This window comes from Pseudophryne corroboree, chromosome 8 (genome assembly GCF_028390025.1).
Source record: "Pseudophryne corroboree isolate aPseCor3 chromosome 8, aPseCor3.hap2, whole genome shotgun sequence".
In the NCBI taxonomy this organism is placed as follows: Eukaryota; Metazoa; Chordata; class Amphibia; order Anura; family Myobatrachidae; genus Pseudophryne; species Pseudophryne corroboree.
The window spans coordinates 346,679,096-346,751,184 of NC_086451.1; positions in this window are offsets into that span (position 1 = coordinate 346,679,096).

The following is a 72,089-nucleotide window of genomic DNA, read 5'->3' on the forward strand; positions in this document are numbered from 1 at the left end:
CAAATAGTGCACAATGTACACATAGTCTCCCTGCATCACACCAGCAAGTTACAACAGTTTAAATGGTATCAGAACAAAGGGATTCACCTTTACAGGATAGGAGGGGACAGAACAAGGTTATAAGGTGATGTTTGGTATCCAGCTGTAGGGTATATTAAGGGAAATATTCCGGTGTTGGTTTGCAGAAGATCGCACGCTCCTGCAAATAGTTATGCGCAGGAGCAGAATATTAATATAAACTGTATTTACTGTACATTTGTTATGCGGCGGGAACCCAGAGGAGACCACCTGCAAGTGCACCTGGAACAGACATCGCCCACCTATTCAAACCAACCTATGACCTCTCCTGTACTGTAAATGACCATACCTGTGTCCAATGGACAAAGAGATTACAATATCCATTGTGTTAAGTTTCGGAAGTTTGTATATTATTATTATTATTTTTATTATTATTATTACATTTTATTTATAAGGCGCCACATGTGTTTCGCAGCGCCGTACAAAGGACAGTACAGGGGACAAAATATTGCATTACAGTAAATAAATAACAGAAATAGAGTACAGGTAACAGAGCACCACACATTCTCAAGACATAATACAGCTAAGATGTAAGTATCGAGGGAGTGATCATCGTACTACTAGAGGCTGGTGGCCATAGATGGAGATGAGCCTTTACTAGCAGGATAAAGATGCTCATTGAGTAGGGGAGAGCTGTGAGTGAAATGTGTTGAGACGAGGGCTTAGATAACAAGAGGAAAGAGGGCCCTGCTCTGAAGAGCTAACAATCTAATGGGGAGGGGCGACAGACAGATGACAAGAGGTGCAGGCAAGTGGGAGGTAGCCATAAAAGTATAAAAGAGCCATCTGCATGCCAGGTCAAACACAGACTCTGAAGGTCATCTACCCTGATGACTGAGGACCAGACTGGGAAGCGCAGGTGAAAACCAAACAAGTATGTACCATTGACTGTAGCCATTATTGTATTGTATTGTATTGTTTATGTTGTTACTCCCTGCAAGTAAAGAACCGTTGGTGGGTTAGACCCCAACCTAGTTTTGATTTACAATTGGGGTCGTGCTCCATTTCCTTGCTAAGGTTATAAGTGTATTACAATCACATGTGTAGCTGCTAAGGGTTCACGGAGTATCTTTGGGTGTGTACGCACTGAGTGTATTTTGTACAGCCAGCGCGGTGTTTGTATGCAAAGTACAAACACGGTACGGGGCTCTGTACGCTAATGGTGTAATAAGTACGTAGGTTAAGGATTGAGTATAGCGGCCGCAGCGGCTCCATTTAAAGTGTATTAAATGTCTTTTTAAAGTGTTGCTTTTAGTCCTGTAAGTAAACCAGCGTTTACAACTGGGGGCATCGTCCGGTTTTCACATGCTCACAGCCTAACAGGTCATAGCAGACTTAATCTATTAGCAAAGGGCGGAAAGATATACCTACGTAAACTTTTCCTGGTCGATGGATGTGCTGAAAACCCTATTTGTGTGCTGCTAGATTGCGTCTGCTCTGTCTGGTCTGCAGAGGTGCTGATAGAACCCGTAAAACAGGGAAAAAAAGCTATTTAAAAAATCTGTGAATTTTTTTTACGCCAAAAGCGTACACAAAGGGCACCGATACTTTGCATACCCTCTCACATTGTTGCAGCAAGATAGATTGCTAGATTCATTTAGATCTGTGTGAAATCGGATACATTTGTTGCTATATAGTTAAATTTGAAATAATAGTGTTTAAGGAAGTAAATATAAAGCACAACACGCAGGTCTGGCCCTGTCGTTAAAGGTTACACAGAACAAGCGGTTGTGCTTGTGAGCGATTATAGTTAGCATTGCTCACATTTATAGAGTTGTGTGATTTGTTTTATTGCGGACGCACGGTTTTGTACACGTGTCTCGGACAAAGTACAGGACTGCGCACGCAGCGTAAAAGACATGCACAGTCGCGTGTTTACGCAAAGTGCGTAAGAGTGGGGACGATAAGTACAAATTACGCGATAGTTTCATTCAGTTAAAAGGTGGGACAGTAGCCATGCTACAATAGCACATAACTATCCGGTTTCTAAAGCAGATTAGTATAAAACTTTTGTTTAAACTGTATTGCCTCTGGGGGTAAAGCTGTCAATCAGAACGAGTGAAAAAATTTCTGTACAGAAAAACAAAGCATATTTGAATGAGTGAAAGCAGGAGTGAGTGAGATGAACCCCATGGAATTCGGGATCCCGTCATTTGGTACACCAACTAAGTGGAGGCTTGGCGGCGTGAGGCGGCTGACTCACGTTAGTATAGATTGAAATACGCAAATCGTGAGGAGATTTGCAAAGGAGCGTAATAGGGAATTGTGCATTGTGTAGTATTTGAAGTAAAAAGGTTTTTTGTTACGCTCCAGCTGAGGGTCGCAGTTTGTACATCGACTCGTCGTACGGCAGATAGGTAACAAGTACCTATACGCCATGCGATTGGACCGCATGTATGTGGGTGTGATACATAGCGCAACTTGATACCCCTTTTATTAGCTTTTGCGTAAAATCGCGGTATCATTAGCGCCGTGTGGAGAATACGCAAGCGTGATTTGTGTATAAAGTGCATAGGGAGTTTTTGCTGGTCTCTCTCAGGAAAATCTCCAGCGGTGGATATTTGCTGGTAAGGGTAAGTCACTCCTAACACTTCCAGTAAATATAAACCAATTAGAGACCTCATTGGGTATGCGGTGGTCACTATTGGAGTGAGTCATGGTACTCAGCGGAGAAGGAGTGGGTGAAAGCGCTCTAAGAACTTTCACCGTCTATTCGTGTAGTGCAATTGGGGATTGCGTAAAAGGAAAAAGTCAGCGATGGGATCCAGTTGCACAAGTGGTGGACGTCTGGTAGCCAGGGTTCAGGTTGAAGAGCCGCGGCCCAAGGGGTCAGCGAAGTTTGTTATGTGTGGAAAATATGGTCCACACGCTGAAGACTTTTTGTCTGAATGGGTACATATGACTGACAACGATAGGGTATCATTCTATAGGATGGGCAGCTTTGAACCAGAGGTACTGCAGAAAGTAGGCAGTAAAATATGTCTGCTTAAATCCAGAAAACAAAGGATTAGACATAACGAATGTTTAAAACTATGGCAACAAGAGGGGGAAATGCAAAGGGAACAAACCCGCAAAGCAAGTTCCAAACCTAGCAGGAATGAGGACACAAACACACCATTATCGACACAGGTTTTACTTGCTTGAGGAAGAATATTGGTAAGACAATACCAACAGAGCCATCCCATATCCCTCCGACAGACAGACCTTTTCAGGTAATACAAATCGACTTCATACAGTTACCACCCTGTAGGAATTTGAAATATGTGTTAGTTTGTATTGATGTATTTTCCAACTGGGTAGAAGCGTTCCCTGCTGCCACAAATACTGCTACGTTCACTGCAATGAAAATTGTGCAGGAATTTGTGTGTAGATATGGTATCCCTAGAGTAATTGAAAGTGATAGGGGGACCCACTTTACAGGTGAAGTCTTTCAGGTCATGTGCAAACTGATGGGAACAAGCTGAGAAAATGAATGGCTGAAACTGGATTGTTGTGGCCAGAAGCTTTGCCACTAGTGTTGTACAGCATCAGAACCACTCCCAGGTCTCCCCTTAACTTATCACCCTTTGAAATTCTTTTTGGTCGACAACCTCATGTAATGATAGACCCCCAGGATGATTTGAAATGTAATAATGAAGTGACTGTGAAATATTTGGTTGGGATGAGCCAGCAGCTGAGACATCAACAAAGAAATTTAAAGCTGGTGATTCCTGACCTACCGAACAGTGATTGTCATGACATTGAGCCTGGGGATTATGTGATGATTCAAAACTTCTTACGCTCAGGTTGCCTCATAGACAGGTGGGAAGGACCATATCAAGTCTTGTTAACCATCATGACAGCATTAAAGGTCGCCGAAAGAGAGACTTGGGTCCACCCGTCCCACTGCAAGAAGGTCGCTGACCCGGAGAGAACTCGTGACAAAGTAGTTTGGTAACTGTGAGTTCAAAGTGAACTGTGTGTTCAAAGAGCAAGGCAAAGAGACACTAGAGTGTTTGTTCCGGGAAAGTTGAGAGGCAGGAACAGTGGAAGGTATTTTCGTTATAGGTATACCCGTGGAAGCAAGACAATGTGGGTTGGAAGAGTATCGTCAGGGTATTGTGCTCATATCATCCAGCCCGATACTTGTACTAAGCAGATGGGAGAACTAAGGATTGGTTTCTTTACTTGGAAAATGTGTAATATGGTGATGTTATATTTTGTCCCCTATGTTCTCCCAGATGATGCCTATTTCATATGTGGCAAGAAAGCGTACAAGTGGCTTGCTCCAAGCTCAGAGGGATTGTGTTATATTGGGAGAGTACTACCGGAGGTCATGACCATAACCCATGATAAAATGAAAGACGTTCACCGCAGTGCTCAGGCTCCTTATATTCATACTCACTATGAACACATCATCAAGAGACACCTCATAGAAAGGGCAGAGCACGCAGCCTCTGATTTGATTCACGAATCTACCGGGATTCATTTGCTTCTCGCATTAGACATCACCCGTACTGCCAGAGGAACTATAAATTATAGGTATATCCATGCGCTAGCGAACTTGATAGATAATATCACTGAGATGTATGATGACACCTTCAGGTATACGGGAAGGGAGTTACAAGCCTACAAGAAGGAACTGATCCAGCACAGGATGGTCCTTAATTATGTCACAGCTGTGACAGGTGGGTACTGTGTTACTCTGACAACTCAATATGGTGTGAAGTGCTGTACGTATATATTACAAACAGCACTGATGATCCCACGGAGATCATCGATCAGAAGATGGACGATATCTTGCAGTTGAAGTGTGAGTTCAGGAGGAAGCACAACCTTACCTTAGCGACTGTGAGTACTGAACTGACCGGCTGGGTCTCATGGTTGAACCCACGCAAATGGTTCTCAGGTTTAGGAGAGTGGGCTCAAAATGTCATTATGAGTGTGGGGAAGTTTCTCCTTTGTATCCTGGGAGTCATCATAATTATTGAGTTGATATTTAGGTGTGTTCAAATTCGAACGCGACGCAAGCACGGCACAAATCTGATGAGTCTAAGGAGCGAGGGCGCTGTTACAGCAGCAGATTTAATTTCTGATCCATCCATAGAGACAGTGTTATGATAAGGATTGCAAATGAATTTCATGGCCTGTTTCACCCGTTTTTCTTTGTCTCCCCCTCTGCCCAGATACATCCAACCGGAAAAGACGTCAGCCCTACCCAAAATGTTTATGTGAATGTATTTTTATATATGTGTGTCTTATCTTCATCTCTTCAACCTCCAGTTAATGGCACACATAGTTGACAGGTGATATCCACATATACTAGCACTCACATATGTTTCCCCTCCATGTATCATCAACTAAATGTGCACCCCATTTGTTGGAACAAGAAGCCGAAAAGAGCTCGGTAGTGTTTGTTTGCCCATTTACAGACCCTTAATACGGGATGAGAATGATTTAATGTATACTTCGCAATACCTCGAAGCTTATTTAGAACATATACGGCACGATGATAAATGCCCCTCAGACATGGATTCATACATACATGCTTTTTACTATCCCACTAGGTCATACATTTCCACCTACAACTCTCCCCCGACCATCCAAGCTTCTGTATATATTGTAGTGATGAGCGGGTTCGGTTCCTCGGGATCCGAACCCCCCGGAACTTCACCCATTTTACACGGTTCCGAGGCAGACTCGAAACTTCCCGCCTTGCTCGGTTAACCCAAGCGCGCCCGAACGTCTTCATCCCGCTGTCGGATTCTCGCGAGATTCGTAATCTATATAAGGAGCCGCGCGTCTCCGCCATTTTCACTCGTGCTTTGGAGATGATAGCGAGAGGACATGGCTGCGTTCTCTCAGTTTCTGTGTTCAGTGTGCTGCAAATATCTGCTCAGTGTGCTGCAAATATCTGTGCTCAGTGTGCTGAAAATATCTACGTTCTCTGCCTGAAAAACGCTCCATATCTGTGCTGCATTGTAGTATATAGTAGGAGGACAGTGCAGAATGTTGCTGTGACCACCAGTATATATATAGCAGTACGGTACAGTAGTCCACTGCTCTACCTCTGTGTCATCAAGTATACTATGCATCCATACCTGTGCTGCATTTTAGTTGTGCGCAGTATATAGTAGGAGGGGACAGTGCAAAATGTTGCTGTGACCACCAGTATATATATAGCAGTACGGTACAGTAGTCCACTGCTCTACCTCAGTGTCATCAAGTATACTATGCATCCATACCTGTGCTGCATTTTAGTTGTGCGCAGTATATAGTAGGAGGGGACAGTGCAGAATGTTGCTGTGACCACCAGTATATATATATCAGTATGGTACAGTAGTCCATTGCTCTACCTCTGTGTCGTCAAGTATACTACAAAAGTTCAGTAAAATGACCCAAAAATCAAAATTAAAAGCGTCTGATGAGAAGCGTAAACTTGCCAATATGCCATTTATGACACGGAGTGGCAAGGATCGACTGAGGCCCTGGCCTATGTTCATGGCTAGTGGTTCAGATTCACATGAGGATGGAAGCACTCATCCTCTCGCTAGAAAACTGCAGTGCCACTCCTAGATGGGCCAGGTGTTTGTGTCGGCCACTTGGGTCGCTTAGCTTAGTCACACAGCTACCTCATTGCACCTCATTTTTTCTTTGCATCATGTGCTGTTTGGGGACTATTTTTTAAATCTGCCATCCTGTCTGACACTGCAGTGCCACTCCTAGATGGGCCAGGTGTTTGTGTCGGGCACTTGGGTCGCTTAGCTTAGTCACACAGCTACCTCATTGCACCTCTTTTTTTCTTTGCATCATGTGCTGTTTGGGGAATATTTTTTAAATCTGCCATCCTGTCTGACACTGCAGTGCCACTCCTAGATGGGCCAGGTGTTTGTGTCGGCCACTTGGGTCGCTTAGCTTAGTCACACAGCTACCTCATTGCACCTCTTTTTTTCTTTGCATCATGTGCTGTTTGGGGACTATTTTTTAAATCTGCCACCCTGTCTGACACTGCATTGACAATCCTAGATGGGCCAGGTGTTTGTGTCGGCCACTTGGGTCGCTTAGCTTAGTCACATAGCTACCTCATTACACTTCTTTTTTTCTTTGCATCATGTGCTGTTTGGGACCTATTTTTTAAATCTGCCATCCTGTCTGACACTGCAGTGCCACTCCTAGATGGGCCAGGTGTTTGTGTCGGCCACTTGGGTCGCTTAGCTTAGTCACACAGCTACCTCATTGCACCTCTTTTTTTCTTTGCATCATGTGCTGTTTGGGGACTATTTTTTAAATCTGCCATCCTGTCTGACACTGCAGTGCCACTCCTAGATGGGCCAGGTGTTTGTGTCGGCCACTTGGGTCGCTTAGCTTAGTCACACAGCTACCTCATTGCACCTCTTTTTTTCTTTGCATCATGTGCTGTTTGGGGACTACTTTTTAAATCTGCCATCCTGTCTGACACTGCAGTGCCACTCCTAGATAGGCAAGGTGTTTGTGTCGGCCACTTGGGTCGCTTAGCTTAGTCACACAGCTACCTCATTGCACCTCTTCTTTTCTTTGCATCATGTGCTGTTTGGGGACTATTTTTTAAATCTGCCATCCTGTCTGACACTGCATTGCCACTCCTAGATGGGCCAGGTGTTTGTGTCGGCCACTTGGGTCGCTTAGCTTAGTCACACAGCTACCTCATTGCACTTCTTTTTTTCTTTGCATCATGTGCTGTTTGGGGACTATTTTTTAAATCTGCCACCCTGTCTGACACTGCAGTGCCACTCCTAGATGGGCCAGGTGTTTGTGTCGGCCACTTGGGTCGCTTAGCTTAGTCACACAGCTACCTCATTGCACCTCTTCTTTTCTTTGCATCATGTGCTGTTTGGGGACTATTTTTTAAATCTGCCATCCTGTCTGACACTGCATTGCCACTCCTAGATGGGCCAGGTGTTTGTGTCGGCCACTTGGGTCGCTTTGCTTAGTCACACAGCTACCTCATTGCACCTCTTTTTTTCTTTGCATCATGTGCTGTTTGGGGACTATTTTTTAAATCTGCCATCCTGTCTGACACTGCAGTGCCACTCCTAGATGGGCCAGGTGTTTGTGTCGGCCACTTGGGTCGCTTAGCTTAGTCACACAGCTACCTCATTGCACCTCTTTTTTTCTTTGCATCATGTGCTGTTTGGGGACTATTTTTTAAATCTGCTATCCTGTCTGACACTGCAGTGCCACTCCTAGATGGGCCAGGTGTTTGTGTCGGCCACTTGGGTCGCTTAGCTTAGTCACACAGCTACCTCATTGCACCTCTTTTTTTCTTTGCATAATGTGCTGTTTGGGGACTATTTTTTAAATCTGCCATCCTGTCTGACACTGCAGTGCCACTCCTAGATGGGCCAGGTGTTTGTGTCGGCCACTTGGGTCGCTTAGCTTAGTCACACAGCTACCTCATTGCACCTCTTTTTTTCTTTGCATCATGTGCCGTTTGGGGACTATTTTTTAAATTTGCCATCCTGTCTGACACTGCAGTGCCACTCCTAGATGGGCCAGGTGTTTGTGTCGGCCACTTGGGTCGCTTAGCTTTGCCATCCAGCGACCTCTGTGCAAATTTTAGGACTAAAAATAATATTGTGAGGTGTGAGGTGTTCACAATAGACTGGAAATACGTGGAAATTATGGTTATTGAGGTTAATAATACTATGGGATCAAAATGACCCCCAGATTCTATGATTTAAGCTGTTTTTGAGGGTATTTTGTAAAAAACACCCGAATCCAAAACACACCCGAATCCGACAAAAAATTTTCAGGGAGGTTTTGCCAAAACGCGTCCGAATCCAAAACACAGCCGTGGAACCGAATCCAAAACCAAAACACAAAACCCAAAAAATTTCCGGTGCACATCACATATTGTATAGATATTTTTCTGTTTATTGATTAGTTAGTGGCAGTTATTGGTGACTGCCAAAGGGTGGACTGTCGAAGTCGAAAAATTTTGCAGTACACACATCACGTACAAACTACACAGAGATGGCCTCCGTGCGCGTACTTGTTCTGCCGTGCGTGCACATATTCGCAATTTGCGTATGGTCGCTCCCGCGGTCCTGCACATTAGCGCATGGTATGAGTATTTACGGTAGTGTTTGTAGTCGCATGGAAAAGCCATGAGAACACATTGCATATTTAATCCAAATAGTGCACAATGTACACATAGTCTCCCTGCATCACACCAGCAAGTTACAACAGTTTAAATGGTATCAGAACAAAGGGATTCACCTTTACAGGATAGGAGGGGACAGAACAAGGTTATAAGGTGGTGTTTGGTATCCAGCTGTAGTGTATATTAAGGGAAATATTCTGGTGTTGGTTTGCAGAAGATCGCACGCTCCTGCGAATAGTTATGTGCAGGAGCAGAATATAAATATAAACTGTATTTACTGTACATTTGTTATGCGGCGGGAACCCAGAGGAGACCACCTGCAAGTGCACCTGGAACAGACATCGCCCACCTATTCAAACCAACCTATGACCTCTCCTGTACTGTATATGACCATCCCTGTGTCCAATGGACAAAGAGATTACAGTATCCATTGTGTTAAGTTTTGGAAGATTGTATAAAAGAGCCATCTGCATGCCAGGTCAAACACAGACTCTGAAAGTCATCTACCCTGATGACTGAGGACCAGACTGGAAAACGCAGGTGAAAACCAAACAAGTATGTACCATTGACTGTAGCCATTATTGTATTGTATTGTATTGTTTATGTTGTTACTCCCTGCAAGTAAAGAACCGTTGGTGGGTTAGACCCCAACCTAGTTTTGATTTACAATTGGTGTCGTGTTCCATTTCCTTGCTAAGGTTATAAGTGTATTACAATCACATGTGTAGCTGCTAAGGGCTCACAGAGTATCTTTGGGTGTGTACGCACTGAGTGTACTTTGTACAGCCAGCGCGGCGTTTGTATGCAAAGTACGTACACGGTACGGGGCTCTGTACACTAATGGTGTAATAAGTACGTAGGTTAAGGATTGAGTATAGCGGCCACAGCGGCTCCATTTAAAGTGTATTAAATGTCTTTTTAAAGTGTTGCTTTTAGTCCTGTAAGTAAACCAGCATTTACAACACCAATTAGGGAGAGCTATCCACTTAACCAGATTAGTCTATTTTTAGCATTATCTAATGTGTGTGTACTAGCTCTGTGTTGTATGTTCCAATTGCTTAATATTGATGTATTGTTATGTTTCTTGTGATAATACACTCTATGACTATTATTTCCTTCTTTCTGAGATCCAATAATTGTGAAGAAGAAGATAACAGGAAACTTAAGAGGGACCAGGCTTATTTTGACTCCATTTCTGATATGCAGTCTACCAAACTCCTGTCTCTTTCAGGGGTCTTGGACGGAGATAAAGTGCATGGAGATAAAGTACCAGCCAATCAGCTTGGAACTGACATTTTTCAAACACAGGCTGTAACATGGCAGGTAGGAGCTGATTGGCTGGTACTTTATCTCCATCCATGTTATCTCCATACAAGGCTTAGAAAGTAGACCCCTCAGGGGCAGATGTATTAACCTGGGGAAGGCATAAGGAAGTGATAAACCAGTGATATGTGCAAGGTGATAAAGGCACCAGCCAATCAGATCCTAACTATTAATTTACATAATGGAGCTGATTGGCTGGTGCCTTTATCACCTTGCACATATCACTGGTTTATCACTTCCTTATGCCTTCTCCAGGTTAATACATCTGCCCCTCAGTTACATAGCTGCAATGCCCGCATGAGTAAAACCTGGTGTTAAGCACCAGGCACAAAGTATATATAATGTTTAAATGTTTTAGTGTATAATAATAATGCACTTACCATATTCTTGGTGGAGACCCTGTAGCCGCAGCCTCCAGATCCAGATGATCATCCTCCTCCTGATTTCCTCCTCCTGAATTCAGTGAGCCGTAGGAAGACTCCCTCTGCAGGCTCCAGGGTGGGCTTACCCCTTGCAGTATTGTGTGTTGGACCTAAATATAAAGGAACTGTGAGCTCAGAAAATATATATCATCTGGCCATTTGAGAGAGGTTTATTTACTTGTCATTTTGTATGCTGCGCAGTAACTTTCTTTACAAACTCATATCATCTGAGTAATAAACATCTTCCTGCTCTCAGGAAAAGGCCTGCTTGCATCCTGCGACCACCAGAATAACACAAAATGCTATTTTGTTCTCCCAGTGTCACCAAGCACAATACCTCTGCCTACTACCAAATGCAGACTGGTCCACATTAAGGGACCAGTGACACCCAACAGGAGGTGTTACGGCAACATGACTACACATTCCCAGAACCAAATGGTTCTAGGTGCCAGTGGTAGGAGTCTGGAAGAAGTTGCTCCAAGTACTGGTGTATGAACCTGTTGGAACAAACTTTCCAGGTGCAACAAGTTACCCAACAACAATGCAGTGTAAGTAGTGTGTAACAGGCAGTTACTGATGGTGAAAGGGAATCCCTAGGAGTGGTCCAGTCAGGTTGTTCAAGGATGAATAACTTCCTCTACATACAACAAAGCTGTGACTATATAGCAGAGTAAAAGATCATCCAACCGCACTGACCAACAGCCCTCCCCTTCTTGATATACTTGTCTGGGTGGCAGTGCCTTATCTATGAGACGCTAATAGTCCTCTCCCAGATTTGTGACTGAAATCCTCAGTGGGAGTGCCTTGGTCAGCTGTAAATTTTTAAATGACCGATTCGGTACAGTGCAGGTAGATGTGCTGTGTTGTTATAGTGCTCTTCCTCTTCCACGACTACTGAGATTTGCATTTCAAACCCTTTGCACTAAGTGTGTGTGTGTGTGGGGGGGGGGGGGGGGGGGGGGAGTGTTACTTGCGGATTCTCAAACCCTGGTTCAAAATACAAACTGATGATGAATCCCTCACACTTATGCTAATACTATGGAAATGTGGCTGCTGAAACCTATTTGCAATCAGTCCACAGCAGTAAAGCATATTTTCTTCTGATATTTCAAAGGGGAAGGTGAAGGATGCAAGTATTGCTTTGAACTTTAGTAATAATTTCATGCTGTATTTGCGTATTTTATTTCCTTTTACATAGTAAATGTGACTTACTGTATTAGTTATTAATAACACTGTCCATGACCACAGGAGCTCCTGCAAAACGGAGCTCCTAACACATCAAATAGCCCATTCCAGGGCCTCAAACAGACACCCAGCGCCCCTCTTGTCCCTCTTACTCCCCCAGCAGCACCCCTAAAAGAGCCGCGGAATCGGGGAGTAGTTTTAACTGCTCCCGCGGATTGCGGCCTAGGGGAAGCCCACAAGCCGGGGCCTCGATTTTCACCTCACACCGGAGCACCGGAGAATAACTCCAGGACGCCGGACACCCGCACTACCACTGGCCGCGGCTGAGGGTCCCTCCTTACCACCCGCCGCACACACTCACTACACAGAGCCGCCGAACATAGCAACGGGGGCGAGACCGCAGGACGACCGGAGACGGCCCCAGCCGCACGCCCAACTCCCAGCTGCTACATATCTGCCGCTCCACTCCCGCTGGGCCCTTTCATCCACCGGAGAGCCATCCCAAGACAGCCGTGGTCCCCGCTGTAACCGCCGGCTCACCCGACTGAATCACCCCAGGGCCGGATTGTGACCAGACCGCGCGCTCTGGAGCCCGAGCGGCGGCCATCTTAGGTGCCGGGGACGCGAGGAGATCAGCCCGCGACCCCCCCTCTCTCCCTGTCGGAAAACGGCCGCAGACGCTGGTGCCCCCAAGGGCACCCGGGACCCGGTGTCGGCGAGATTACTGGCCGAACAGGTGACGGGGTTCTCCCTCCCCTCCCCCCTCCAGGCTACCCTTGGGCACTGAGAAGCCCAGTAATACCCCTGCTCCTCAACGGGCTCACCCACGGCTGTGGAGACCCTGCTGGATAGATAGAGGGGCCGACATACCCTCCAGTGACCCTCTACCAAACATACCAGAAATAGAAGTCGAGGGTAGAGGGGGATTGTGGCCTAGCTGCTGACCGGAGACCGTGCCTCGATCTCCAGATACCACTGCACCAAAACACTTGGGGACACCGCTGACACGCGTCTCTCCGACAGACCCAACACTGAGGGGTGGAGGCCCAGCACCAGAGAGGGCTGCGAACTCGGGTGACGGCAGGGACGCTACCGTGATTGCGGCCGGACCGGCTAGCGAGGACCGGGGCCTAGATTCCAACCGCCGCCACGCCGGGCCCTGGGCATTCCCGACACCACCCGCCTCCCCACCGGATCCTTGGAACCGACGCTGACATACCGCCACAGTGGAACTGGGGACACATACACTACCCCACTGAGCCGGAGACAAGCCTGTGACGACGGCTGTCGCGTCTCTCAGACAACAGCCACGGGCCTTGCAGCCCGCCCAACCGAGGGCGCTTGACCCCTAGACAGCTAAGCCACCACACAAAGAACGAGACCCCGATCTAGTCACAATTACACCAGACACCCGGAGACTACGCCTCCCCAGGAGGCCGTAACGAGACCCCCAACACCACCACCGGTTTCTCACCGTTAAGAGACCGTAATCACGGAAGACGATTTACGACGACGACTGCTGCATCTCCCTAAAGACGCACAGATACCCTACGCCTCACCTGACCGGAGACACTTGACCTCACAACGGCTGCTGGCGGCGAAGGCTGAGACCACTGCAAACCTCACAGATACCTCTGGAAGCCTCCTCAAATCCCTGTCGAGGATTTCCATACCCCCATCACCCTACTCTTGGCTCTATAGGGCTAGACGCCACATTTGATGGGTACCCCCAACGCACCAAATGAAGACCAGCAATAAATAACCGCCTAGCACATGAGACCCACTACATCATTTACTATTTAAACATCCAGTGTTTTTAGCCGCAACCTCCCCTCCTGGGCAACCCTGCATGGAAAAATTCTTGATACCCCTGCCAGTAATGCCCGTGGGGACTGACCAACAAGCCCGAGAGGACACCCCAGAAATAGATTCATCGGACTCTGACCACTCCACCACACGCTCGCTTTCCAGAAGCTCCCGCAAATCCAAACCGCCTGCCAAACAACCTAAAATGAAGCACAAAGAGCTACTGGCGGTACTAGGCCCCCTCCTTGACGAAAAACTCGCGGGCATAAAGGAAGCCATCGAATCCTCATCAACAATATTGACCCAACACTCCACTCGCCTTGATGAGGCAGAACAAAGGATCTCGGCTCTGGAAGATGACCTGACGGAAGCTCAACGCTCACTACAGGCTAAACACCTTGAAGTTGCAGATCTCTCAGACAAGCTCGATGACTTGGAAAATCGCAGCATACGAAATAACCTACGAGTCATCGGTATCCCTGAATCCATAAAAGGCCAGGAGCTCTTAGACCTCCTCTCGCTGACCATCCCCGAACAGCTGTCCATGAATCTCAAAGGAGCTCCTCTAATCATTGAAAGAGCACACAGATTAGGCCCGGAACGAAAAAACCCGTCAGGCCGCCCACGTCCGGTAATCATGAGGATCCTAAACTACGCAGACAAAACGAAACTCCTCGACCAATACAGAAAATCAGCTAATCTGTCGATCAATGGAGAACGCCTCCTCATTTTTCAGGACTTCTCAGCTGCAGTAGCGGCGAAACGCAAAGACTTTGCCCCCATATGCAAACACCTCTTCGAGGCAAAAATCAAGTTCGCTCTGCTTTACCCAGCGCGCCTCAGAGTCTTTGAAGACGGACGCCCGAAGTTTTTCGAAGATCCAGACGAAGCCAGGCTACATTTCGCCCTTCCCTCCACTTGATCGCCACGTGACTCTTTCTGATTATGGCTAAACACTGCCCGAACCCTCTTTTTTTCCTTTTCGGGTCTCTAGTGCAGGGTATATAGAGTACAAACACCCCACACTCATGTATACTTTCTGTTATTTAGGTCTCCACAGTTGGAGACTACTTATGTTATTGATATTCTGTTTTGTTGGCTGTACCTGCCTGGGCCGGGACCCCCTCCCTCCACTGGGAAATTCCCTCCCCGTTCGCTGGGTCGGGGTGGGACCCCATCTTACCTTCTCACCTTTTTTAACGATATTTTTCCCGATAGGAGTGGGATAGGATGCCCTCTGACTCCCACTCACAAACTCCCATAGACGTAGATCCAGTGGCCGCACCACTTCATATAGTGTCTTGGAACGTAGAGGGCCTCAACCATCCGGTCAAACGGAAAAAAGTGCTTGCTCATTTGAAACGCATGTCTCCCCAGATAGTGTTCCTACAGGAGACGCACTGGTTGGATGACCCTAGACATACCCTCCATGCCCCCTGGATAGGAAATTGTATATCTTCACCCTATCACACGAAATCTAGAGGAGTGGCAATTCTGCTCCATGCCAATCTACAATGTTCAATCCTTAGAAAACAACTTGACCCAGAGGGTAGATTTTTGCTAATAGATGTAAATATACAAAACACAACCTACACTCTACTCAATGTATATGCCCCAAATACCTCACCTGATTCTTTTTTCGCAGATCTGCTATCGTCCCTCATCACATGGGGAAGCCAAAACCTGATAGTAGGTGGGGATTTTAATACAGTCGTTGACCCATCCATGGACAGATCCAAGGTAAGTGCCAATACCTCCACACCTCACACCCACCTGCTCTCCTCCTTCTGTACCCAACTAAACCTTCTAGACCCATGGAGAGTACTCCACCCCACCCAAAAAGACTACTCATTTTACTCCCACCCTCATTCCTCCCACTCCAGAATTGACTATATTTTCACCAACACCAATCTTTTACCCAAAATCACTAATACATCTATTGAGAACATCATTATCTCGGACCACGCCCCTATATCCCTACATCTTCACCTAGGCTCACCACAACACACCATCTTGAAATGGCGATTTCCAGCTTACCTCCGCCAATCCACTGATTTTATGCTCCACCTCAAGCAGTCCTGGCATAACTATACCTCAGATAATAGCGACCAACAACTGAACTCACCAGTTTTCTGGGGAGCGGCAAAGGCAGTCCTCAGGGGACACATCATGTCCTATACACATGCCAAACGAAAAATTTTTTCCTCTCAACTACATGCACTGAGCTCCACCCTCACCCACACATACCGCAACTACACACAACAAGACACCCTAGCCCACAAAGAAGCATACCTCTCAGCCAAGCTGGTATATGACACGTTCCTCACGGAACGGGCTCAACTTTCCTGCGATTACCAGCGCAATAGACTCCACAGGTGGGGCAATAAAGCAGGTAAATTATTGTCAAACCTAATTAAAGGACCCAAATCCCGTAACTGGGTCAACGCAATAATCCATGCAGATAAACTGACCACTAACCCTGATCTCATCTGTTCGGAATTTAGGAATTTTTATCAATCCTTATATACCAAAGGCCCCGATGACCCCGCAACCAACCACTCATTTTTGAAGGAGGCGAACCTCCCTGTCTTGACCCAAGAGGAGAGAGACTACCTAGACAAACCAATTACGATAGAGGAGGTGATAGAGGTCATTAAGTCCCTACCGAATAATAAAAGTCCCGGACCAGATGGATACGGAGCGGAATTCTACAAAATGTTAATAGACGAAATCGCCCCCACCCTCACATCACTTTATAATCATATCCTCACCTCCAAACAAATCCCCATTAGATTTAACGAAGCCACAATTATTGTTATACCAAAACCAGGCAAGGACCCCTCCCTACCTGGATCCTACAGACCGATCTCACTCCTTTACCAAGACTTTAAAATTCTCACTAAATTGATGGCCAATAGACTACAGACATGCCTCTCACGTATTATATCGCCAGCACAGATGGGCTTTCTTAAACACAGACAATCCGTACGAGGCATCAGAGCTGCGATAGCAGCCATCACCCACTCCCACACCAATAATATCATAGACAACATCCTAATCAACCTAGACGCAGAAAAAGCTTTTGACAAGATTGCCTGGCCACACCTCACAAGAGTCCTACACTATCAGCAATTTGGCGAGACATTCCGAGGACTGATCGACTCCCTCTACACCAGCCCGTCTGCGCAGGTGATAGTAAACAACATCCCCTCTCCACCCTTCCTCCTTGAAAGGGGCACTAGACAGGGCTGCCCCCTGTCCCCCCTCCTCTTCAACATCGCCCTAGAACCCCTTTTGCGATATATCGCCAACCTACCTACCTTTCGTGGTATAAAAATTGGCAACAGGGAAATTAAACTCATGGCGTTTGCAGACGACATCCTTTTACTCACCTCTAACCCACGACAGTCAGTAACGGCATTACAAGAAGCCATTGACCGCTTCTCCTCCTTTGCGGGCTTCACCGTAAACTTCGACAAGTCAGAAGCACTAGCCATATTCCCCCAGATCACCAAAGGATGGGATACCCCCTTCCCATTTCGGTGGGCCAACACCCACATTACATATCTAGGTATCATACTCCCTGCTAACCCCACCCAGATATATACTAACAACATACACCCCGTTCTTAGTAAGATCCAGACGGAACTCACGTTATGGCAAACATTACCTCTAAATCTCCTGGGACGCTGCAATTTAGTTAAGATGGTTAGTTTCCCCAGACTGCTCTACGTCCTGCAGATGTTGCCCATTTTACTCTCAAAAGCTGATGTATCTCATCTTAACTCCTCGATTTCGAAATTTATCTGGGCCAATAAACGGCCCAGGATAAGTATTTTTAAACTAAACCAAACAATACAAAACGGAGGGGTGAACCTGCCGAACGTAGAGCAATATAACCGTGCTTGTCTCCTCCGATTCGCTATTGACTGGATCCACGGAACATCCACATTCACTGACTCGCAAGTTGACTCCCAATTCTGTGCTCCCCTATCCCTCAGCTACATCCTTCACGCAAATAAATCCGAAATGTCTACCCTTCAGTTAGATAACCCTCTATTGACTTCAACTATCACAGCTTGGAGACTCTCCCGCAAATCTCTCAAACTACAGCACACCCACTCACTCTTTCTCCCTCTAGTTGGAAACACACAATTTCAAAAGGGTCAGGCCCACGTCCCCTTCACTAATTGGCACACTTCAGGCATCACATGCATAGGAAACCTCCTCAACTCCAACAAAAAACCACTCACCTTCACAGAGGTATCAACCAAATATGGAGTTAGCCTCCGCCATCACTTCTATTTTTACCAGGCATCACACTACATAAGATCAACTCTCACACATCTTACCACTACAGACCTGGTCAACTCCCTGGACACACTTCTGCGCTCAGGGACCTGCTCCATCTCAGCAATATACGCCCGCATACGCATAGAACACACGCCCACTACGGATCTTGCTCAAATACGAACATGGTCCACCCAAATCCCGTCCATGTCTCCAGAGAATATAATGGACAGCTTCGCGAACTCCCTCAAACTCATCCCTGCCAGCCTCTATCAAGAAATGACATACAAAATATTACATAGAGCCTATATATCACCAAAAAGGAGCCACTTGATGGGCCTGTCCGATTCGGCAAAATGTCTAAAATGCTCTTCAGCAATAGCAGACTTCATGCACTGTTTCTGGCACTGTCGCCACATACAAAAATTCTGGGCGGAACTACATACCTATGGAGTTGCCGAGCTGGGCTTGCGCTTCCAATGCACTGCCTCATGGGCGTTGTTCGGCTACGTCCGTGATCAACACGACATCCCCTCCCAAGACACAAAACTAATTACGATTCTCTCGGCGGTAGGCAGGAAGGCCATCTTACAACAATGGATATCAGATACCCCCCCCCACACTGCCTTTAGCCACTTCTAGACTGCTATTCCTATTCACGATGGATTGGCTAGAGACTACCCTTAATAAAGAAATATTAACCCCCACTCTGTTCCACTGCTGGCGACGATTCATCAACACACTTCCAACTACGACAAAAACAGCCATTAAACAGAGCTTTCACTGCACCACATGGTACGGACATCAGGTCCGAGCAGATGACCCCCCCATCGTTCTCCCATAACTACACCAGATCCCCTTCTTCACCTTACCTTGTTTCTTTTCTCTTGTTATACTGCTCGCCACATCTTCTGGCCTCCCACTCCCTCTTATTAACTTAACTCTGAAGGCTCACCTGGGATTCTTAAACCCTCTCACCTTCCTCCCCACACTCCCTAACACTGGATACCTATCGTCTATACTTTCTTCTTGCACTATTGATGTCTCCATGGATGGGTCGGCGGCTCCCTGGACCTGGCGGGTACGGTTATTAATATTAATAATGTTATTGTTATTGATATAGTTAGAGTTTTTATTTTTATTTTTTTTTTTTTTTTTTTTTTTTTCTTATTTCCTTTGATATATTTTTCTACTAGTTACGTTTTCATTTAGGTTTTAGCGTTCCCCAAAGGGGGAGACGTATTAATATGTTCTACTGTTAGGCAAAGAATTGCTAAATAACAGGAACACATTAGTTGTTCCATCATTTCCTATGCTTATCAACTTTGCTATTTGGTTATGTAATGCTAAAATATATACTATATCTAGATGCTCCTAGATAAAAAATGAAAATATGAGGTTCTCTATTCTATGTTTTGGACTATACTTTATTGCTCTTTTTATACACGACTGTTCCGGGCGGTCAATGTGGCCCCAGGTGCAGTCGAAATATATGTCATCACATGTCATTACCTGTTATGATTTGATATGTCATTTGACCTCAATAAAAATATTTTGGAAGAAAAAAAAAATAACACTGTCCATACATGTACTAAATTGTATATAAATTGTGTATAGTAACAGAGCCTTTCCAGAGTTTATTGAAGACTAGTTAGAGAAGGCTTAATTTACGTATACTCCAGAGAACAAGGTGCCAGTGCCGCTATCTGTATTGGGAAATAGTATATACATGAGGGTGCACTATACTCTACTTCAATTTGCACAGTAGAGGGGACTCTTATTAAGTGGGGACAGAGTTCTTCCAGCAATTACTTCGATGAGCCCCAGTGAGTTGGCATTTAGGGAGGGATCCCGGTAGCATTAATATTGATGCTCCTCCAGTGCATTTTATCTAGTGTGCAGCCAGGGCTGTCTTAACAGCAGTGTAGGCCCCTAGGCATAGCAGTGCACTGGGACTCCTACCCATCCTCCCGCGGTAGAGGTGGGGGTGCTATAAGCGGCAGCTTTGATGTCCCGCAGGCAGTAGGGGGTGTTCTATTTTCCGCTCAGCATGTAGGACCTGGAGCAGTAATTTCTAATTACTCCTTTACTGCACAGATGGTGTTAGATAGGGCAGGAGGGAGAACACTAAATTGTAGAAAGGGGCATTGGGCTGAATGAAGGGGCCCTTGTACATGGACCTCCAGGGTGGTAGGAGGTGTTTAATATGCAGGGCAGGGGTGGCTAGCGGAGTGGGCTTAATATTCATCATTTTCCGGGGGTCAGGGCAGCTTGCTTGACTGCAGATATCTCCAGTTCCTGGAAATAGATTTCTTAGCTTTCAATGGGATATACAAACTAGATAGTCCCACCTCTCAGGAGGTACTGGAACTTGGGGATCAGATTTCAGGAGCCAGAGCAATCCACCAATGAAAATATAAATCTGCATATCAGGCGTGTGGAGCTGGAGCAGGGACCAGCTGCTAGAAGGCTAATATCTCTGGTTCTAAGCATGATAGAGACAAGATTTCAGTGTCCACTAAAAGTGGAGAGTCGCAGCTTTTGGGGTGTACCTCAGAAAATCTCTAAGTCAGACAGAACCTGAGATATCTGGATGAGAAGAGCAAATTAACAGGCTTGGATGGTGACCACTGCTTTTAAGTCGATTATCTCTGATTCCCCAGGGACGATTTTCAAAAATCTGGTACCACTGGAAAAAGGGGACCCTCAGCTATCAGCCTAGGGTCCTTATACACCTGCGGCCCTTAAGCAACTGCCCATTGAGCCCATATGAAAAGATGGCCCTGTGTGCAGCAATGGAACACCACCCAACCGCAAATCGGACACCACCCAACTCTCAGTTGATCATAGGACAGTCCTCCAATATCAGACTGTAAATTTTTAAATTACCAATTCGGTACAGTGCAGGTAGATGTGCTGTGTTGTTATAGTGCTTGTCTTGCAAAAAGCGTGCCAGTTAGGAGGTAAAATGTTCCCCTGCTAGGCCTGTTGCCACATGTCTCAGCTGCAAAGAAGCCAGAAGGGGGACTCATACGACTTCTTAAAACATTTTGGTCCACTGGGATCTACAGACAGCTCTGCTCAGAGATACTACTGAATACGACTTTTCCTGGGCCTTAATTCAATTTAGTAGGCTTAACACACAATGCAGCGATGAGCTCTAGTAAATGAGTTATTCGCAGCCAGTTATCGCTCCATTAATTCCTTAAGGAATAGTCACAGCCTGGCACACCATGCATGCCGTGATGAAGCATGTCGCATCGTAGTAAGCAAATTTGTATTAATATTATTTAATGATGTGCCTTAATATAAAATAAAATATTATCCCCAGACACCAACTGAACAGTCGCACTTACGGGCAAATTACCATGAGAAACATAACACTTGCTTTGCATAAACAAATTATGGCTTTTGAACAAAGTATTTTTTTGGCATGGAAAATATTTTTAAATGGATCAGTGTGAAGTCCAGCTAATGTGCGCAAATGGCTGTAAAAACTTTGTTATCAGATTTTTAATGCCTTTAAAGTGTTTAAGCAGAGCCGGCCATAGGCATAGGCAAACTAGGCAATTGCCTAGGGCATTTGATATGCCTAGGGGCATCAGCAGCTTCTGCTGATTAAAATGATATGCGGCATGCCTATATTCTGTATGTAGCATTTCATACAGCCACAGTCTCACACAGTATATAGGCATGCTGCATATCATTTTAATCAGCAGAAGCTGCTTGTGCATCCTAGCCACATAGCAATGCAAATAAGATGCATTTTCATAAAAAAAAGGGTGCCCGACATTAACATTGGGGCAAGATTTATGAGGACACATCTGTATCCAAGCAGAGGTCACAGTGTTAGTGGCAGTGTTAGTGCTGTGTGCATGTGAGTGTGTTGGTTTTGCAGTAGTGTTCGGAATATGTGTAAGGAGCATTATGTGTGGCATGTAAAAATGCATTAATAATGTGCAACATATGTGTAAAGGGGCACTATGTGTGTCATTATGTGTATAAGGGCATTAATAATGTGCGGCATATGTGTAACAGGGTACTACTGTATGTGTGTCATTATGTATATAGGGGCACTAATAATGTGCAGCAAATGTGTAGGGGGCACTATGTGTGTCATTATGTGTATAAGGGCATTAATACTGTGCAGCATATGTGTAAGGGACATTATGTGTAAATGGGCATTAATAAAGGTTGTCATAATGTGTAAGGCGCATTATGTTTATAAGGACATTAATGTGTCTCATATGTGTAAGTGGCATTACTGTGTGGAATTGTGTATAAATGCATTAAGTAATGTGTGGCATTATGTGTATAAGGTACTCTACTATGTTGCGTTGTGTATAGAAAGGGCACTACTGCATCATCTAATGTGAATAAAGAGCAATAGGGTGTGGTGTAGTGTGAATAAGGAGCAATTCAGTGTGATGTAATGTGAATAAGGGGCTCTACTGTGAGGAGTAACGTTTATAAGGTAAAGTGATACTACTGTGGGTTGTAATATGAATTATGGACACTATCACATGATAAAATGTGAATAAAGTTGCAGTACTGTGTGGCGTAATTGGAATTGGGGTTACTATTGTGTGGCCATGCCCCTTGCCAGCAAAAACACACCCCTTTTTGGGCTGTGCGCCAAATGTGCGAACTGTTCCTATTTAAAATATAGGGGGTACAAACACCAAAATAGGGACTGCTATGGGTGAGGGGTGATGGTACTGGGAAAGAGGTGCAAGGTCAGAGGCAGAACCAGCGGTGGTGCTAGGGGGCACCAGCCAAAATCTTGCCTAGGGCATCATATTGGTTAGGGCCAGCTCTGTGTTTAAGTGCATAAAATCTTTGCTGGAGGTACCACACGGACATTTGCACCGTGGGGGTAATTCAGAGTTGATCGCAGCAGCAAATTTGTTAGCAGTTGGGCAAAACCATGTGCACTGCAGGTGGGGCAGATATAACATGTGCAGAGAGAGTTAGATTTGGGTATCAATTTGAATATCAATTCAATAGTAGGAACTAGAGATTAGCATAGAGGATTACATATCTATAATCGTCAACACAGAAGTGGATGTGGTAGCCAGGGATAAACTGGAAGCTCTCCTGAAACCAAGGTACACCTTTAGAAGTGCAAAGTTGTGTTTGGTCAAATAATTATTTGCAGTATTAAGGGTGTGTGCTAGCAATTTAACTTCGTTAGGAGTTAATATCATCATTGAGGCGTATGTTGAGTCTGTCCAATGTATTGAAGCTGTCAGAAAGATACAGTTCATTTTAATAAAATGATGTCTATACTTATAAATAAAAAATAAAACCATTTTTACATTAGAACAATGAAGTATCATGGCCGTAATTATCTGTAAGGAAGGTGGTGTGGGAATTACAGAAACTATGGAATCTTACCAGATGTTTCAGGAATGCCCCATATCTCCAGAGACTCTACAGTTGCTGAGAGGAGGTGGTTTGTGTTTTTTAAGCAAGACAAAATACAATCCAGCCTGTTATTTTTAGATCATGTCACAATGTTCTTTGAGTAACTGTTTTAGATTATCTTCATTGTTATACTAGCAGTCAGATATATTACAGCTATGTATAAATATATCAGTCATTTGCTTTTTTAGTGAATGCGGTAGTAAAGTATACACAGCAGCTCACTGAAATGATGTATCAAATATTGTTTAAAGGGGTTGTCCAGTTTACAATGAGCCTATTTCAGTAGCTATAACTGCTCCTTTTCCCTGTAACAGCTAGGAGTCAGTCCCTCATCTGGTATCCAAAATGGCTGTATGGGGTTCGAGTCCGATTTATGGGAGGGAGAACAGGGACATTCCCACAGTTCGAGGAGTACTTTCAGAGTCTTACCCAATAATGACGTAAAAACCCACATGACACTGATTGTCCAGAGCCGTGGTCGCAGTGACACAGACAGACGCAGAAAAGCACTGAGTTGAGTTAGTTCATCTCAGTTCATTAGCGAATCCTTAGTGCAAGCCCCCGACCGTGTTACTGATGATCCGGAACAGTCCATTCATTCATCAGATGGCGGTATACCGCAATAAAAACTCCCAAACTGTCACTAATGTCCAAATAAGATTGCCTTTGTGGATATATTAAACCAGAGGCACTAATCCATGGCACTCACCTATTTCTTAGATTTGGGTTGCAACAAGGTAAACAGTGGGGTTTAAGTTCATGTATTGATCAATGCATTTAAGCCTGCAGACCACGGCAAGGGGCCCTACTCTACTGCAGGTTCTACTCTATTGCTCAAAATTAGAGATGAGCGGGTTCGGTTCTCTGAGAACCGAACCCTACCGAACATCACGTCTCGAGCCCGGATCCGAGTCTGGCTCAGGTTTTCCTGCCTGACTCGGAAACCAGAACGAGGCAAAACGTTGTCTTCCCGCTGTTGGATTCTCGCGGGTTTTGGATTCCATATAAGGAGCCGCGCATCGCCGCCATTTTCACTCCAGTCCTGGAGACTGTAGCAAGAGGACGTGTCTCTCTCCTCAGTGTCTGTCAGTGTCTGTCTCTGCGTGAAAGTGGTTTGGCAACCTGCTCTGTCTTATGTGCAGTGCTGTGTTGTGCTGCATCAGTCCAGTGGTGGTGTCTTGTGCTGCATCAGTCCAGTCACAGTGGTGGTGTCCTCTGCTGCCATATGTCCAGTGCTGCTGTATAAGTCCAGTCTAGTGGTGCTGTGTTGTGCTGCATCAGTCCAGTGGTGGTGTCCTCTGCTGCCATATGTCCAGTGCTGCTGTATAAGTCCAGTCTATTGCAGTGGTGCTGTGTTGTCCTGCATCAGTCCAGTGGTGGTGTCCCTGTGCTGCTGTATAAGTCCAGTGGTACTGCTGTATAAGTCCAGTGATACTGCTGTATATGTCCAGTGATACTGCCGTATATGTCCAGTGATACTGCTGTATAAGTCCAGTGATACTGCCGTATAAATTAGTGATGTGCACCGGAAATTTTTCGGGTTTTGTGTTTTGGTTTTGGATTCGGTTCCGCGGCCGTGTTTTGGATTCGGACGCGTTTTGCAAAACCTCACCGAAATTTTTTTGTCGGATTCGGGTGTGTTTTGGATTCGGGTGTTTTTTACAAAAAACCCTAAAAAACAGCTTAAATCATAGAATTTGGGGGTCATTTTGATCCCATAGTTTTATTAACCTCAATAACCATAATTTCCACTCATTTCCAGTCTATTCTGAACACCTCACAATATTATTTTTAGTCCTAAAATTTGCACCGAGGTCGCTGGATGGCTAAGCTAAGCGACACAAGTGGCCAACACAAACACCTGGCCCATCTAGGAGTGGCACTGCAGTGTCAAGCAGGATGGCACTTCAAAAAAATTGTCCCCAAACAGCACATGATGCAAAGAAAAAAAGAGGTGCACCAAGGTCGCTGTGTGACTAAGCTAAGCGACACAAGTGTCCGACACAAACACCTTGCCCATCTAGGAGTGGCACTGCAGTGTCAGGCAGGATGGCACTTCAAAAAAATTGTCCCCAAACAGCACATGATGCAAAGAAAAAAAGAGGTGCACCAAGGTCGCTGTGTGACTAAGCTAAGCGACACAAGTGGCCGACACAAACACCTGGCCCATCTAGGAGTGGCACTGCAGTGTCAGGCAGGATGGCACTTCAAAAAAATTGTCTCCAAACAGCACATGATGCAAAGAAAAAAAGAGGCGCACCAAGGTCGCTGTGTGACTAAGCTAAGCGACCCAAGTGGCCGACACAAACACCTGGCCCATCTAGGAGTGGCACTGCAGTGTCAGGCAGGATGGCACTTCAAAAAAATTGTCCCCAAACAGCACATGATGCAAAGAAAAATGAAAGAAAAAAGAGGTGCAAGATGGAATTGTCCTTGGGCCCTCCCACCCACCCTTATGTTGTATAAACAGGACATGCACACTTTAACGAACCCATCATTTCAGCGACAGGGTCTGCCACACGACTGTGACTGAAATGACTGGTTGGTTTGGGCCCCCACCAAAAAAAGAAGCAATCAATCTCTCCTTGCACAAACTGGCTCTACAGAGGCAAGATGTCCACCTCATCATCATCCTCCGATTCCTCACCCCTTTCACTGTGTACATCCCCCTCCTCACAGATTATTAATTGGTCCCCACTGGAATCCACCATCTCAGGTCCCTGTGTACTTTGTGGAGGCAATTGCTGCTGGTGAATGTCTCCACTGAGGAATTGATTATAATTCATTTTGATGAACATCATCTTCTCCACATTTTCTGGAAGTAACCTCGTACGCCGATTGCTGACAAGGTGAGCGGCTGCACTAAACACTCTTTCGGAGTACACACTGGAGGGAGGGCAACTTAGGTAGAATAAAGCCAGTTTGTGCAAGGGCCTCCAAATTGCCTCTTTTTCCTGCCAGTATACTGTCTGACGTGCCTACTTGGATGCGGTCACTCATATAATCCTCCACCATTCTTTCAATGGTGAGAGAATCATATGCAGTGACAGTAGACGACATGTCAGTAATCGTTGGCAGGTCCTTCAGTCCGGACCAGATGTCAGCACTCGCTCCAGACTGCCCTGCATCACCGCCAGCGGGTGGGCTCGGAATTCTTAGCCTTTTCCTCGCACCCCCAGTTGCGGGAGAATGTGAAGGAGGAGATGTTGACGGGTCACGTTCCGCTTGACTTGACAATTTTCTCACCAGCAGGTCTTTGAACCTCTGCAGACTTGTGTCTGCCGGAAAGAGAGATACAACGTAGGTTTTAAATCTAGGATCGAGCGCGGTGGCCAAAATGTAGTGCTCTGATTTCAACAGATTGACCACCCGTTAATCCTGGTTAAGCGAATTAAGGGCTTCATCCACAAGTCCCACATGCCTAGCGGAATCGGTCTGTTTTAGCTCCTCCTTCAATGTCTCCAGCTTCTTCTGCAAAAGCCTGATGAGGGGAATGACCTGACTCAGGCTGGCAGTGTCTGAACTGACTTTACGTGTGGCAAGTTCAAAGGGTTGCAGAACCTTGCACAACGTTGAAATCATTCTCCACTGCGCTTGAGTCAGGTGCATTCCCCCTCCTTTGCCTATATCGTGGGCAGATGTATAGGCTTGAATGGCCTTTTGCTGCTCCTCCATCCTCTGAAGCATATAGAGGGTTGAATTCCACCTCGTTACCACCTCTTGCTTCAGATGATGGCAGGGCAGGTTCAGGAATGTTTGGTGGTGCTCCAGTCTTCTGTACGCGGTAGCTGAATGCCGAAAGTGGCCCGCAATTCTTCGGGCCACCGACAGCATCTCTTGCACGCCCCTGTCGTTTTTTAAATAATTCTGCACCACCAAATTCAATGTATGTGCAAAACATGGGACGTGCTGGAATTTGCCCAGATGTAATGCACGCACAATATTGCTGGCGTTGTCAGATGTCACAAATCCCCAGGAGAGTCCAAATGGGGTAAGCCATTCTGCGATGATCTTCCTCAGTTGCCGTAAGAGGTTGTCAGCTGTGTGCCTATTCTGGAAAGCGGTGATACAAAGCGTAGCCTGCCTAGGAACGAGTTGGTGTTTGCGAGATGCTGCTACTGGTGCCGCCACTGCTGTTCTTGCTGTGGGAGGCAATACATCTACCCAGTGGGCTGTCACAGTCCTATAGTCCTGAGTCTGCCCTGCTCCACTTGTCCACATGTCCGTGGTTAAGTGGACATTGGGTACAACTGCATTTTTTAGGACACTGGTGAGTCTATTTCTGAGGTCTGTGTACATTTTCGGTATCGCCTGCCTAGAGAAATGGAACCTAGATGGTATTTGGTACCGGGAACACAGTACCTCAATCAAGTCTATAGTTGGCTCTGAATTAACGGTGGATACCGGAACCACGTTTCTCACCGCCCAGGCTGCCAAGGCCTGAGTTATCTGCTTTGCAGCAGGATGACTGCTGTGATATTTCATCTTCCTCGCAAAGGACTGTTGGACGGTCAATTGCTTACTGGAAGTAGTACAAGTGGTCTTCCGACTTCCCCTCTGGGATGACAATCGACTCCCAGCAGCTACAACAGCAGCGCCAGCAGCAGTAGGCGTTACACTCAAGGATGCATCAGAGGAATCCCAGGCAGGAGAGGACTCGTCAGACTTGCCAGTGACATGGCCTGCAGGACTATTGGCTTTCCTGGGTAAGGAGGAAATTGACACTGAGGGAGTTGGTGGTGTGGTTTGCAGGAGCTTGGTTACAAGAGGAAGGGATTTAGTGGTCAGTGGACTGCTTCCGCTGTCACCCAAAGTTTTTGAACTTGTCACTGACTTATGATGAATCTGCTGCAGGTGACGTATAAGGGAGGATGTTCCGAGGTGGTTAACGTCCTTACCCCTACTTATTACAGCTTGACAAAGGCAACACACGGCTTGACACCTGTTGTCCGCATTTGTGTTGAAATAATTCCACACCGAAGAGGTGATTTTTTTTGTATTTTGACCAGGCATGTCAATGGCCATATTCGTCCCACGGACAACAGGTGTCTCCCCGGGTGCCTGACTTAAACAAACCACCTCACCATCAGAATCCTCCTTGTCAATTTCCTCCCCAGCGCCAGCAACACCCATATCCTCATCCTGGTGTACTTCAACAGTGATATCTTCAATTTGACTATCAGGAACTGGACTGCGGGTGCTCCTTCCAGCACTTGCAGGGGGCGTGCAAATGGTGGAAGGCGCAAGCTCTTCCCGTCCAGTGTTGGGAAGGTCAGGCATCGCAACCGACACAATTGGACTCTCCTTGGGTATTTGTGATTTAGAAGAACGCACAGTTCTTTGCTGTGCTTTTGCCAGCTTAAGTCTTTTCATTTTTCTAGCGAGAGGATGAGTGCTTCCATCCTCATGTGAATCTGAACCACTAGCCATGAACATAGGCCAGGGCCTCAGCCGTTCCTTGCCACTCCGTGTCGTAAATGGCATATTGGCAAGTTTACGCTTCTCATCAGACGCTTTCAATTTTGACTTTTGGGTCATTTTACTGAACTTTTGTTTTTTGGATTTTACATGCTCTCTACTATGACATTGGGCATCGGCCTTGGCAGACGACGTTGATGGCATTTCATCGTCTCGGCCATGACTAGTGGCAGCAGCTTCAGCATGAGGTGGAAGTGGATCTTGATCTTCCCCTATTTTAACCTCCACATTTTTGTTCTCCATTTTTTAATGTGTGGAATTATATGCCAGTTTCAATAGCAATGGCCTACTACTATATTTACTGCGCACAACTGAAATGCACCACAGGTATGGATGGATAGTATACTTGACGACACAGAGGTAGGTACAGCAGTGGCCTTCCGTACCGTACTGCTATATATAGTATACTGGTGGTCACTGTGTCAGCAAACTGCAAAACTAAAATGCACCACAGGTATAGAATGTAGATGGATAGTATACTTAATGAATGACGACACAGAGGTAGGTACAGCAGTGGCCTTCCGTACCGTACTGCTATATATAGTATACTGCTGGTCACTGTATCAGCAAACTGCAAAACTAAAATGCACCACAGGTATAGAAAGAATGTAGATGGATAGTATACTTAATGAATGACGACACAGAGGTAGGTACAGCAGTGGCCTTCCGTACTGCTATATATAGTATACTGGTGGTCACTGTATCAGCAAACTGCAAAACTAAAATGCACCACAGGTATAGAATGTAGATGGATAGTATACTTAATGAATGACGACACAGAGGTAGGTACAGCAGTGGCCTTCCGTACTGCTATATATAGTATACTGGTAGTCACTGTATCAGCAAACTGCAAAACTAAAATGCACCACAGATATAGAATGTAGATGGATAGTATACTTAATGAATGACGACACAGAGGTAGGTACAGCAGTGGCCTTCCGTACTGCTATATATAGTATACTGGTGGTCACTGTATCAGCAAACTGCAAAACTAAAATGCACCACAGGTATAGAATGTAGATGGATAGTATACTTAATGAATGACGAAACAGAGGTAGGTACAGCAGTGGCCTTCCGTACCGTACTGCTATATATAGTATACTGGTGGTCACTGTGTCAGCAAACTGCAAAACTAAAATGCACCACAGGTATAGAATGTAGATGGATAGTATACTTAATGAATGACGACACAGAGGTAGGTACAGCAGTGGCCTTCCGTACCGTACTGCTATATATAGTATACTGGTGGTCACTGTGTCAGCAAACTGTAAAACTAAAATGCACCACAGGTATAGAATGTAGATGGATAGTATACTTAATGAATGACGACACAGAGGTAGGTATAGCAGTGGCCTTCCGTACTGCTATATATAGTATACTGGTGGTCACTGTATCAGCAAACTGCAAAACTAAAATGCACCACAGGTATAGAATGTAGATGGATAGTATACTTAATGAATGACGACACAGAGGTAGGTACAGCAGTGGCCTTCCGTACCGTACTGCTATATATAGTATACTGCTGGTCACTGTGTCAGCAAACTGCAAAACTAAAATGCACCACAGGTATAGAATGTAGATGGATAGTATACTTAATGAATGACGACACAGAGGTAGGTACAGCAGTGGCCTTCCGTACTGCTATATATAGTATACTGGTGGTCACTGTATCAGCAAACTGCAAAACTAAAATGCACCACAGGTATAGAATGTAGATGGATAGTATACTTAATGAATGACGACACAGAGGTAGGTACAGCAGTGGCCTTCCGTACTGCTATATATAGTATACTGATGGTCACTGTATCAGCAAACTGCAAAACTAAAATGCACCACAGGTATAGAATGTAGATGGATAGTATACTTAATGAATGACGACACAGAGGTAGGTACAGCAGTGGCCTTCCCTACCGTACTGCTATATATAGTATACTGATGGTCACTGTGTCAGCAAACTGCAAAACTAAAATGCACCACAGGTATAGAATGTAGATGGATAGTATACTTAATGAATGATGACACAGAGGTAGGTACAGCAGTGGCCTTCCGTACTGCTATATATAGTATACTGGTGGTCACTGTGTCAGCAAATTGCAAAACTAAAATGCACCACAGGTATAGAATGTAGATGGATAGTATACTTAATGACGACACAGAGGTAGGTACAGCAGTGGCCCACTGTACCGTAATGCTATATATTATATACTGGTGGTCACTGGTCAGCAAAACTCTGCACTGTACTCCTCCTATATAATATTATACTGGTGGTCCCCAGTCCCCACAATAAAGCAGCACACTGAGCACAGATATGGAGTGTTTTTCAGGCAGACAACGTATACTGGTGGTCACTGTCAGCAAAACTCTGCACTGTACTCCTGCTATATAATACAGCTGCTCCCCAGTCCCCACAATTAAGCAGTGTGAGCACAGATATATGCAGCACACTGTGAGCACAGATATGGAGCGTTTTTTTCAGGCAGAGAACGGATAACTGGTGGTCACTGATCAGCAAAACTCTGCACTGTACTCCTCCTATATACAGCTGCTCCCCAGCCCTCCCCACAATTAAGCAATAGTGCACTGCACAGCACAATCAAGTTCAACAATAACGGAGAGGACGCCAGCCACGTCCTCTCCCTAACATTTCCAATGCACGAGTGAAAATGGCGGCGCCGCGCGGCTGCTTATATAGAATCCGAATCTCGCGAGAATCCGACAGCGGGATGATGACGTTCGGGCGAGCTCGGGTTACCCGAGCCATACGGGAGAATCCGAGTATGGCTCGGACCCGTGTAGAAAGGGTGAAGTTCGGGGGGTTCGGTTTCCGAGAAACCGAACCCGCTCATCACTAGTATAAATACAGTCCAGTGGTACTGCCGTATAAGTCCAGTGATACTGTCGTATATGTCCAGTGCTACTGCCGTATAAATCTAGTGGTACTGCTGTAAAAATCCAGTCCAGTGGTACTGCCATATATGTCCAGTGATATTGCCATATATGTCAAGTGGTACTGCCATATAAAATCAGTGATACTGCCGTATATGTAAAATGGTACTGCCATATAATTCCAGTGATACTGCCATATATGTCCAGTGGTACTGCCGTATAAATCCAGTGGTACTGCTGTATAAATCCAGTCCAGTGGTACTGCCATATATGTCCAGTGATATTGCCGTATATGTCCAGTGGTACTGCCGTATAAATCCAGTGATACTGTCGTATATGTAAAAAGGTACTGCCATATAATTCCAGTGATTCTGCCGTATATGTCCAGTGGTACTGCCATATAAATCCAGTGGTACTGCCGTACAAATCCAGTCTAGTGGTACTGCCGCATATGTCCAGTGATATTGCCGTATATGTCCAGTGGTACTGCTGTATAAATCCAGTGATACTGTCAGATATGTAAAATGGTACTGCCATATAATTCTAGTGATACTGCCGTATATATCCAGTGATACTGCCGTATATGTCCTAGACAAAGGGCTTGTGAGCCCAAAATGCGATGGAGCGAGTACACAGACGGAGGAAGCAGAAGCGGGAGTGACGTCATCGCAAAGTGCCACGGACACCAACAGCCGCGAGGAGAGAACCAGGACCAGAAAGCCACAGGCAAGTCACGGCTAGCAGCTCACATAAGGTAGGGAAAGATAGGTGTGCTCTGAAAGCACTATATAAAGCATTACCCAATCCGGACCACATAATGGAACTTTCCACACCTAAGAAAACATAAATTATCTCCATCATCAATTGTTCTTTAAAAGAGCTGTACACATTAATTTTAATCTTCTTTTCTTTACAGCTATGAGGGTTCAATTTAATTTTACAAGCGCTGCTTTTTCTTAAAAATTATGTCCAGTGGTACTGCCATATATTTCCAGTGATACTGCCTTATATGTCCAGTGGTACTGCTGTATAAATCCAGTCCAGTGGTACTGCCATATAAATCCAGTGGAACTGCCATATAAATCCAGTCCAGTGGTACTGCAATATAAATCCAGTGGTACTGCCATATAAATCCAGTCTAGTGGTACTGCCATATAATTCAGTGATACTGCCGTATATGTCCAGTGGTACTGCCATATAAATCCAGTGGAACTGCCGTATAAATCCAGTCCAGTGATACTGCCATATATATTCAGTGGTACTGCCATATAAGTCCAGTGATACTGCCGTATAAGTCCAGTCCAGTGGTACTGCCGTATAAATCCAGTGGTACTGCCATATAAGTCCAGTGATACTGCCGTATAAATCCAGTCCAGTGGTACTGCCGTATAAATCCAGTCCAGTGATACTGCTGTATATGTCCAGTGGTACTGCCGTATAAGTCCAGTGATACTGCCATATAAGTCCAGTCCAATGGTAATGCCATATAAATCCAGTGGTACTGCCCTATAAGTCCAGTAAAACTGCTATATAAGTCCAGTCCAGTGGTACTGCCGTATAAATCCAGTGGTACTGCCGTATAAGTCCAGTGATACTGCCATATGAATCCAGTCCAGTGATACTGCAGTATATGTCCAGTGGTACTGCCGTATAAGTCCAGTGATACTGCTGTATAAGTCCAGTTCAGTGGTACTGCCATATAAACCCAGTGGTACTGCTGTATAAATCCAGTCCAGTGGTACTGCCGTATAAATCCAGTCCAGTGGTACTGCCGTATAAATCCAGTGGTACTGCTGTATAAATCCAGTACAATGGTCCTGCAGTATAAGTCCAGTGATACTGCCATATAATTCCAGTGATACTGCCGTATATGTTTAGTGGTACTGCCGTATAAATCCAGTTGTACTGCCATATAAATCCAGTCCAGTGATACTGCCGTTTAAATCCAGTCCAGTGATACTGCCGTATAAGTCCAGTCCAGTGGTACTGCCGTATAAATCAAGTGGTACTGCCGTACAAGCCCAGTGATACTGCCATATAAATCCAGTCCAGTGGTACTGCCGTATAAATCCAGTCCAGTAATACTGCCGTATATGTCCAGTGGTACTGCCGTATAAGTCAAGTCCAGTGGTACTGCTGTATAAATCCAGTGGTACTGCCATAAAAATCCAGTCCAGTGGTACTGCCATATAATTCCAGTGATACTGCCATATACGTCCAGTGGTACTGCCATATAAATCCAGTGGAACTGCCATATAAATCTAGTCCAGTGATACTACCGTATATATCCAGTGGTACTGCCATATAAGTTTAGTGATACTGCCATATAAGTCCAGTCCAGTGGTACTGCCGTATAAACGCAGTGGTACTGTCGTATAAGTCCAGTGATACTGCCGTATAAATCCAGTCCAGTGGTACTGCCGTATAAATCCAGTCCAGTGATGCTGCTGTATATGTCCAGTGGTACTGCCTTATAAGTCCAGTGATACTGCCATATAAGTCCAGTCCAGTGGTACTGCCATATAAATCCAGTGAGACTGCCCTATAAGTCCAGTGATACTGCTGTATAAATCCAGTCCAGTGGTACTGCCATATAAATCCAGTGGTACTGCCATATAAATCCAGTTTAGTGGTACTTACATATAATTCCAGTGATACTGCCGTATATGTTCAGTGGTACTGCCATATAAATCCAGTGGAACTGCCGTATAAATCCAGTCCAGTGATACTGCCATATATATTCAGTGGTACTGCCATATAAGTCCAGTGATACTGCCGTATAAGTCCAGTCCAGTGGTACTGCCGTATAAATCCAGTGGTACTGCCATATAAGTCCAGTGATACTGCTGTATAAATCCAGTCCAGTGGTACTGCCGTATAAATCCAGTCCAGTGATACTGCTGTATATGTCCAGTGGTACTGCCGTATAAGTCCAGTGATACTGCCATATAAATCCAGTCCAGTGATACTGCCATATATATTCAGTGGTACTGCCATATAAGTCCAGTGATACTGCCGTATAAGTCCAGTCCAGTGGTACTGCCGTATAAATCCAGTGGTACTGCCGCATAAGTCCAGTGATACTGCCGTATAAATCCAGTCTAGTGGTACTGCCGTATAAATCCAGGTCAGTGATACTGCTGTATATGACCAGTGGTACTGCCGTATAAGTCCAGTGATACTGCCATATAAGTCCAGTCCAGTGATACTGCCATATAAATCCAGTGGTACTGCCCTATAAGTCCAGTAATACTGCCATATAAGTCCAGTCCAGTGGTACTGCCGTATAAATCCAGTGGTACTGCCGTATAAGTCCAGTGATACTGCCATATAAATCCAGTCCAGTGATACTGCAGTATATGTCCAGTGGTACTGCCGTATAAGTCCAGTGATACTGCTGTATAAGTCCAGTCCAGTGGTACTGCCATATAAACCCAGTAATACTGCTGTATAAATCCAGTCCAGTGGTACTGCCGTATAAATCCAGTCCAGTGGTACTGCCATATAAATCCAGTGGTACTGCTGTATAAATCCAGCACAGTGGTCCTGCAGTATAAGTCCAGTGGTACTGCCATATAATTCCAGTGATACTGCCGTATATGTTTAGTGGTACTGCCTTATAAATCCAGTGGTACTGCCGAATAAATCCAGTCCAGTGATACTACCGTTTAAATCCAGTCCAGTGATACTGCCGTATAAGTCCAGTCCAGTGGTACTGCTGTATAAATCGAGTGGTACTGCCGTACAAGCCCAGTGATACTGCCATATAAATCCAGTCCAGTGGTACTGCCGTATAAATCCAGTCCAGTGATACCGCTGTATATGTCCAGTGGTACTGCTGTATAAGTCCAGTGATACTGCTGTATAAGTCCAGTCCAGTGGAACTGCTATATAAATCCAGTGGTACTGCCGTATAAATACAGTCCAGTGGTACTGCCATATAAATCCAGTGGTACTGCCATATAAATCCAGTCCAGTGGTACTGCCATATAATTCCAGTGATACTGCCATATATGTCCAGTGGTACTGCAGTATAAATCCAGTGGAACTGCCGTATAAATCCAGTCCAGTGATACTGCCGTATATATCCAGTGGTACTGCCATATAAGTCCAGTCCAGTGGTACTGCCGTATAAACGCAGTGGTACTGCCGTATAAGTCCAGTGATACTGCCGTATAAATCCAGTCCAGTGGTATTGCCGTATAAATCCAGTAGTATTGGTGAATGCTGGGGATGGGCGGTGGCATCATAGTAGTTGGATCATGTATACCTATGATGCGTGTTATACTGCCCCTCTCTGGGATCATCATTGTATGTAATTATTCCCCAAAAAATTGGTTATGCTACAGAAAGTTTTGCATACAAATAAGGTGTTTTTAATAAATGAAAGTGTTTTTAGCTTAAGCAATTTAAATAAAGGTTATGCGATATACTGCAGTTGGTCTTCCATAAAATGGTGACCGTATCTGGACAGTTTGTTTTAGATTTTCTGGTTTATGTTTTATGATTTTGTATGTGTATAATATACAGTATGTAATGATGCAATATGTATATGTGTACTATGTTTGATTGTGATAGTACTGTTCACATTTGTGATTTGCTTATGAGTAAGTATGGGGTTAACATAGTAAAGTACACCTGTGGCGAGATAATTGATTAATGGCTCAAAGCACAGCTCTATTGAAACACCACCATGCACACTGCATGGATATGCCCACTGAGGAAGTCGGAAGACGAAACTAGTCTGGGAACTTGATGACTGAGCTGAGGTGACACCTGCATATCGCTGAGATTGAGACTTGGTTTGTGACTCACTTCCGGGACAGCGCCGGGGATCTCTGGAACGTCGATTGGAATAGAGCCTCCACATGGAGCTGAGAGTCCAACTGTTGCCGCTATTGGAGAGATGCTTGTTTTATGTGATATATTGTGAGTGTATATTTTACCTAATACACTATAAACATTTTTAGAAGACTTACTTCACTATTGTGCGCCTCCTTATTCCTTCTTGCTTTGTAGACACAGCCCAGTAGATAGGGCATTCAAGGGGTGCAGCACTTTACTGGAGCACCGTAGAGTGCAGGACGTTTTTATATATAAAGACTTGAGACAATGGACATTGCGCAGACGGAATCGCTTTGCTTGTTGTGTATGTATATCCAATATCTGTCTTTGCAGCAATTGTTTTATCTCTGATGTATTACTGATTGTTTGCTATAAGTGTTATCAGAGTGGTATTGAAATAGAGCTGCCATAATGACATGTATAGATTGGAGACAAAAGAGGTCAGTGGAGTGTCACAGAATTTTTAATGATTATCTAAATTACCCTATATTAACCACTAAGAGCGATAATGACACTGATCTTGACTATGTTTCCAAATGGAAAAATTGTTAACTAAAGAAATGAAATTAAGCTGGGAAATTACATCAATAGACAGCTATTTAGAGGCAGGGAGGATACCGAGAGGCTTACATATCCATAAAAATCCCACATTTGGATATTAAAATGTATTCAAAGATAAATGGTTTGGTATCCCAGATGCCTGCTCTCAAGAATTAATGAAATTGATTATATCTGAGAGAAAGCTGGAATTGGATGAGGTTGATGCAGAATTGAGTAAGCTTACAGAGAAAACAAACCTCTTGAAAAATCTGGAGGAATTTAAAGAATTGAAAGGGAATATAGATATTAAAGTAAAAAAACTTGAGAAGGAAATTACTGAGACACAAATATACAAGTTTAAACGAGATTTGAATGATTACCATTTAATAAGGTACATAATTGGACAGATCAAAGAGAATCAGGTTCCAGAAGGTCCAATATGGATGAACCCTGGCAGCAGATAGCATATAAGAGACAGAAAAATGGTTATCAAAATGAGAAAAGGTTTGAAAAATAACAATCAAAATGGCCAACTCTATGTTAATAGAAAAATACCAGTAAATAACAGATATAAGGTATTAGAATTCCCCCATTACCCTAAAAAAAAACTGGAAAGGGAGAAGGTTCTCTACAGAAGCAGTACAGGGAGGTCAGGAGAAAAAGAATCTTCTTACAGATGCAGTGAAAGAGACTCCAAAAGGCAACAAAAGAAAACAGGAGGAACTAAGAGAGGGAGTAGAGGAGGAAAGAGGAGAAAAAAATGAGAAGGTTGTATTACCGGTAGAAGCAGGGATTTTCAGTCTTTCAAGTTATGAATTAAAGTCAGATGAGATATCTATACTTGGTAGGGGGCTGAACTTTGCACCTGCTAAGAACCCGAGTGGATTTGCACTTTTTTTGGATGCTGATAAATATGTTAGGTCCCTAACAATTAAAAAGCATTTTTTTTTTTAAAGGAAAATGAAAGTTATGTTAAAAATATTAAAAGGGCCAGAAATGAATCAGGTTTGAAATTAAAGTCTACTTTTTTTCCCATCGAGTCTAAGGGCAATCATTTAGATACATTCTCCGAGTTGAATAAAAAAGATTTAGAAGTATTAGCAAATAAAACGAGTAAGAGATACAATATTTCAGAAAAAGAAGGTGAGGCAATAGAAGAATTGGAACAAAATCTGAATATGGGGGGTAATTCCAAGTTGATCGCAGCAGGATTTTTGATAGCAGTTGGGCAAAACCATGTGCACTGCAGGGGAGGCAGATATAACATGTGTAGAGAGAGTAAGATTTGGGTGGGTTATTTTGTTTCTGTGCAGGGTAAATAATGGCTGCTTTATTTTTACACTACAATTTAGATTGCAGATTGAACACACCACACCCAAATCTAACACTCTCTGCACATGTTATATCTGCCCCCCTGCAGTGCACATGGTTTTGCCCAATTGCTAACAAAGTTCCTGCTGCGATCAACTTGGAATTACCCCCATAGTCACTAAGAATGCAGATAAAGGCGGGGGCCTCGTTGTTTTAGATAGGACAGCATATATAAAGGAGTATTGGAGGCTTCTAAATGATGAGAATACCTATCTAGAAGTAAATGAAAATGAATTGGATAGAGTAATGACTGATATTAATGGTCTCTTAAAAAAGGTCCTGAATGATAATTGCATTTCGTAGGAGGAGTATGGGTACCTTAGGGTTATTAATCCATGGGTGCCCATATTCTACTTTCTCCCTAAGATTCATAAGAGGCTGGAGAAGCCGCCTGGTCGCCCGATTGTGTTGGGGATCAAATCAGCAACTTCAGGCTTGTCCGAGTTTGTAGATTTTCATTTACAGAAGTATGTACCCCATTTAGAATCTTATATTAAAGATTCTACACAGGTGTTTAAAATATTGGATGAATTTGTGTGGTGTGACAGATTCAATTGGTGTATAATAGACTTCTAAGCATTATACACAAGCATCCCGCATGAGAAAGGGTTGCTTAGTGTAGAAAGCTTTTTGATGATGGATAATGAAGTGACAGAGATAAAAAGGAAATTTATTGTAGACCGCCTACTGCATGTATTAAAGAATAATTTATTCAAGTTTCAGGATCAGTACCTGTTACAGCGGTGTGGGACCGCTATGGGCCCCGAGTTTAGCAAATTTGTACCTTGGTGATTGGGAAAGTAAGTGTATCTATTCAGCTACTAACCCTTTTCTTGCTAATATTGCGTTATTTAAGCGTTTCATAGACGACATATTAATAGTATGGGAGGGGAGCCAAGAGAGGCTCCTGGAGTTTATGGGATATTTCAATACTAACGAGTATAATTTGTGATTTACGCATAATTTCCAAAGATCCAAAATTGAATTTCTGGACCTGGTCCTGGATACCACAAATTGGAATGTTGGTGAGAAAATAGATACATACACATTTATTAAATCAGTTGATAGCAACAGCTATGTACATTATGACAATAGTCATTTACAAAGATGGAAAACTAATATTCCTTTCTCACAATTTGTTAGATTAAGACGTAACTGTGCACAAGATTCAACATTTGATGCACAAGCTAATATATATGGTGCCAGGTTCAGGGAAAAGAAATACCCAGATGATTTAATAGAAGGGAGTATTAAGAGAGCCTAGACATCAATTGCTTGAATATAAGGATAAGTTAAGGGGATATAAGGATAATTAATTTTTTGTACCTTTTGTGACTTCTTATAATAGTAAAGAAAAGGAAATTAAAAGATTCTAACTAAACATTGGGGTATTTTAACCATTGATCCTGTACTTGGGAAAGATTTACCCAATGCCCCCCAAATTATTTTCAGAAAAGCAAAATCATTAAAAGATAAATTGGCTCCTAGTCTCCTTCCATGCATCCCATCGACAGAGAGGGGTTTGTACATAACGTAGGATTTTATCCCTGTGGGCACTGTAAGGTGTGTAAGTTTTGCAGCCGGAATAGGAAGACATTCAGTAAGTCGGATGGTACTGGACAATTTAAGTTAATGGAATTGATGAATTGTCAAATTACCCACGTTGTATACCTAATTGAGCGTGGGAAAAAATATGTAGGGAAGACCAAGAGACAACTAAAACTGCGCATTTTAGAGCATATGTGCAACATTTTAAATGGGGTTAAAAACCACAGTGTGTTACGTAATTTTGCTGAATGTCAGAAATCCTCGGTGCAAAACTTCTCATTTAAAGCCATTGAACACATAACACTGGATGAACGAAGGGGAGATATTTTGAAAAAAGACGAGAAACCTTTTGGATATATAAGCTTGATATAAGCTGGTTTACATGAGGGTTGTGACATAACTCCCTTTCTGGTTGATTGAATCTAGTAGAATTAATCCTGCCTTTTGTCCCCGTGTTTTCGTTTTATATTAATTCTTACTGCTATTATACTAGTAATTTTTCTTCTCTATTGCTGTTTTCTCTTGTATATTGGTGGATGCTGGGGGTGGACGGTGACATCACAGTTGTTGGATCACGTATCCCTGTGGTGCGCTTTTTACCGCCCAGCTCCGGTATCATAATTTTATGAAAATTCTTGTGTATAGGTGAATGCTGGGATGGGCGATGACATCATAGTAGTTGGATCATGTATACCTATGATGCGTGTTATACTGCCCCTCTCCGGGATCATCATTGTATGTAATTATTCCCCAGAAAATTGGTTATGCCACAGAAGGTTTTGCATACAAATTAGGTGTTTTTAATAAACAAAAGCGTTTTTAGCTTAAGCAATTTAAATAAAGGTTATGCGATATATACTGCAGTAGGTCTTCTATAAAATGGTGACCGTAACTGGACAGTTTGTTTTAGATTTTCTGGTTTATGTTTTATGAATTTGTATGTGTATAATATATGTAATGATGCAATATGTATATGTGTACTATGTTTGATTGTGATAGTACTGTTCACATTTGTGATTTGCTTATGAGTAAGTATGGGGGTAACATAGTAAAGTACACCTGTTGCGAGGTAATTGATTAATGGCTCAAAACACATCTCTATTGAAACACCACCATGCACACTGCATCGATATACCCACTGAGGAAGTCGGAAGACGAAACCGGTCTGGGAACTTGATGACTGAGCTGAGGTGACGCCTGCATATCGCTGAGCTTGAGGCTTGGTTTGTGACTCACTTCCGGGACGGCGCCGGGCATCTCCGGGACGCCGAATGGAATAGAGCCTCCACATGGAGCTGAGAGTCCGTCTGTTGCTGCTATTGTGAGATGCTTGTTTTATGTGATATATTGTGAGTGTATATTTTACCTAATACACCATAAACATTTTTAGAAGACTTACTTCACTATTGTGCGCCTCCTTATTCCTTCTTGTTTTGAAGATACAGCCCAGTAGATAGGGCATACAAGGGATGCAGCACTTTACTGGAGCACCGTGGAGTGCAGGACGTTTTTATATATAAAGACTTGAGACAATGGACATTGCGCAGACGGAATCGCTTTGCTTGTTTTATATATATATATATATACATACATACTGTAGATATATATATATATACATACATACTGTAGATATATATATATATATATATATATATACACACACACACACACACACACACACACACACACATTTGCGCACACCTTATTCGTTTTGAGAATATATATGTATATATAGATAGATCTATAGAGAGATGTATATCTAAAAATATATATCTATATATTTAGATCTATATACACTGCTAGTATATTGGTAATTTAGCTGATGCTGTCAGGGGGCCCCCACAAGTGCAAATACTTTTGGCTAGATCGACATTTGACCTACAATCGCATAATCCATCAATAAAAACATTTATGAGGTTATTGAACAATGAAGTACTGACTGAGGTGATCAACCTACAACGGATGCAATATAATTTACAAATTGAATACAAGGCCCTCCAGTGTTTGACAAAGAATTAAAAGCCTAATTTCCCACCCTGCGGATAAGGGCTGCACGGGTGGTCTTCAGTATGCCGACTGACGGGATCCTGGCGCACAGTATACCGGTGCCGGGATCCCGACAGCCGGCATACCGACAATTGTTCTCCCTCGTGGGGGTCCACGACCCCCCTGAAGGGAGAATAAAATAGCGTGGCGCGCCACCGTGCCCGTAGCATGGCAAGCGCTGCGAGCCCGCAAGGGGCTCATTTGCGCTCGCCACACTGTCTGTAAGCCGGCGGCCGGGCTCCCAGCGCCGGTATGCTGGTCGCCGGGAGCCCGTCCGCCGGCATACCATAGTGAACTTGGGCTGCACTCTTTTCGTTCAAGACTTAAGTGAGTATAACAACCAAATAGCCACGTAATTAGGCATCTTGAGAACATACCGAAAGCTATTGTCTGACCCCTTGAAAAACATTTAAAAGTGAATTAATCATTGTATTAAAGAATGCGATTCATCATAATATTACAGAAAAATAGTTTCAAGCTTTAGTTCCACCACATCCAACTGCACCTGCTTTTTTTAACTATACCAAAAGTACATAAATCTTTAGTGAACCCCACAGGTCGCCCCATTACTAGTTTACTAGTGGTTAAGACAGTGGTTTCCAAACTTTTTTGAATCACGGCGCCCTAGAATATCAGAATTTTTTTTCACGGCACCCCTAGGCCAAAAATGTCTTATTGAGAAATTTAGAAAGAAATATTACATTAAGTAGATCGCATTTATATGTCATCCTTAGGGTCAGTTGTGTGGTGAGGGACAAGATTTGCTTCTGTTTGGCCACATATTTTACCACCAGCACTGGTTTTGCTTATTATATTGACCATGAATAATTTTAATTGGTCCTGGATCACCAACCTAGTGTCCCTAGTGCAAGTGTCCCAAGGCACCCCATGGAGCCACGGCACACAGTTTGGGAACCTCTGGGTTAAGAGGTTCCTCGATGGTCATGCACTCTATACAGTACCCAATTTGATATTAGTGCTGGAATTGTTGTCACTTATCCCTACTCCGAATTTTTCCTCTATGATAATGCCTTTCCGCTTCAGCTCATTGGATGTGCAATGAGCTCCAGGGTGGCACCTTAGCTGGCAAACATTTATATGTTTGAAGTGGAGCAGGATGTTTTCTTTCTAAAGCTTTCTATTGCTGAGAGGATAGTATTTTACACTCGTTACATTAGATTACTTTTTATTTTTCTGGAGAGGCCCCATTAAGGATTTATTGCAACACAATAAATGATACACATAACATGAGTTGTAGTCCTGTGAAATTTACTAGCAATGTGAACCTTTCAGATATCAATTTTTTTGGATTTCACCATTTCTTTAGAACAATATGGGATCTCCACTAAGTTATACACTAAGGAAACAGATAAACCTACTTTCCTACGATAGTTGTCATCCCAAATCTTTGATCAATGTGCTTCCATATTCACAATTGATGAGAATTAAACATATTACCTCCGATCCCATATATAGAATAGAGATGATAATTCTAAGTAAGTTCTTAACAGCAGACATAGTTGTGGGGAGTAATCTCCTTTGATAACACAGCATGTGTCACATGTATTGTAAAAAAACAACTTATTAGTGAATAAGTGCAATCTAGATTATGTTTATATTAGAATAATCAGTTTATTGTGTAGGCTGGGTGAATGGTTAAAATGATAGCAAACATATCTACATGTAAATCAACCTCTTAATTTATGCATAGAAGCAACACATTAAATAATGTCAGTTTTATCAGTATTCCAATTCACTGAAAATGCTGCTCTTACAAAACCATGAGATCATGCTGTGTATGTGCCAGTGCTGTTGCTACCTCCACCGCCGTGTCCCCCCATCATGACTACCTTTTCCCCTGCGCTGAGACTACACCACCGGTAATTATACTAACTAGTCCCAGGAGTAGATGATTGGTGGTCCTGGAGGGCTGCTGGGCATTGGATCCTGTGTGCTGCTGTGACCACTGGTGCTGTAAAGTGAGCTGCTGTGTTGCAGCATCACTTTACTGCAAGGGGGGTCACAGCAGTTCACAGGAGGACCCAATGACCGGCAGCCCTCACCAGGGCACCAATCCCCAGCCCCTGACACTGGTAAGTATTTTTTTTCCCACTTTTTTTTTTTTTTTATACTGTGATCAGCTTCTGTGGCCATCGGACCAGAGGTGTCACCAGGTCACCCAAAAAAGGGGTGTGGCAGGGATCCCTGTTACGTCACTCCGGGGGTGGGTCCATCATGTCCGGAGATGCTGACTGCCCCCAGAGACTGGGCTGGTGTAGTGCCAGCTCTTCATGTGTGACAGAAGCCGAGTGCTGCAGGAGAATATCACTCTACAGCGCCTGGCTACTGTCATTGTAGAGGAGCCAGCACTTTAGTGTCACCCTTTCTGTGGGTGACACCTGGGTGCGTGCTGCATACCCCGCACTTGGGTTGTGACTCCACTGCATTGGACCCACATAACTGATTACCGGAGCTGGGCACTGCACAGTTGTTGTTTTTTGTAAATTTGCCCAGATCACATTTCCCATTATAAGTTAGGGGCATGCGATCTGATTACTAAAAAAATCCTAATTAATATGTTCACACCCAGAGGCATTCACATCCGCTGCGACCCGAACGCATTCGGTGGCCGTGCATGTGCAGGACGGTACCTGCACGTGCGCACTGCCACGGAGAATGGTGTTATTGCGGTTACATAGCTTAGCAATGCGACCGGAATAACCTCCAATGACCTTATTATCTGTATCGATATATTAATATACATTTGGAGACAGTGTATGAACTGCAATAGCTCATAGATAATAAGGTTCAAAGATAATCTCAATTACAGTGTTAAATCAGTCAGCATGTAACAGTGAAGAGTAAAGTAGACAGGCAGCTCATCCCTTATACAGTGAAGCAGACAGCTGCTGTTTGCTGTGTGCTATGCATTAAACAGCAGGTGAGTGTGTCTTAGCTACACCCTGGCATATAACTTAGTATTGTGAGCATCTGCTTTTGCCATATGATCCCGGTAGACCCTGTTAATTCATTGCAGGGACACACGGGGCCAGTCCTGCAATGAGGGTACTCAGAGTTTGAAAATAGAATGTTAAGTATACGTATGGTAAGTATATAGGTATCACCACCATCACACATTGCTCCCCATATGCCAGAGGTATTGGTGGGGAGTGAGCGATACTGTACCTCACTGTAGGCGGTGCTAGAAGGTGAAAATATCATGTAGCTGCTTGATCCTCCCTAGATGGTGGGGAGACCCCAATGCCAAAGGTATAGTAGAGTCATAGATACCAGGATCCGGTCTCTAAGTTGACAGTAACTAGTCGACAGTAACTAGGTCAACCACTATTGGTCAACAGTAACTAGGTAGACAGGGTCTCTAGGTCAACATGTTGTAGGTCGACAAGTCATAAGGTCGAAATGAGTTTAAAAAAAAAACAAAAACTTTTTTTGACCTTTTTCATACAATGATCCACGCGGACTACGATTGAGAATAGTAACCTGTGCCGAGCGCAGAAGTAGCGGAGCGAGGCCCCTTGCCCCTAAAGTGCCCACAGACACACTAGAAAGACCATCGGGCCAACACACATCGGACCAATATATCATTAGTGATAGTGCAAATCACTAACAATGCTGATCCGATGCGCGGTCCCACGGGTCGTATGTTTGATCCTCTGATCTTATGTGCTGCACATAAGATCAGGTTATCTGGGTAGCGGTGATTCACAGGTCGTACGATAGATTGTTAAGTACTTTTTCTGACCTAACGATCTATCGTACTCATGGAGCTGCCTGAGAGGTGCCGGGAGAGACGTGGGGAAAATCGGGAGGGACGCTGGTCGTCATAATGTATTGCCACCTTATGACATTAAGGGACCTATCTATCTATCTATCTATCTACAGACGTAGCCACGCTCATTGTGGCTACAACTAGGCATGAATGCGCCTCATTTGCCGTGACCGCATGCACGTCTAAGACGCGTGTGCATCTTACACATGCATCATTCACAGTGAATGGAGTGGCAAAAGATGCAGCCCAGCACTGCTACAATGAGCGTGGCTACATCTGTATCTCTCTCTCTCTCTCTCTGAATATAAATAGGAAGGGACAGAGCCAGGTGAAGATTGTGCTAATGGCTGACATCACTAACATTATGAGATCTGAAGGAGTTTAACTGCACAGGTGTCTGACACAGGACCAGATGAATACAGGTTATAAGCAGTGAGTTAGGTACTCAAAATGCAGAGGAATCCAGCCAGACAATATATGATGTGCGAGTTGCATTCAATTCAATGTATGTTCATTTCTATAATTAATTCATTTGCTTATTAGATTTATTGTATTGGTACTTCACTATTACGCTATTGTGTGCACCTTACACAGTATATCCTAATGCAGATACAGCTGTTCCATTCAGGAAGGGATACAGAGGGGCTCTAAGGATCTGATTCAACTAACATATACGGGACTAAAGGGCCCCATACACTTGTCCGACATCATGTTGGAGGCGATCGCAGGAGATCACCCCGGCAGCCTCCCGGGGGGCAGGATCGCCCAGGATACATCGGATGCTGTCCTTTTGCATCCGATGTATCCTGGGCGATCCCAGCAATGCCCCCAGGTTGGACCAGATTGAATGTGCAGCACATTCAATCTGGAGGATCCGATCCGATGCTCACGGGAGCGCGCATCGGATCGGATCGGCCCGGAGACACCTCAAAAATGCCAGATTTCATCCAATATATCGGGCCAAATGCCCGAATTGGGCTGAAATTGAGCATTAGCGCTATAGTGTATGGGGCCCTTAACTCTGCACATGGTGATATAACTTTTTATATGCTATTATATATAATATAATATAATATATTATTTATATATTCCCCATGTTTGACAGCTGACTCTCAATAGAGGCCACAGAGATAGCCAATGGAGGAGTAGGGATGGCAACAGCAATGACAGTTGATCTCACTGGGTCCAGCAGCAGAACTTAGAGGATTTCGGTAGATGCCCCAAACCCCCCTGTTCTTGGTGTAATGACTCCTCAGCACTAACATGCCATTTCCCATATGTATCACTGTGTAATATCAGTGGGAAGATGCTGCTGATGTGAAGCGCGGCCATCCATCAACTGCCATCACCAACTGCCGCCCGCATGCCACATTTGAATTCTCCATGGTATAAGTCCGCAGTGCACAGCAATATCACTGGCATTTATTGAGTTGAAGCTGCTGCTGATGCATTAGAAAGAGCCTCCTAAGAGAGATCACGTTTGCTCACTAGAATTTGCTACCAGCGATTCACCAGTGATCGGATCTCAGCGCACAATCACATCTGTACTTTTTTTTTACTTGGGTTTTTTTTTTTTTACATTTTTGTAGGTACTGTCACCAGCTACAATGAGCCAAAGAGAGTTAACCCAGCTGCTTGGAAATGGAGGAACAAACCATAACATTAGTGAGACATGGCTGAGATCAGGATGCCGCAGACCATTAAATGGAAGACAATCATCGGGAAGATGAAGAGCAGGACCATCATCAGTAACAGAAAGAGGTCAGCATTCCTGAGGCAGGCGAACATCCTGAGACCCTGTCTGCCCAGTATACCCACCTACAGCCCGACGCACTGTTGCAGAAGGAGAGGAAGTAGAGTACTGCACCATCTGTATGTCTGACATTGAAGTTGGAATGGAAATGGCTGTATCGTCCTGCTACCATACCTTCCATGTCCCTTGCCTGACACAATGGATACAGATGAACAGCGTTTGTCCTGTGTACCGCACAAGGTGCTAGGACCTGGACATTTTGTCACAATTTATGTGAAGGACACCAAACAGAAGCAGAAAAAGTGGACCCAGTCCTGAGATCAGGAGTCCAAAGTGGTGAGTAAACATCAATAATAATTTGACCCGGTGAGTCTGTTCTGGGCCTTCCACTGGATAGTTTGGATGAAAACTTTAACCTCTTGCCTGGCATGGTAACATCAGATGCAAACACCAGGCTGGGCTTTCCCTGACATGGTCTCATCTGATTCGAAATGTCAGAAAGCTCACTGTGCAGCTGCAGGAAGAGAAGCTTCCTGCAGTTGCTTCTCTCAGAGGGACCTCCGGTCTCCCCATATTGCTGCATCACCAGTAGTGGGCACTATTGCATATGTGATCGATCTGCTCTTCTGTTTGGCATAATGTGAACTGGGGCTGCTACACTGTATTTCTCTTACGTCCTAGAGTATGCTTGGGTCTATTTTAGTACCATGGGGTTTAGACGGTTCCGCAGGAGCCTTTGGCACTTTAAGACTTTTCAACAGTGTGAACTGGCTCCTCCCTCTATGCCCCTCCTTCAGACCTCAGTTTAGAAAATGTGCCCAGGAGACTGGATGCACACTAGTGGAGCTCTACAGAGCTTTGCTGGAAAAAGACTTTATAGGTTTTTTATTTTACAGGGAAGATGCTGGCAACAGCTTCCCTGCTTCGTGGGACTTAGGGGGGGGGGGAAGTAGGAACCAACTTCTCAATTAGTTAATGGTTCTGCTTCCGCTGACAGGACACCATTAGCTCCCAAAGGGTACTGAACACAGCCCAAGCCTGGCCAGCGTTCACACCCACAGCACTGCCGTCACCCCCTAACAGAGCTAGAAGTCAGAAGGCTGGTGAGTATATTACCGGAGTCCTGCGGAGAGGAGATCCTCCGGTCATCGTTGGCGGCATACAGGTACACGCGCAGCGCGCGCCATGTCTCTCAGCACAAGGGTGCAGAGAGCGAGGGGGGGGGGGGGCGCTATGAGGGCATGTTTTAAAACCTTACTCTCACTGGCAAAAAGGGTACATTACATGTACAGCCGCTGATGTGCCATCCCCAGCCAGTATAAATATTACATTGCTGAGACTGAAGGGCGGGGCTTCTGCTCAGACTTGCCAGAACAGTCACTGGGTGCCATTTTCTCCTGCAGAAACTCCAGTGTGAAGCTCCTGAATGCTGTTTCTCCTCATGACAACGCTGATACAAGTACAGGGTGTTATAGAAGGGGCAGAGAGTGTTCATTATAATTAGGTCTGTGTGCCTATTATTGGTATATGCGCTGTAAGTGGGTAATATTACCACAATTCACAATAAGGCACAGTGTGTGGACTGGCAAATCCCGGGCGACAATAGGGGGTGTGGCTTCGTACAGGGGGCGTGGTCATTTATGCCCCCTGTACAGACTGAAATGATGTGCGGTGCGCAATGACGTCATCGCGCACCGCACAGCAAAGGTCCTCTCCACGAAGGGAACTAGACGATGACATCATCGCGCACCGCACAGTAAAGTACCTCTCCACGAAGGGAAACTAGACGCGTACGCGTCTAGTTTCCCTTCACAGCGGCAGCGGGGGGCAAGCGGGCAGCGGGGGGCACAGCAGCAGCGGATCTTGCCTTGGTGCGGCGCCCTCCGGAAGGCGGCGCCCCGGGCGAGATGAGCGGGTTCGGTTTCTTTGAATCCGAACCCGCACGAACTTCACTTTTTTTTTCACGGGTCCGAGCGACTCGGATCTTCCCGCCTTGCTCGGTTAACCCGAGCGCGCCCGAACGTCATCATGACGCTGTCGGATTCTCGCGAGACTCGGATTCTATATAAGGAGCCGCGCGTCGCCGCCATTTTCACACGTGCATTGAGATTGATAGGGAGAGGACGTGGCTGGCGTCCTCTCCATTTAGATTAGATTTAGAAGAGAGAGAGAGAGAGAGATTGCTGTGATACTGTAGATTAGAAGAGAGTGCAGACAGAGTTTAGTGACTGACGACCACAGTGACCAGTGACCACCAGAGACAGTGCAGTTGTTTGTTTTATTTAATATATCCGTTCTCTGCCTGAAAAAAACGATACACAGTCACACAGTGACTCAGTCTGTGTGCACTGCTCAGCCCAGTGTGCTGCACATCAATGTATTGTATATAAAGCTTATAATTGTGGGGGAGACTGGGGAGCACTGCAGGTTGTTATAGCAGGAGCCAGGAGTACATGATAAATAATATTATATTAAAATTAAACAGTGCACACTTTTGCTGCAGGAGTGCCACTGCCAGTGTGACTAGTGGTGACCAGTGCCTGACCACCAGTATATTAGTAGTATTGTATACTATCTCTTTATCAACCAGTCTATATTAGCAGCAGACACAGTACAGTGCGGTAGTTCACGGCTGTGGCTACCTCTGTGTCGGCACTCGGCAGGCAGTCCGTCCATCCATAATTGTATTATAATATATACCACCTAACCGTGGTTTTTTTTTCATTCTTTATACCGTCGTCATACTAGTTGTTACGAGTATACTACTATCTCTTTATCAACCAGTGTACAGTGCGGTAGTTCACGGCTGTGGCTACCTCTGTGTCGGCACTCGGCAGGCAGTCCGTCCAACCATAATTGTATTATATACCACCTAACCGTGGTTTTTTTTCCATTCTTTATACCGTCGTCATACTAGTTGTTACGAGTATACTACTATCTCTTTATCAACCAGTGTACAGTGCGGTAGTTCACGGCTGTGGCTACCTCTGTGTCGGCACTCGGCAGGCAGTCCGTCCATCCATAATTGTATTATAATATATACCACCTAACCGTGTTTTTTTTTTCATTCTTTATACCGTCGTCATACTAGTTGTTACGAGTATACTACTATCTCTTTATCAACCAGTGTACAGTGCGGTAGTTCACGGCTGTGGCTACCTCTGTGTCGGCACTCGGCAGGCAGTCCGTCCAACCATAATTGTATTATAATATATACCACCTAACCGTGGTTTTTTTTTCATTCTTTATACCGTCGTCATACTAGTTGTTACGAGTATACTACTATCTCTTTATCAACCAGTGTACAGTGCGGTAGTTCACGGCTGTGGCTACCTCTGTGTCGGCACTCGGCAGGCAGTCCGTCCAACCATAATTGTATTATATACCACCTAACCGTGGTTTTTTTTTCATTCTTTATACCATCGTCATACTAGTTGTTACGAGTATACTACTATCTCTTTATCAACCAGTGTACAGTGCGGTAGTTCACGGCTGTGGCTACCTCTGTGTCGGCACTCGGCAGGCAGTCCGTCCAACCATAATTGTATTATAATATATACCACCTAACCGTGTTTTTTTTTTCATTCTTTATACCGTTGTCATACTAGTTGTTACGAGTATACTACTATCTCTTTATCAACCAGTGTACAGTGCGGTAGTTCACGGCTGTGGCTACCTCTGTGTCGGCACTCGGCAGGCAGTCCGTCCATCCATAATTGTATTATAATATATACCACCTAACCGTGGTTTTTTTTTCATTCTTTATACCGTCGTCATACTAGTTGTTACGAGTATACTACTATCTCTTTATCAACCAGTGTACAGTGCGGTAGTTCACGGCTGTGGCTACCTCTGTGTCGGCACTCGGCAGGCAGTCCGTCCAACCATAATTGTATTATAATATATACCACCTAACCGTGGTTTTTTTTTCATTCTTTATACCGTCGTCATACTAGTTGTTACGAGTATACTACTATCTCTTTATCAACCAGTGTACAGTGCGGTAGTTCACGGCTGTGGCTACCTCTGTGTCGGCACTCGGCAGGCAGTCCGTCCAACCATAATTGTATTATAATATATACCACCTAACCGTGGTTTTTTTTTCATTCTTTATACCGTCGTCATACTAGTTGTTACGAGTATACTACTATCTCTTTATCAACCAGTGTACAGTGCGGTAGTTCACGGCTGTGGCTACCTCTGTGTCGGCACTCGGCAGGCAGTCCGTCCAACCATAATTGTATTATAATATATACCACCTAACCGTGGTTTTTTTTTCATTCTTTATACCGTCGTCATACTAGTTGTTACGAGTATACTACTATCTCTTTATCAACCAGTGTACAGTGCGGTAGTTCACGGCTGTGGCTACCTCTGTGTCGGCACTCGGCAGGCAGTCCGTCCAACCATAATTGTATTATAATATATACCACCTAACCGTGGTTTTTTTTTCATTCTTTATACCGTCGTCATACTAGTTGTTACGAGTATACTACTATCTCTTTATCAACCAGTGTACAGTGCGGTAGTTCACGGCTGTGGCTACCTCTGTGTCGGCACTCGGCAGGCAGTCCGTCCATCCATAATTGTATTATATACCACCTAACCGTGGTTTTTTTATACCACCTTACCGTGGCAGTCCGTCCATAATTGTATACTAGTATCCAATCCATCCATCTCCATTGTTTACCTGAGGTGCCTTTTAGTTCTGCCTATAAAATATGGAGAACAAAAAAGTTGAGGTTCCAAAATTAGGGAAAGATCAAGATCCACTTCCACCTCGTGCTGAAGCTGCTGCCACTAGTCATGGCCGAGACGATGAAATGCCAGCAACGTCGTCTGCCAAGGCCGATGCCCAATGTCATAGTACAGAGCATGTCAAATCCAAAACACCAAATATCAGAAAAAAAAGGACTCCAAAACCTAAAATAAAATTGTCGGAGGAGAAGCGTAAACTTGCCAATATGCCATTTACCACACGGAGTGGCAAGGAACGGCTGAGGCCCTGGCCTATGTTCATGGCTAGTGGTTCAGCTTCACATGAGGATGGAAGCACTCAGCCTCTCGCTAGAAAACTGAAAAGACTCAAGCTGGCAAAAGCACCGCAAAGAACTGTGCGTTCTTTGAAATCCCAAATCCACAAGGAGAGTCCAATTGTGTCGGTTGCGATGCCTGACCTTCCCAACACTGGACGTGAAGAGCATGCGCCTTCCACCATTTGCACGCCCCCTGCAAGTGCTGGAAGGAGCACCCGCAGTCCAGTTCCTGATAGTCAGATTGAAGATGTCAGTGTTGAAGTACACCAGGATGAGGAGGATATGGGTGTTGCTGGCGCTGGGGAGGAAATTGACCAGGAGGATTCTGATGGTGAGGTGGTTTGTTTAAGTCAGGCACCCGGGGAGACACCTGTTGTCCGTGGGAGGAATATGGCCGTTGACATGCCAGGTGAAAATACCAAAAAAATCAGCTCTTCGGTGTGGAGGTATTTCACCAGAAATGCGGACAACAGGTGTCAAGCCGTGTGTTCCCTTTGTCAAGCTGTAATAAGTAGGGGTAAGGACGTTAACCACCTCGGAACATCCTCCCTTATACGTCACCTGCAGCGCATTCATAATAAGTCAGTGACAAGTTCAAAAACTTTGGGTGACAGCGGAAGCAGTCCACTGACCAGTAAATCCCTTCCTCTTGTAACCAAGCTCACGCAAACCACCCCACCAACTCCCTCAGTGTCAATTTCCTCCTTCCCCAGGAATGCCAATAGTCCTGCAGGCCATGTCACTGGCAAGTCTGACGAGTCCTCTCCTGCCTGGGATTCCTCCGATGCATCCTTGCGTGTAACGCCTACTGCTGCTGGCGCTGCTGTTGTTGCCGCTGGGAGTCGATGGTCATCCCAGAGGGGAAGTCGTAAGCCCACTTGTACTACTTCCAGTAAGCAATTGACTGTTCAACAGTCCTTTGCGAGGAAGATGAAATATCACAGCAGTCATCCTACTGCAAAGCGGATAACTGAGGCCTTGGCATCCTGGGTGGTGAGAAACGTGGTTCCGGTATCCATCATTACTGCAGAGCCAACTAGAGACTTGTTGGAGGTACTGTGTCCCCGGTACCAAATACCATCTAGGTTCCATTTCTCTAGGCAGGCGATACCGAAAATGTACACAGACCTCAGAAAAAGAGTCACCAGTGTCCTAAAAAATGCAGCTGTACCCAATGTCCACTTAACCACGGACATGTGGACAAGTGGAGCAGGGCAGGGTCAGGACTATATGACTGTGACAGCCCACTGGGTAGATGTATGGACTCCCGCCGCAAGAACAGCAGCGGCGGCACCAGTAGCAGCATCTCGCAAACGCCAACTCTTTCCTAGGCAGGCTACGCTTTGTATCACCGCTTTCCAGAATACGCACACAGCTGAAAACCTCTTACGGCAACTGAGGAAGATCATCGCGGAATGGCTTACCCCAATTGGACTCTCCTGTGGATTTGTGGCATCGGACAACGCCAGCAATATTGTGTGTGCATTAAATCTGGGCCAATTCCAGCACGTCCCATGTTTTGCACATACCTTGAATTTGGTGGTGCAGAATTTTTTAAAAAACGACAGGGGCGTGCAAGAGATGCTGTCGGTGGCCAGAAGAATTGCGGGACACTTTCGGCGTACAGGCACCACGTACAGAAAACTGGAGCACCACCAAAAACTACTGAACCTGCCCTGCCATCATCTGAAGCAAGAAGTGGTAACGAGGTGGAATTCAACCCTCTATATGCTTCAGAGGTTGGAGGAGCAGCAAAAGGCCATTCAAGCCTATACAATTGAGCACGATATAGTAGGTGGAATGCACCTGTCTCAAGTGCAGTGGAGAATGATTTCAACGTTGTGCAAGGTTCTGATGCCCTTTGAACTTGCCACACGTGAAGTCAGTTCAGACACTGCCAGCCTGAGTCAGGTCATTCCCCTCATCAGGCTTTTGCAGAAGAAGCTGGAGGCATTGAAGGAGGAGCTAACACGGAGCGATTCCGCTAGGCATGTGGGACTTGTGGATGCAGCCCTTAATTCGCTTAACAAGGATTCACGGGTGGTCAATCTGTTGAAATCAGAGCACTACATTTTGGCCACCGTGCTCGATCCTAGATTTAAAGCCTACCTTGGATCTCTCTTTCCGGCAGACACAGGTCTGCTGGGGTTGAAAGACCTGCTGGTGACAAAATTGTCAAGTCAAGCGGAACGCGACCTGTCAACATCTCCTCCTTCACATTCTCCCGCAACTGGGGGTGCGAGGAAAAGGCTCAGAATTCCGAGCCCACCCGCTGGCGGTGATGCAGGGCAGTCTGGAGCGACTGCTGATGCTGACATCTGGTCCGGACTGAAGGACCTGACAACGATTACGGACATGTCGTCTACTGTCACTGCATATGATTCTCTCAACATTGATAGAATGGTGGAGGATTATATGAGTGACCGCATCCAAGTAGGCACGTCACACAGTCCGTACTTATACTGGCAGGAAAAAGAGGCAATTTGGAGGCCCTTGCACAAACTGGCTTTATTCTACCTAAGTTGCCCTCCCACAAGTGTGTACTCCGAAAGAGTGTTTAGTGCCGCCGCTCACCTTGTCAGCAATCGGCGTACGAGGTTACATCCAGAAAATGTGGAGAAGATGATGTTCATTAAAATGAATTATAATCAATTCCTCCGCGGAGACATTGACCAGCAGCAATTGCCTCCACAAAGTACACAGGGAGCTGAGATGGTGGATTCCAGTGGGGACGAATTGATAATCTGTGAGGAGGGGGATGTACACGGTGATATATCGGAGGGTGAAGATGAGGTGGACATCTTGCCTCTGTAGAGCCAGTTTGTGCAAGGAGAGATTAATTGCTTCTTTTTTGGGGGGGGTCCAAACCAACCCGTCATATCAGTCACAGTCGTGTGGCAGACCCTGTCACTGAAATGATGGGTTGGTTAAAGTGTGCATGTCCTGTTTTGTTTATACAACATAAGGGTGGGTGGGAGGGCCCAAGGATAATTCCATCTTGCACCTCTTTTTTCTTTTCTTTTTCTTTGCATCATGTGCTGATTGGGGAGGGTTTTTTGGAAGGGACATCCTGCGTGACACTGCAGTGCCACTCCTAGATGGGCCCGGTGTTTGTGTCGGCCACTAGGGTCGCTAATCTTACTCACACAGCTACCTCATTGCGCCTCTTTTTTTCTTTGCGTCATGTGCTGTTTGGGGAGGGTTTTTTGGAAGGGACATCCTGCGTGACACTGCAGTGCCACTCCTAGATGTGCCCGGTGTTTGTGTCGGCCACTAGGGTCGCTAATCTTACTCACACAGCTACCTCATTGCGCCTCTTTTTTTCTTTGCGTCATGTGCTGTTTGGGGAGGGTTTTTTGGAAGGGACATCCTGCGTGACACTGCAGTGCCACTCCTAGATGTGCCCGGTGTTTGTGTCGGCCACTAGGGTCGCTAATCTTACTCACACAGTCAGCTACCTCATTGCGCCTCTTTTTTTCTTTGCGTCATGTGCTGTTTGGGGAGGGTTTTTTGGAAGGGCCATCCTGCGTGACACTGCAGTGCCACTCCTAGATGGGCCCGGTGTTTGTGTCGGCCACTAGGGTCGCTAATCTTACTCACACAGCTACCTCATTGCGCCTCTTTTTTTCTTTGCGTCATGTGCTGTTTGGGGAGGGTTTTTTGGAAGGGACATCCTGCGTGACACTGCAGTGCCACTCCTAGATGGGCCCGGTGTTTGTGTCGGCCACTAGGGTCGCTTATCTTACTCACACAGCGACCTCGGTGCAAATTTTAGGACTAAAAATAATATTGTGAGGTGTGAGGTATTCAGAATAGACTGAAAATGAGTGTAAATTATGGTTTTTGAGGTTAATAATACTTTGGGATCAAAATGACCCCCAAATTCTATGATTTAAGCTGTTTTTTAGTGTTTTTGGAAAAAAAACACCCGAATCCAAAACACACCCGAATCCGACAAAAATAATTCGGTGAGGTTTTGCCAAAACGCGTTCGAACCCAAAACACGGCCGCGGAACCGAACCCAAAACCAAAACACAAAACCCGAAAAATTTCAGGCGCTCATCTCTAGGCAAAAGTCCTGCTTGCCCGTGGCAAGATCCGCTACTGTGTGTGTACAAGTGTGTAACATGTCAGACATTGGGGAGGGTTCTTCCCAGGAAGAACCCATTTTAGATACACAAGAGGGTAATGTGGTGGCCCTTCCCTCTCAGAAGGAGCCAGAGTGGGTGAGAATGTTGCAAATGAATATGTCAATGCTTGCAAAGAAATTCTCTGAGTCTGAACAACAGACTAAATATTGGAGGCAGTCTGTGGAGGATGCACTGTTTACTGACCCCTCCATATCATCCACTTGGGTCCCATCCAGTTCCCAGAAAAGGTCTCTGGCCCAGATAATGCAAGGGGACACAGACACAGATTCCAACTCTGACGTCGACACTGGGGATTTGAGAGGGGTAGACCCCAAATTAGCCAAAATTAGCCTATGAAGGAAGTGTTGGAGTTTCCTGAAACAAAACTGGTCCCTGAGGAAAAGGATTATTTTAAATTAAATAAAAATCAGGTTGTGACTTTTCCTACTTCAAAGGATTTGAATGCGTTCTTTTAAGAATCCTGGGCTAACCCAGAGAAGAAATTTACCCTTCCCAGAAGGATACGTGTAGCGTACCCTTTCCCTGAGGAAGACAGGCACAAATGGGAGACTCCCCCAATGATAGACACCTCAGTTTCTCGGCTGTCTAAGAAAATTGGTTTGCCTGCCCCTGGTTCAGCCTCTTTAAAAGATCCAGCTGACCGTAAATTAGAAACAACCCTGAAATCCATATATACGGCTAACGGAATGGTGCTCAGGCCCACCATTGCTTGTGCATGGGTGGGTAACGCTGTGGAAAAATGGTCTGACAACTTGCTTGTTAACATAAACACAGTTGACAGGGATGGAATAGTCCTAACTCTCGGCCATATCAAAGACGCTGCATTTTACTTAGTTGAAGCTATGAAGTATATTGGGTTGCTGAGTTCAAGATCCTCCGCTATGACGATTTCAGCCCGCAGGGCACTGTGGATCCGCCAATGGAATGCTGATGCGGAATCAAAAAAGAACATTGAGGCGCTTCCTTACAATGGAGAAGCCCTCTTTGGAGACAAGCTGGATGCCATGATTTCACTACATCAGGCAAGTCAGCATTTCTGCCTTCCGCAGCTGCTCCACCTAGGAAAGGATTTTATTCTCATACGATGCAATCCTTTCGACCCAACAAGTCCAAAAAGGCAAAGGGTACCCCCTTCTTCGCAGGAAGACGGCGAGGAAGGGGTAAAAAAATCTACAACACCATCAGGCTCGCAGGAGCAGAAGTCAGAAGCTACTTCTGCTAAAATCTCAGCATGAGGCTGGGGCTCCCCTGCGGGAGTACGATTGGGTGGAGGCACGTCTACTGTCTTTCAGCCAGGTCTGGGTTCACTCAGATCTGGATCCTTGGGTATTGCAGATAGTATCCCAAGGGTACAAATTGGAATTTCAGGACCTTCCCCCATGCCAATTTTTCAAATCAGCCTTACCAGCTTCTGTTCAGGACAGAGCAAAAGTGTTGAATGCAATACAGAAATTATGTCAAGACAATGTAATTTCCTTAGTTCCTGTGTCACAACAGGAAAAAGGGTTTTATTCAAGCCTGTTTGTAGTGCCGAAACCGGATGGCGCGGTCAGACCGATTTTAAACCTAAAGACTCTGAACCTTTATTTGAAAAGGTTCAAATTCAAGATGGAATCCCTGAGAGAGGTGATCTCCAGCTTGGAGGAAAAGGAATTTCTGGTATCGATGGACATCAAAGATGCTTATTTACAAGTTCCCATCTACCCGCCGCATCAGGTATACCTGAGGTTTGCGGTGCAGGACTGCACTACTAGTTCCAAACATTGCCTTTCGGGCTCTCCACGGCTCCGAGAATATTCACCAAGGTGATGGCGGAGATGATGGTTCTTCTTCGCAAGAAAGGAGTCAAAGTCATCCCATACTTGGATGATCTCCTCATAAAAGCGAGATCCAAGGAGAAACTAGTGCAGAACATTGCACTTTCCCTGACGGTGCTTCAACAGCACGGTTAGATCATAAACCTTCCAAGATCACAATTGGAACCCACAAGGAGGTTATCATTTCTGGGAATGATATTGGACATGGAAGCACAGAAAGTATTCCTACCGGTGGAAAAGGCTCTGGAGATCCAGAGGATGGTCAAACAAGTTTTAAAACCAGCACGCATATCGATTCATCAGCGCATCCGCATGCTGGGGAAGATGGTAGCGGCCTACGAGGCTCTACAATTTGGCCGATTCCATGCCAGGGTGTTCCAATGAGACCTACTGGACAAGTGGTCTGGATCGCACCTACACATGCACCGGGGGATAACCCTGTCAACAAAAGCCAGAATTTCACTCTTGTGGTGGCTTCAAAGTTCTCACCTCCTGGAGGGAGGCAGGTTCGGGATTCAGACTTGGATCCTGGTGACCATAGATGCAAGCCTCCGAGGTTGGGGAGCAGACACGCAAGGGGAAAGCTTCCAAGGATGATGGTCAAGTTAAGAAGTACTCCTTCACATAAAGATTCTGGAATTGAGAGCTGTGTACAACAGCCTTCATCAAGCGGCACACCTTCTTCAAGGTCGTCCCATACAGATCCAGTCAGACAATGTAACGGCAGTAGCTTACATAAACCGCCAGGGTGGAACAAAAAGCAGAGCGGCAATGGCAGAGGTGACAAAGATACTCCCCTGTGCAGAAAAACATGCAAAAGCTCTGTCTGCAATTTTCATTCCGGGAGTGGACAACTGGGAAGCAGACTTCCTCAGCAGGCACGATCTCCATCCAGGAGAATGGGGACTCCACCCAGAAGTCTTTGCAGAGGTAGCAGATCGTTGGGGCGTTCCTCAAGTAGATATGATGGCATCACTTCTCAACAAGAAGCTTCAGAAATATTGTTCTAGGTCAAGAGACCCACAAGCAATAGCAGTGGATGCACTGGTGACCCAGTGGGTGTTTCAGTTGGTGTATCTGTTCCCTCCACTTCCACTAATACCAAAAGTTCTCAAGATCATCAGAAGAACAAGGGTTCAAGCAATTCTCATTGCTCCAGACTGGCCAAGGAGGGCTTGGTATCCAGGTCTTCAGGAGTTATTACTGGAAGATCCTCAGCCTCTTCCTCTTTGTGAGGACCTGCTTCAGCAGGGGCCGTTTGTTTATCAAGACTTACCGCGGCTGCGTTTGACGGCATGGCTGTTAGCAACCAGATCCTAGCCCATAAGGGTATTCCCAATGAAGTCATTCCCACACTTATTCTGGTCAGGAAAGGGGTAGCGTCCAAACATTACCATCGTATTTGGAGAAAATATGTATCTTGGTGTGAATCCAAGAAGTCTCCTGCGGTGGAGTTTAAAATTAGGATGTCTTCTCCTATTTCTACAGGCGGGTGTGGATGCTGGCTTGAGATTAGGGTCTATCAAGGTCCAAATTTCGGCCTTGTCCATTTTCTTTCAGAAACAGTTGGCTTCCCTTCCTGAGGTCCAGACGTTCGTGAAGGGGGTTCTGCGCATCCAACCTCCCTTTGTGCCTCCTGCGGTGCCATGGGATCTTAATGTGGTGTTGCAGTTCCTTAAATCGGACTGGTTTGAGCCTCTACAAGAAGTAGAGTTGAAGTTTCTCACTTGGAAAGTGGTCATGCTGTTGGCCTTGGCCTCAGGCAGATGAGTGTCTGAATTAGGGGCTCTGTCACACAAGAGTCCTTATTTGATTTTTCATGAAGATAGAGCTGAACTGCGGACGGGTCAGCATTTTCTTCCGAAGGTTGTGTTTTATTTCCATATCAACCAACCTGTGGTGGTGCCAGTGGCTTCTGACACCTCAGCCATTTCAAAAGTCCTTGGAGGTCGTCAGAGCGTTGAGGACTTATGTTGCAAGAACGGCTCAGATAAGGAAAACAGAATCTTTGTTTGTCCTCTATGACCCCAACAAGATTAGGGGTCCTGCTTTTAGTCAGACTATTGCGCTCTGGATCGGAGGTACCCACTCTACAAGGAAAGTGGGTTCTTCCTGGGCGGCTGCCCGGGGTGTCTCGGTGTTGAAAATTTGCCAAGCTGCTACTTGGTCAGGGGCAAACACGTTTGCTAAGTTTTATGGGTTTGACACCTTGGCTGCTGACGACCTTCAGTTTGGTCAGTCAGTTCTACAGGAACATTAGCACTTTCCTGCCCGTACTGGGAGCTTTGGTACATCCCCATGGTACTAAAATGGACCCCAGCATCCTCTTGGACGTAAGAGAAAATAGGATTTTAATTACCTACCAGTAAATCCTTTTCTCGTAGTCTGTAGAGGATGCTGGGCACCCGCCCAGTGCTCATTTTTCCTGCAGAATTATGTTTTATCTTTTTACACAGGTTCTCATGTGTTAAGATGTTTACAGCTGTTGCTGTTGCATTATGCATGCACATTAGCATGGGTTATGTTAAAGGCCATGTAAGGCGGCGTGTTTTGTATGGTGTGAGCTGGTGTGAATCTCGCCACTAGTTTAATGTAAATTCTTCTCTCAAAGTTGTCCATCTCCTCGGGCACAGTTCCTATACTGAGGTCTGGAGGAGGGGCATAGAGGGAGGAGCCAGTTCACACTGTTGAAAAGTCTTAAAGTGCCGAAGGCTCCTGCAGAACCGTCTATACCCCATGGTACTAAAATGGACCCCAGCATCCTCTACGGACTACGAGAAAAGTATTTACTGGTAGGTAATTAAAATCCTATTTTAACACATTTGTGGTGTTGTGAGTATTTGCTAATTATACTTTTTAATAACATCAACAGCAGATCATACTGACAATTGTATTGGTAGGGGCCTCCACCAGTTCCAAGTGATTTGTGCATGCGCACTAGAGATGTCCCCAGGAACAAGGAAGGGGCGCCATGTTCCCGGAGGCCTGCACATACGCAGTAGACTCTGGCTTTATGCCGGAGTCTACTAGCTGCCGGGGAGGAGGGTGCCCGCAATGGAGGCTGCACGCAGGTCCCCTCCTCTCTTAAAACGTCCCTGCAGTGTACTTTTTTTGTGCAGTATAGAGTAGTAATTTATATCAGCATACCACAAAGGAAGGCTATCTTTGCAACTAAGAGTTTGATTACAGATAACCCTCTATACAGACCTCAACATCAATTTGTTTGTAGCTTTTAGAATGCTTTCACTAAGAATTATTTTAATTTATGTGCTTTGGGACCAAAGAAACCTCAACATACACCAACACATTCATGTATCATATTGAAAAACAATTATTATCTTTTAGAGATCAATACATCAATAGTTGCATTGTCAGTATATAGTTGACATGCTACTGGTTTGGACAGTTTACATGGAAAACCTGACTACCTTGATTGATGAACACAATTGAGGTAAGAGCCCTATCAAACTTACAGTATAGAGACCTCAGACCAATACCATCATTGTTTTGGATGTCTGTATTAAGAAAGTAGATCCCAAAATCCAGATATCATTGTACACCAAACCAGCTGACAGAAATGCTGTGCTTTTTTCATCCAAAGTCTACACTAAAAGGTTTACAGTTTTCCCAGCTACTGATGGTATGTAGAATATGTAGCGATCCATCTGATACTCTGGTACAGTTAGACCTAACAATTGATAAGTGTGTACAGAAAGGTTATAATCCTAATTTATTGGAGGATGCCAACAACTGGGTCCAAGAGCTATACCATGTTCAACTACTCTAAATCCTCGCCAACGAAAAAGGGTCCTCTACTATCGTACGGCCCAATAACTGCAATGCAGCAAGTCATACCGCCCATTAGAGATGAGCGGGTTCGGTTCCTCGGAATCCGAACCCCCCCGAACTTCAGCCTTTTTACACGGGTCCGAGGCAGACTCGGATCTTCCCGCCTTGCTCGGTTAACCCGAGCGCGCCCGAACGTCATCATCCCGCTGTCGGATTCTCGCGAAGCTCGGATTCTATCGCGAGACTCGGATTCTATATAAGGAGCCGCGCGTCGCCGCCATTTTCACACGTGCATTGAGATTGATAGGGAGAGGACGTGGCTGGCGTCCTCTCCGTTTAGATAGAGACACTTGAGTTGATTTACTACTAAATTTAGTAATTTTGGGGAGCATTAGGAGTACTCAGAGTGCAGAGTTTTGCTGATAGTTACTAGTGACCACCAGTTTTATTTATTATTTATAATCCGTTCTCTGCCTGAAAAAAAACGATACACAGTCACATACCATATCTGTGCTCAGCCTCAGTGTGCTGCATGATAATATCATCTATATGTATATCTGACTGTGCTGCTGAGTGCTCACTGCTCACACAGCTGAATTGTGGGGGAGACTGGGGTGCAGTTATAGCAGGAGTACAGTGCACACTTTTGCTGCCAGTGTGACTGACCAGTGACCACCAGTATATTGTCTGCCTGAAAAAGTTAAACACTCCTGTGGTGTTTTTTTTTTATTCTATAAACGCATTCTGCTGACAGTGTCCAGCAGGTCCGTCATTCATTATATTATATAAATATTTACCTGCAGTAGTGTTATATTTTTTTTGTTCATCTCTATCATCTTTATCATCTCTATATTAGCAGACGCAGTACGGTAGTCCACGGCTGTGGCTACCTCTGTGTCGTCAGTGCTCGTCCATAATTGTATACCTACCTGTGGTGGGGTTTTTTTTTCTATCTTCTTCATACTAGTAGTTTAGGAGTCTGCTGACAGTGTCCAGCAGGTCCGTCATTATATTATATATACCTGCAGTAGTGATATATATATATTTTTTATATCATTATCATCTCTATACTAGCAGACGCAGTACGGTAGTCCACGGCTGTAGCTACCTCTGTGTCGTCAGTGCTCGTCCATAATTGTATACCTACCTGTGGTGGGTTTTTTTTTTCTATCTTCTTCATACTAGTAGTTTAGGAGTCTGCTGACAGTGTCCAGCAGGTCCGTCATTATATTATATATATACCTGCAGTAGTGATATATATATATTTTTTATATCATTATCATCTCTATACTAGCAGACGCAGTACGGTAGTCCACGGCTGTAGCTACCTCTGTGTCGTCAGTGCTCGTCCATAATTGTATACCTACCTGTGGTGGGGTTTTTTTTTCTATCTTCTTCATACTAGTAGTTTAGGAGTCTGCTGACAGTGTCCAGCAGGTCCGTCATTATATTATATATACCTGCAGTAGTGATATATATATATTTTTCATATCATTATCATCTCTATACTAGCAGACGCAGTTGTTATGATTCCAGTACTCCTGACCGGAGGAGATCTAATGACAATGGCCAGAGTACTGGAAGGGGAATGCTCGTTACGGGAGCTAGAAAGACTAGTTGCCCCTGGCGCCCTAACTCTATTGTCTCACCCGTGCTATCGAAAATCCCTTGCGAGACTATGGTTTCTTGAGCCCCTGGCAGCCACGTTTGAAAGGCGGATTATGTCTGCCCAACTCCGGTGCCCCCCGGTCTTAGTGAGAGACAAAGGGAAATCCGAGGCAGGATGATGACAAGAGGACCTCTGACTGACAACAGGCCAGGGGCAACAAGCTAACTAACCAAACCAGAAGTATGCGCGGAAAAACCGCCAGATAAAAGGACAACCAAAATCCACTAGTCCGTCACTCCTACCCAGCACCGCTGGATACCAGAGTGGATCTGTGGGAGCGGAATCCTCCGCAAAAGCTCCGGAACACAAATGATAAATAATAAGTAATAAAGCGGCCAAGCCGCAACACACGGCTACGCCGTGACTCACGAACACCACTGGATGTTTAAAGGTGCTCAGTCAGGACTCCAGGAACAGATGACGACTTCCGAGTACAGGACAACTGAGGACAGGAACGACCGGGTACAACAGGACTGGAAACACTCTCAGCAAACAGATACAGCATGCAGGAAGCTATTACCGGCGTCTGTGAGAAGCCCAGGAAGTGTACTTAACAGGGAGTCCTCCAATCAGCTGTTCAGAGGCTGATTGGATTAAATGCCGTGCAGCTGCCTTGCTGCACGGCCAGGAAACAGGTGCCCTATTAATTTAAATGGACCCAGCAACGGGGAACGCGGTCCGCCAGTGGCGTCCCCGTTGCTAGGGTCCGTGCGGCTCCGTGCGCCCGGCGTCTAGCGTTGCCAGGGAGCCGGCGGCTGTACGCGCACGGCGTCCCTGGTTGCTAGGCGCCGGGCCGCACCGACGAGCGGACCCCGGCGCCTAACAGCAGTACGGTAGTCCACGGCTGTAGCTACCTCTGTGTCGTCAGTGCTCGTCCATAATTGTATACCTACCTGTGGTGGGGTTTTTTTTTCTATCTTCTTCATACTAGCAGTTTAGGAGTCTGCTGACAGTGTCCAGCAGGTCCGTCATTATATTATATATATACCTGCAGTAGTGATATATATATATTTTTTATATCATTATCATCTCTATACTAGCAGACGCAGTATGGTAGTCCACGGCTGTAGCTACCTCTGTGTCGTCAGTGCTCGTCCATAATTGTATACCTACCTGTGGTGGTTTTTTTTTTCTATCTTCTTCATACTAGTAGTTTAGGAGTCTGCTGACAGTGTCCAGCAGGTCCGTCATTATATTATATATACCTGCAGTAGTGATTTATATATATTTTTTATATCATTATCATCTCTATACTAGCAGACGCAGTACGGTAGTCCACGGCTGTAGCTACCTCTGTGTCGTCAGTCACTCGTCATGCATAAGTATACTAGTATCCATCCATCTCCATTGTTTACCTGAGGTGCCTTTTAGTTGTGCCTATTAAAATATGGAGAACAAAAATGTTGAGGTTCCAAAAATAGGGAAAGATCAAGATCCACTTCCACCTCGTGCTGAAGCTGCTGCCACTAGTCATGGCCGAGACAATGAAATTCCATCAACGTCGTCTGCCAAGGCCGATGCCCAATGTCATAGAACAGAGCATGTAAAATCCAAAACACAAAATATCAGTAAAAAAAGGACTCAAAAATCTAAAATAAAATCGTCGGAGGAGAAGCGTAAACTTGCCAATATGCCATTTACCACACGGAGTGGCAAGGAACGGCTGAGGCCCTGGCCTATGTTCATGGCTAGTGGTTCAGCTTCACATGAGGATGGAAGCACTCTGCCTCTCGCTAGAAAAATGAAAAGACTTAAGCTGGCAAAAGCACAGCAAAGAACTGTGCGTTCTTCGAAATCACAAATCCACAAGGAGAGTCCAATTGTGTCGGTTGCGATGCCTGACCTTCCCAACACTGGACGTGAAGAGCATGCGCCTTCCACCATTTGCACGCCCCCTGCAAGTGCTGGAAGGAGCACCCGCAGTCCAGTTCCTGATAGTCAGATTGAAGATGTCAGTGTTGAAGTACACCAGGATGAGGAGGATATGGGTGTTGCTGGCGCTGGGGAGGAAATTGACAAGGAGGATTCTGATGGTGAGGTGGTTTGTTTAAGTCAGGCACCCGGGGAGACACCTGTTGTCCGTGGGAGGAATATGGCCATTGACATGCCTGGTGAAAATACCAAAAAAATCAGCTCTTCGGTGTGGAAGTATTTCAACAGAAATGCGGACAACATTTGTCAAGCCGTGTGTTGCCTTTGTCAAGCTGTAATAAGTAGGGGTAAGGACGTTAACCACCTCGGAACATCCTCCCTTATACGTCACCTGCAGCGCATTCATCATAAGTCAGTGACAAGTTCAAAAACTTTGGGCGACAGCGGAAGCAGTCCACTGACCAGTAAATCCCTTCCTCTTGTAACCAAGCTCACGCAAACCACCCCACCAACTCCCTCAGTGTCAATTTCCTCCTTCCCCAGGAATGCCAATAGTCCTGCAGGCCATGTCACTGGCAATTCTGACGAGTCCTCTCCTGCCTGGGATTCCTCCGATGCAACCTTGCGTGTAACGCCTACTGCTGCTGGCGCTGCTGTTGTTGCTGCTGGGAGTCGATGGTCATCCCAGAGGGGAAGTCGTAAGACCACTTTTACTACTTCCACCAAGCAATTGACTGTCCAACAGTCCTTTGCGAGGAAGATGAAATATCACAGCAGTCATCCTGCTGCAAAGCGGATAACTGAGGCCTTGGCATCCTGGGCGGTGAGAAACGTGGTTCCGGTATCCATCATTACTGCAGATCCAACTATAGACTTGTTTGAGGTACTGTGTCCCCGGTACCAAATACCATCTAGGTTCCATTTCTCTAGGCAGGCGATACCGAAAATGTACACAGACCTCAGAAAAAGACTCACCAGTGTCCTAAAAAATGCAGTTGTACCCAATGTCCACTTAACCACGGACATGTGGACAAGTGGAGCAGGGCAGACTCAGGACTATATGACTGTGACAGCCCACTGGGTAGATGTATTGACTCCCGCCGCAAGAACAGCAGTGGCTGCACCAGTAGCAGCATCTCGCAAACGCCAACTCTTTCCTAGGCAGGCTACGCTTTGTATCACCGCTTTCCAGAATACGCACACAGCTGAAAACCTCTTACGGCAACTGAGGAAGATCATCGCAGAATGGCTTACCCCAATTGGACTCTCCTGTGGATTTGTGGCATCGGACAACGCCAGCAATATTGTGTGTGCATTAAATATGGGCAAATTCCAGCACGTCCCATGTTTTGCACATACCTTGAATTTGGTGGTGCAGAATTATTTAAAAAACGACAGGGGCGTGCAAGAGATGCTGTCGGTGGCCAGAAGAATTGCGGGACACTTTCGGCATACAGGCACCACGTACAGAAGACTGGAGCAACACCAAAAACGCCTGAACCTGCCCTGCCATCATCTGAAGCAAGAAGTGGTAACGAGGTGTAATTCAACCCTCTATATGCTTCAGAGGTTGGAGGAGCAGCAAAAGGCCATTCAAGCCTATACAACTGAGCACGATATAGGAGGTGGAATGCACCTGTCTCAAGTGCAGTGGAGAATGATTTCAACGTTGTGCAAGGTTCTGCAACCTTTTGAACTTGCCACACGTGAAGTCAGTTCAGACACTGCCAGCCTGAGTCAGGTCATTCCCCTCATCAGGCTTTTGCAGAAGAAGCTGGAGACATTGAAGGAGGAGCTAACACTGAGCGATTCCGCTAGGCATGTGGGACTTGTGGATGGAGCCCTTAATTCGCTTAACAAGGATTCACGGGTGGTCAATCTGTTGAAATCAGAGCACTACATTTTGGCCACCGTGCTCGATCCTAGATTTAAAACCTACCTTGGATCTCTCTTTCCGGCAGACACAAGTCTGCAGGGGTTCAAAGAACTGCTGGTGAGAAAATTGTCAAGTCAAGCGGAACGCGACCTGTCAACATCTCCTCCTTCACATTCTCCCGCAACTGGGGGTGCGAGGAAAAGGCTCAGAATTCCGAGCCCACCCGCTGGCGGTGATGCAGGGCAGTCTGGAGCGACTGCTGATGCTGACATCTGGTCCGGACTGAAGGACCTGCCAACGATTACGGACATGTCGTCTACTGTCACTGCATATGATTCTCTCACCATTGAAAGAATGGTGGAGGATTATATGAGTGACCGCATCCAAGTAGGCACGTCAGACAGTCCGTACGTATACTGGCAGGAAAAAGAGGCAATTTGGAGGCCCTTGCACGAACTGGCTTTATTCTACCTAAGTTGCCCTCCCACAAGTGTGTACTCCGAAAGAGTGTTTAGTGTCGCCGCTCACCTTGTCAGCAATCGGCGTACGAGGTTACTTCCAAAAAATGTGGAGAATATGATGTTCATTAAAATGAATTATAATCAATTCCTCCGTGGAGACATTCACCAGCAGCAATTGGCTCCACAAAGTACACAGGGAGCTGTGATGGTGGATTCCAGTGGGGACGAATTGATAATCTGTGAGGAGGGGGATGTACACGGTGATGAATCGGAGGATGATGATGAGGTGGCCATCTTGCCTCTTTAGAGCCAGTTTGTGCAAGGAGAGATTAATTGCTTCTTTTTTGGTGGGGGTCCAAACCAACCCGTCATTTCAGTCACAGTCATGTGGCAGACCCTGTCACTGAAATGATGGGTTGGTTAAAGTGTGCATGTCCTGTTTATACAACATAAGGGTGGGTGGGAGGGCCCAAGGACAATTCCATCTTGCACCTCTTTTTTCTTTCATTTTTCTTTGCGTCATGTGCTGTTTGGGGAGTGTTTTTTGGAAGGGCCATCCTGCGTGACACTGCAGTGCCACTCCTAGATGGGCCAGGTGTTTGTGTCGGCCACTAGGGTCACTTATCTTAGTCACACAGCTACCTCATTGCGCCTCTTTTTTTTCTTCTTTGCGTCATGTGCTGTTTGGGGAGTATTTTTTGGAAGGGCCATCTGGCCTGACACTGCAGTGCCACTCCTAGATGGGCCAGGTGTTTGTGTCGGCCACTAGGGTCGCTTAGCTTACTCACACAGCTACCTCATTGCGCCTCTTTTTTTCTTTGCGTCATGTGCTGTTTGGGGAGTGTTTTTTGGAAGGGCCATCCTGCGTGACACTGCAGTGCCACTCCTAGATGGGCCAGGTGTTTGTGTCGGCCACTAGGGTCACTTATCTTAATCACACAGCTACCTCATTGCGCCTCTTTTTTTTCTTCTTTGCGTCATGTGCTGTTTGGGGAGTATTTTTTGGAAGGGCCATCCGGCCTGACACTGCAGTGCCACTCCTAGATGGGCCAGGTGTTTGTGTCGGCCACTAGGGTCGCTTAGCTTACTCACACAGCTACCTCATTGCGCCTCTTTTTTTCTTTGCGTCATGTGCTGTTTGGGGAGTGTTTTTTGGAAGGGCCATCCTGCGTGACACTGCAGTGCCACTCCTAGATGGGCCAGGTGTTTGTGTCGGCCACTAGGGTCACTTATCTTAGTCACACAGCTACCTCATTGCGCCTCTTTTTTTCTTTGCGTCATGTGCTGTTTGGGGAGTGTTTTCTGGAAGGGCCATCCTGCGTGACACTGCAGTGCCACTCCTAGATGGGCCAGGTGTTTGTGTCGGCCACTAGGGTCACTTATCTTAGTCACACAGCTACCTCATTGCGCCTCTTTTTTTTCTTCTTTGCGTCATGTGCTGTTTGGGGAGTATTTTTTGGAAGGGCCATCCGGCCTGACACTGCAGTGCCACTCCTAGATGGGCCAGGTGTTTGTGTCGGCCACTAGGGTCGCTTAGCTTACTCACACAGCTACCTCATTGCGCCTCTTTTTTTCTTTGCGTCATGTGCTGTTTGGGGAGTGTTTTGTGGAAGGGCCATCCTGCGTGACACTGCAGTGCCACTCCTAGATGGGCCAGGTGTTTGTGTCGGCCACTTGGGTCGCTGAGCTTAGTCATCCAGCGACCTCGGTGCAAATTTTAGGACTAAAAATAATATTGTGAGGTGTGAGGTGTTCAGAATAGACTGAAAATGAGTGGAAATTATGGTTATTGAGGTTAATAATACTTTGGGATCAAAATGACCCCCAAATTCTATGATTTAAGCTGTTTTTTAGGGTTTTTTGAAAAAAACACCCGAATCCAAAACACACCCGAATCCGACAAAAAAAATTCGGTGAGGTTTTGCCAAAACGCGTTCGAACCCAAAACACGGCCACGGAACCGAACCCAAAACCAAAACACAAAACCCGAAAAATTTCCGGTGCACATCTCTACCGCCCATCAGGCAGGTAAAAAAATGTGGCTTATCATACACAAGGATCCTGAACTATTCTCTTTAAAAGATATACATATCCTCCAAAGTTTTCAAGAGGCACGAATATCAACAATATGTCGAGTTCTGACATTTATGATCTTTACAAAGAGGCATCAGGGCACTTCATGCCAAAAATAGCTTTGTCAAATGTTTGAGCTGTGCAACATGTAGATATGTGATTACTAAGCTGTGTTACATGTAACTACATACCTCCCAACTGTCCCGATTTCAGCGGGACAGTCCCGCTTTTCAGACACTGTCCCGCTGCCTCCCCTGCGGGCGCGCGGGGGGGGGGTAAGTTGGGAGATCCTGTGATCACTGCTGCTCTGTAAAGGAGGGAGTGAGGCGGGGGCTGGCCAGCTGCTCAGGAGCGCTGGGCATGCCCCCAAAATTATGGAAAATGGGGGTCGTCCAAAAAAGCCACGCCCCTTCTGACGAAGCCCCGTCCGTCGGACGAAGGCCCGCCCCCTTATCGGGTGCGACCGCGCCTCCGGCGTGGCAGGTCCCAACACACACCATCACAAAGTTGGGAGGTATGTAACTATGTGATTACTGAGCTGTGTTACATGTAGTTATGTGATTACACATAAAGCATCCGCACACAAGCCATAAATTGTAAATACGTTATTACCTGTCCTGTATGAACAAATATGTAGTTTATGCCTCAGTTTGCCACTGTGGCCTATACTATATAGACTGAGCTCCGGTACAAAGAGAGGATGCTATGCACAGATCTACGCCTGGTGCATGTTTACGCTTTTACAGTTCTACAATTCTTGAGATGTGCATGATTAATCATATGCATGAAAATATGCTTTGATTTGCATATATCTTCTCCTATGTATCTTTCTATCTTGTCTTCCTCTTCACCACCAGTGTTCTGATTTTTTGTATGTCTTAATTTTTTTTATAACTTGTGACTATACAGTGCTGCAGAGTTTATTGATGATGATCATATTTGTGTTGATCCAATTGTTTATATGGTTTGCTATGCTCCTGTGCTTTGTATAAGAGGTCATGGAGTAGTTGTGTTTTACATTTCTGGGGATTTCAAGCCTTGATGAGGTATGCAATTTGCCGGCTGTAAGAGCCTGGCTGTCAGGATACTGACGCCGGAATCCCGACACCCGCTGAAATGCCAGTGGTTTAAATGCCACGCCATCACCCGAGGGGGAATAGATTAGTGGAGACCAAAGCGTGGTGAGCATAGCGATCCTGTCTACTGACTGCCGGGATCCTGACAGCCGGGATATCATACTGATTCCCTTGATTACAATATATTAATTGGTTAACTTAGGGGGACATTTACTAAACAGTGATAAGAGCAGAGAAGTGAGCCAGTGGAGAAGTTGCCCCATGGCAACCAATCAGCACTGAAGTAACATCTATAATTTGCATACTATAAAATTATACAGAGCTGCTGATTGGTTAATGGGGCCACTTCTCCGTTCTTAT